The sequence below is a fragment of the Erpetoichthys calabaricus genome, chromosome 1, assembly GCF_900747795.2.
Source record: "Erpetoichthys calabaricus chromosome 1, fErpCal1.3, whole genome shotgun sequence".
In the NCBI taxonomy this organism is placed as follows: Eukaryota; Metazoa; Chordata; class Cladistia; order Polypteriformes; family Polypteridae; genus Erpetoichthys; species Erpetoichthys calabaricus.
In genome coordinates this window covers 54,601,424-54,673,512 of record NC_041394.2, presented here as the reverse complement: position 1 = coordinate 54,673,512, position 72,089 = coordinate 54,601,424, and the positions used below count along the sequence as shown (strand labels likewise).

The 72,089-nt window shown below is 37.8% G+C and overlaps 2 protein-coding genes and 1 long non-coding RNA gene across 3 annotated transcripts; 2 read left to right on the top strand and 1 right to left on the bottom strand.

Annotated features, from left to right (window-relative positions):
- Positions 1-20,586: 20,586 nt before the first annotated feature.
- c1h2orf68 (chromosome 1 C2orf68 homolog) lies at positions 20,587-34,777 on the bottom strand. The gene is made up of 4 exons (XM_028799672.2): positions 34,534-34,777; positions 29,537-29,652; positions 22,839-22,984; positions 20,587-22,282 (listed from the first exon to the last, which is right to left on the bottom strand). The coding sequence occupies exons 1-4, from the start codon at positions 34,653-34,655 to the stop codon at positions 22,160-22,162; spliced, it is 507 nt and encodes a 168-aa protein (XP_028655505.1). The 5' UTR covers positions 34,656-34,777; the 3' UTR covers positions 20,587-22,159.
- A 2,965-nt stretch (positions 34,778-37,742) lies between these two features.
- Positions 37,743-68,508, top strand: usp39 (ubiquitin specific peptidase 39). Its single transcript, XM_028799663.2, has 13 exons — positions 37,743-37,939; positions 43,016-43,097; positions 43,421-43,515; positions 44,501-44,637; positions 45,114-45,266; positions 45,990-46,215; positions 46,587-46,661; positions 51,656-51,723; positions 52,023-52,211; positions 59,282-59,424; positions 61,787-61,922; positions 62,894-62,980; positions 68,360-68,508. The coding sequence occupies exons 1-13, from the start codon at positions 37,891-37,893 to the stop codon at positions 68,405-68,407; spliced, it is 1,488 nt and encodes a 495-aa protein (XP_028655496.1). The 5' UTR covers positions 37,743-37,890; the 3' UTR covers positions 68,408-68,508.
- Positions 64,771-66,456, top strand: LOC127527973 (uncharacterized). Its single transcript, XR_007935171.1, has 2 exons — positions 64,771-65,016; positions 66,316-66,456. It is a non-coding gene; the product is annotated as an uncharacterized LOC127527973 (long non-coding RNA).
- Positions 68,509-72,089: the final 3,581 nt, after the last annotated feature.

The window sequence follows — 72,089 nt, the reverse complement described above, 5'->3', positions numbered from 1 at the left end:
TGATTTGCCTCCCACATCCCAAACACATGCCTGCTGGGCTGATTGGTGGCTGTAAATTGGCCTAGTGTGAGTGAGTTTGTGCGAATATGCCCGGCAGTTTAAGAAGGGCAATAGCTTTTGCCACTTGATTTTCAAAATGTGTCATACAGAGCACAATCAAAGGGAGCAGTCAGACACTATGTGCAACTTGTAATTCCATAATGGGAAAAGTCATAAACCAGCCTAACAGGGTTCTGTGATACTTGGAGTTCATTTTCTTAAAGAACAACAAGTAATTCTTCTTGCTTCTTGTCAAACAGGTAAATGAAAAGAGTACTGACTCAGATATGCAGTCCACTTTTTAACATTTTTTCATTGGTCCAGGTTTTTTCATACACTGGTACATTTTATTTATTTATTTTTTTCTGCTACAAGTGTTTATGTTGCTAGGCTATAATTTCAACATTTCAGACACACCTGCAGGCCTTTAGCCAATTCTGATAGCATATGAGTAAACTTTGTTTGCCTTCTCATTGCGTGGACTTAATGCCCCAGTACGGTCAAAATCTGTTTATGTCTGCATTTTCTTGTGTTCTCATACTTTATTTTTCTTTCACTCAAGTCCAGCCATGTATTCTGTATGGATCATATGTTCAGAATCTGAAGCTTCTAAGAACAGACTTCCTCGAAAATATCTCAGTAACCAGTAACTCAGTGAACCATTCATCTATACTTATATTATACTTATTACTTAACCTGCATTGCTAGTAATGGACCTCATCACATTTGATCAGTGTTCTGTGTAGATCGATCTTTGTCTGGATTTGAACTTACAAACTTGTGCTGAACAAACTAGATGTAGAGAGACTTCAGAACCAAGTCAGTGTTCCTGAATCCTACAAACCTGTAGTTGCTTCCTAATTTGATTACAGAATGTTAGACTAACTTGTCATCTTAGGTCCTCTTCTACCTTTCAGCATTCTGTGTTTAGATTAAAGGCCAAGGATGTGGTAATAGGTCTTGCAGAATTGCAATTGGGGCATTTTTTTAAATATAAATCATAATAATACATGGATGGATGGATGTTTTGACTTTTTTAGCCAAGTAATATTATACACGTATGAAACTTGACTTGGTGTTTGGTTACACTGACACATTAAACAGATATGCATAACACAACCATTTTAAACATATATAAAGAAAATTAAATAAATAATATTTCAAGCACTAAATAGTAAACTATTTTAACAACACAATATAGTGAACATTGTGGCTGATATGGATTATTAAAAATAATAATAATATTAGCTGGATTTGACTCATACACCTGGACATCATCTGCATGTTCTCCCTTTGTCTACCTGTGCTTTCTTCTGGGCACTCTTGAGTTTTCCTTCTACTTCCCCAGTGATGTGCAGGTTAGGTTAACTGATGGTTTCAAAATGGTTATTATGTGGGACCGCTTTGTTTTCCGCTTTGTGCCCACTGGCATCAGTGTAAACTTTGTCCTACCCCACAACCCTGTATATCAGTTTTAGAATCATATGCTCATTTATAAAAATAACATTAAATTAGAAAAGGCACGGCTGACACCAACATTTTCTGTCTAGATGTTTTACAAAGTATTTAATGAAATTCAACAAAATATGTAATGTGAATTCATCAGCCATGGCTTAGTCATACACTTCATGCGCTTTTTATATAAAATAACATAACATTTTAAAACCTACCTAATCCAATTCAGTGGGCTGTAGGCACTATTGCTAACTGGGCGGTCAGTTCACTGTAAAACTCATGAAATGCACAGACCCACACTCAGAATCAGTTTAGAATTGCTTGCAAGTTTTTTTGGCTGTGGGAGGTGACCCCATGCAGGGAGAACATGTACAGTCATATGAAAAAGTTAATTGTTTGGATTTTTGTTTATCATTGGCTGAGCTTTCAAAGTAGCAACTTCCTTTTAATATATGGCATGCCTTATGGAAACAGTAGTATTTCAGCAGTGACATTAAGTTTATTGGATTAACAAAAAATACGCAATATGCATCATAACAAAATTAGACAGGTGCATAAATTTGGGATCCCCAACAGAGATGTTACATCAATACTTAGTTGAGCCTCCTTTTGCAAATATAACAGCCTCTAGACGCCTCCTATAGCCTTTGATGAGTGTCTGGATTCTGGGTGGAGGTATTGTTGACTATTCTTCCATACAAAATCTCTCCAGTTCAGTTAAATTTGATGGCTGCCGAGCATGGACAGCCTGCTTCAAATCATCCCATAGATTTTCAATGATTTTCAAGTCAGGGGACTGTGACGGCCATTCCAGAACATTGTATTTCAAACTATGTTTTGGGTCATTGCCTTGTTAGAATATCCAACCCCTACGTAACTTCAACTTTGTGACTGATGCTTGAACATTATCCTGAAGAATTTGTTGATATTGGGTTGAATTCATCCGACCCTCGACTTTAACAAGGGCCCCAGTCCCTGAACTAGCCACACAGCCCCACAGCATGATGGAACCTCCACCAAATTTGACAGTAGGTAGCAGGTGTTTTTCTTGGAATCCGGTGTTCTTCTTCCGCCATGCAAAGTGTTCTTTGTTATGACCAAATAACTCAATTTTTGTGTCATCAGTCCAAAGCACTTTGTTCTAAAATGAATCTGGCTTGTCTACATGAGCATTTGCATACAACAAGCGACTCTGTTTGTGGTGTGAGTGCAGAAAGGGCTTCTTTCTCATCATATGGATGTTCTTTTTGCAAATTGTGCTGAATTGTAGAACAATGTACAGATACACCATCTGCAGCAAGATGTTCTTGCAGGTTTTTGGAAGTGATCTGTGGGTTGTCTATAACCATTCTCACAATCCTGCGCATATGCCGCTCCTGTATTTTTCTTGGCCTGCCAGACCTGCTGGGTTTAACAGCAACTGTGCCTGTGGCTTTCCATTTCCTGGTTACATTCCTTACAGTTGGAACTGACAGTTTAAACCTCTGAGATAGCTTTTTATAGCCTTTCCCTAAACCATGAGACTGAACAATCTTTGTTTTCAGATCTTTTGAGAGTTGCTTTGAGGATCCCATGCTGTCACTCTTCAGAGGAGAGTCTAAGGGAAGCACAACTTGCAATTGACCACCTTAAATACTTTTTCTCATGATTGGACACACCTGTCTATGAAGTTCAAGGTTTAACGAGCTAATCCAACCAATTTGGTGTTGTAAGTAATCAGCATTGAGCAGTTACATGCATTCAAATCAGCAAAATTACAAGGGGACCCACATTTTTGCACAGCCAGTTTTTCACATTTGATTTAATTTCATACAACTAAACACTGCTTCACTAAAAATCTTTGTTTGGAAAACACCCCAGTGCTGAGATGTTCCTAGAAAATGAAAGATATACCACTGTTATCTTTTTTTTTTGGAAAGTAGAGTAAATTATTATGCAGGCTGAGAGGGGTTCCCAAACTGTTTCATATGACTGTATATTTTACACATACTATAGTGAGCAGAATTGTAACTCACAGTACAACACAGTAATCACTGTGCCATCATAACTCCTATTTTTTTGTAGAATTTCAAAATTTGTTTAAGTTCACTGTAAGTTTTGGACTTATTAAACCAGGTCAGTTTAGATTCAGCAGAAAACTTGGGAGAGACCAGACTACCTGTAGAATAAAACTTACCTGAACACAAAGAGGATGTGCAAATGTCCCACAGGCTGTAAACAGAGGTATAATTGAACCGACGTCCCTGGAGGCGTGAGGCAACATTATTAATAACTGTGCCACAGTTTTGTTTTATTTCTTTTCAATGTTATAATCAATTCCCCAAAGGTCCTACAAACAGATCAATATTTAAGATGGCTGTGTTTCAGAATTTGGACTGTGATGCAGTGTAAAGTGCCAGAGTGTTTATCTAATGATAAATGCAACATATTTCTGAATGGAAAGGGCCCTGGCATGCAGGGACCAGTCTAGTACAGTTGTACTATATCAGAAAGATAAAATAGCAGGGCTGGATTTAAAATAGCAAACAAACATTTCAACACTCCACCATCCTGTTCAAGCATACACTGGATAAAAATATTTTTTTCTGCACCAAATGTCAGGTCAATAACCTCTGCTACTTCACAAAGAATAAAAATAGCCTGACACTCTGAGTTACAAGTGCTGCTGTCAATCATTGTTGGAGTTGAGTATCATATACAGTGAATTCAAGGCACTGCTTAATGCAGGTTACAGCTGGGCCATAGGAAACATTCCTTACTTTCGTTTATCCATGTAAAGGGGGTGCAAGGCACTCAATACAGAAGATGTGTAGCTTTCCCAAAGAGACGCCAGTGCTGCAGTGCACTCTTTTGGAAAGAAGGAGTTACAGCAGTTCAAAGGGCCTGGATTTGTATTAGCACGCCATTATGAAAGGAAACTAACACTGAATATTCAGTATGCTGAAAAGACAATATTGGGTTAGGATTTGTTAAGTGGGTTTTTTTTTTCTTCAAGAGTCTTTTTTTAATTCTTTTTATTTGGAAACAAAATATTATAACAGAACATGACTCAAACAAATTACAGGAACATAGAAAGTATAATAATAACAACACTGTCAAAACAATTTAAAAATAAAACCAAGCATTTAGTCCCGACCAGACAAAGATATCAATATAAAAAAAGAGAGTCCAATCTAAAATAGTTATTTGTATATGACAAAGCATTAAATAGAACTAAAAAGTTTAGCATGGGTCTGACCTGTTTACTTTAGAATTAGATTCATGAATCTTTGAAAATGCTTTGAACAGATCTTTGTAAAGGGAATTTTTGTAGAGCTTGAGATGATATGTTTAAGTTGATATACTATATAGAACAATGTTTTCCAGAAAGTTATAGAACGTGGATTGTGATTCTTCCAAATGAGCAAAATACATTTTTGTACAATTTGTGTGGAATAAATTATTATAATTCATTTTTTATAGCACACCTTTTATTCAGTCTGTTAATACTCTAAATACTGCTATTAATGTGTTAGGAGTGACTATTAAATTCAAGGCTATATATAAATACTCTTGGCCAGAAGAGTTTAAGTGTAGGAAACTCCTAAAACATGTGGCCCAGCGTTGCATATGCTTGACAATAATACTCACAGACAAATAAATTTAGGCAATTTTAAATGAGATGTGTGTTTGCCACATATTGAGCTAAAATTTATTTTATGAATGGCTGAATTCTATTCCTATTCAGGAATATTAATGGTAAAATCCCCTTACAATCAGTTTCTAAGATCAGTTTGTATAACTCAGGCGCCACCGTGAGTGGCAGCTATTCCTGCATCTCTGTGTATGACTTTATTATTTCACTGTTAACTCCCATCACTTTTCACTAATTTTAAGTGAACTCATTCTTTTTTATTCCTTTCTGTGAATTTCCCCTTGGGATTAATAAAGTATCTATCTATCTATCTATCTATCTATCTATCTATCTATCTATCTATCTATCTATCTATCTATCTATCTATCTATCTATCTATCTATCTATCTATCTATCTATCTATCTATCTATCTATCTATCTATCTATCAGTAAAGGGTAATTCCATCCATCCATCCATTATCCAACCTGCTATATCCTAACTACAGGGTCATGAGGGTCTGCTGGAGCCAATCCCAGCCAACACAGGGCGCAAGGCAGGAAACAAACCCCGGGCAGGGCGCCAGTCCACCACAGAAAGTGTAATTCCTTTTAAACAAAAATAAGAAAAATATGAAACTGAATATCTTTTGAGAAATGGAACTAGTGCTTGCAATAACCTTGGGTGACTGAAACTTCAGTACAAAAAAATCATAACATTCAACAGCTTTCCCATTTCTATTAGAGAAAAATATTTAGTGTTCTTATTTTCTTTAGTCCTTTTGTGTTCACTTATACTTCCCTTTTGCCTCCGTTGATGACAGATGAATGCAGGACAAGGAGGCAGTGTGCACACATTTGTGTGAGTACAGGGGCCTCATGTATAAACAGTGGGTACGCACAGAAATGTTGTGTATGAACGTTTCCATGCTCAAATCGCGATGTATAAAACCTAACCTTGGCGTAAAGCCACGCACTTTTCCACAGTACCTCATGCCCTGGCGTACACAATTTCTCCGCTCGGTTTTGCAGACTGCCGGCACCCAGCGTCAAAGCAGTGCTACTGTTCCTGTGTGGTCAACCTTTCTTTCTTAGATCCACATTCCTGACGCGGCTTTATAAATACAGTACACTGAAACTAACTGCATATTGTTTATTAGTGTAATGCATCTGATTGTAATTAACCTGCAGCAATATAATGGTCCAGGGAATAGCCATAGTATTCCAAATACCATAACTGCTTTAGCGTTGTTACTCTCAATGCATCTTCTTCTTCTTTCAGCTGCTCCCGTTAAGGGTTGCCACAGCAGATCATCTTTTTCCATATTACTCTCACTGCACCACTCGGAGTATTTATATCATTGTATCTGAGTGGGGAATCACAGCAGCAGCTGATCGGATTATCGGTATACAGCATGAAGCAGTCGCTAACTCAGCCATGGCAAAACGTTTCAGAGACTTTCCTGTACGGACTTTGCGGTTTAGAAAAAGTTTCATCCCAAGAACTATAAATGCACTAAATCAGTCCATCAAGTGCTCCTTGTAGAACTGTTTGGACTTATAAGTACAATCACCTCACTGTAAACTTGGGATACAGTTATAATATTGCACAACCTGCGCCACTTTATAAGGCGCGTATTTACATATGATGACGATATCATTTTAAGATGAAATGCAGAAAAATATGTTGATTATATTATACAGATAAAACTAAATAATCAGTATTGTTAATAATTAAATATGTGAGGACACGCTGCCGCAGCGCTAGCTAGTTCATGGATTGTTCCTGCATTGCGTTGCATTCTTGCTCATGCTGATGCGACACTGGAAGGATAGACGGATAGAATAATTAAACATGTACTACGAAGATATTTCAATGTTCCTTAAAAGTTTTGAAGAATCGGTGTTCTAAGCTTACAGATGGCTTCATGTCTATTACAGAGCTGATTGTGTGGCGATTGGGTATTTGGAGAAAGAAAAGTAAGGACAGGAATTGGAGGTTAGTACGTCTGAAAGAGACAGTACTGCTGCAATAAATTATTTCATCGAAGGTCACGCATGGCGCAGCAAGCCTCTTGCATGAGACTTGAACAAGCACTGCGCCACCGTGTTCCCATGTTTAATAACATGCTTTAACTCCTATCATCATGAAAAAGATATCACGTATACATCTCAGTATTTTAATTATTCAGAGAGCTGTAATATCATGAATGTAATGGATTCTGTGTCCTGTCGGAGAAAAAGAAAGCCCGTTTAAGAAGCAGGTAGTGATTCACACACAGAGCACATAGAAGATCAAATACAGAACAAAGCATTTAATGTGCTAATTTAGTTACAATGGGATTTGAGAAACTAGTAAATTAAACGATTTTAAGATGAAGTTTATGATGTTCTCCTTTAATCGCAAAATAAACTACGTGATTAAAGTGAAAATTTTGAGATTAAAGTTGACATTTCATGCTTTTTTCCCACTATGTGCCTATTTTTTTTTTTGTCTGTACCCTAATAAGCTTTCATATGACACTCAGACGGTGGGCTACGACTTGCCTTTTCACGGCAACTTTGATATGTGATTTCTTTTTTATTTCGAGCACTGTGCGACTTTGTGAACTTGAGCTTTCAAGTTTCTCCGACACTCTGTCACTTGATCAACTTCATTTTGTTGATTATACCACTGTTTAAACCAACAAATAGTACGTTTTTCCTTTGCCTCCATTTGGTATTCGCTGAAATTCTTCTATTTTCCCCCGTGCTTTTCCCATTGTCTTTTCACAGAAGGCTGAGCTTAAGGGCTATTGATATTGATTTGCACATTCAAAGAGGCGTAATTCTGGGAGGAGTTGGGGCGGGACAGAAGGTGCGTGCACGTGCGTTACTTTTCACGCTGATCGGAATTTATGTAGCGGAAGAACGTGGAAGTTTGCGTACGTACAGATTCCTGCATCTGGATTTTTCTGTGCGTACGCACATTCCCGCTTTTGTGCTTACGCCATGTTATAGTGTGAGTTCTACGCACGGCGTTATGCATGAGGGCCCAGGTGTTATTTTTGTCACTTTCTTCATCTGCTGAACTGATGAAACCTCACTCATCTGAAAGTGTGAAATCCTTTTAGTTTAATGGAAAGGGTGGTTATGGATTCGTAGAAAAAAAATTCCTTAAAAGCCCTACATGTTAGAAAATTTTCACAGTGACTAGGTTCCATCTCATCTAATATTGGTTGATGCTCCAATTCACTGTCATGGTGATTTTGGGACCTAAGGAAACAGCGGCTTACAAGGCTCCAGTTCATTACAACCCCTGTGATGCACACAGTCACTTACACAAAAGGCTAAAGATATTGCACCTTTTAATATTGTTAAATAACAGAATGTATAAGTAAGAACACTAAGTTTACCAAAAACTCTGAGCAAATCATTGCTGTTAGATATTTGTTTCTTGGTGAGTCAACAGTTGAATGGAGTCTGTACATTCTGTTCATGTCTGAGTGAGTTTTTTCCTGGAACCCTCTTTGCTTTGCACAAATTATAATAAGGAAAGAACACCACATGCCTAAAACGTGCATATTTATCAATGTCTATACATTTTCTCACGGTTAAGATGAACTTGTTTTCCATCCTGAATTTGTTTGTAGTTTTTGTTCAGAACTTCAAGTTCTGTTTTGCCCAAAGCAATTCACAATTTTATTTCACTAGTAAATAAACTAGGGTGGCTATGAAAAAAAAATGGTTGGGTGCCCCCTAGTGTCGTTTTCAGGACTGAACAATGATAAGGATAATAAGTTGAAGACAGGGAATGTTAGTATTAGAAAAAATGGCATGGGAAAGAAAATGGATGGATAGAATGCCTCAGTCAAGATTATTAGCGCTAAGAATAAAATTTAAAATACTTTTATGTGCAATGTTAATTCAGTGTCAGGTTGAAAACACAGGTTTATTTGTCATAATTTTTCCATATGTCTTTTCAACATAACAAATACATATATTAAAAGAGTTTTCACAATGGTAGTACAGTATAGAGCATTAAAGCTGAACATTTGATAAGTGGCAGATTAATCTTTAGTCCTTCTTATAATGAAAGACACAACATACTGCATGTGTGTTTAAATTCTACATCTCTTTTGTTCATCTTTTCTACTGTGTGTATTTACAATTTTAATAATTATAGCTATATAAAAATATGTTGTGAAGTAAGAAAATGGTTTGAGGGATGACAGCAGTTTTGAATTAAGGTAGTTACTTAAGCCAAGGAAACCAGAAGTTTTCAGATAAGGTAGAAATAATGGTGCTGAAGAGTGGGAATTTGTGTCATGTTGATTAATATTTTCAAGGAAGAATTTCAATGTACTCTGACAATAATGACACTATAATCTATGATTTTTAATCCAATGAAACAAAATTAAGAGTGTTACAAAAATGCACAGGAATCTCAAACGTTTATTGGTGGCTTAATATTCAGTATTGCTGCTTCAAAGATCTAGTGTCCAGGCTTTATATTCCCATGCCTAGTCATTGTTTATGTGCCTGGAGGAGTTTTCCTTGTGGTACTCTGGTTTAGCCCTCCATTTCCCAGAACTGATTAAGTAATGATTCCAAAATGGCCCATTATGAGTGTGAGTGTGTGCAGGGGGCCCTGTAATGGACTAATGCCATGGTCAGTACTCCTGACCTCTGGAATGGTGACTATTTTGAGAATACCAGTAACGACACGCTGCGCAATAACATGCAGTGAATACACTTGACTTGAGCATTCCTAGTTTTCATGCTCTTTCTTTGTACGTTTAGCACTCATCTGCTCAGAGGTTGATGCGCTTGCTGTTTCCCGAGCAGCTCTTCTTTTCTCCACCCTAGTGGCCCGCTTCTTTTCTTCTTCCGTTGGCAACTTTTTGCGTTAAAGCTGATTAAGTCAGTGTTTGTGTTGCAATTACTTAGTATGTTTTCTTTAATTTTTCACTTAAGATGGCACTTAAGTCTTCAATCTGCCTCAAGAATGATTTAAGATATGAAGAGGTAGGGGAAGTGAGGGCAGAGGTGGTAGGGATGAGAACAGTGCTTGTACACATGATTGATTCTACAATAAAATAAAATAAAAATAAAAAGAGGTCAATAATCACCCCGAAAGTGGATAGTAGACGTCACGTAGTTTATGTGTACCAAATTTCAGGTCAATAGTTCAAATGGTTTGCAAGCTACAGGTGATTTAAAATCCTGGACAGACAAATGGACAACCACAGTAGAATATTATATATAAAGATTATGCTTCGGTTCATTCTTAAATCCATCTCTGAAAGCTGAAGACTATCCTATCAGTATTGAGCACAAAGCAAGAACTAAACCTGGATGGGGCACCAGTTTATTGCAGGGCCCACAATGCACACACCCAGTTTAGGCCCAGAACTATTTAAAAATCATTTAAAGTTCAATTGGGAACTCTTGCGGAACATGACTTTTAATCTGTTTCATTGAAGCTTCTTTTTTGCAGTGTTCCACTGGCAAAGAAGAAACTGAACTCACATGTAAATAATCTGCTGTTGTACTGAAAGTACAGACTATTCAAGTCCAAATTAAAGGCTTGGCCAATGCAGCTCTTGAAATAAATGGGAGTAACTACAGAAACATCCATATGAGCATGCCAGCTCTACAGTGACAGTGATGAGAGGCCATGATTTTAAGTTTTGAAGCATGGAGATCTAGGGCACAAGGCGGGAAAGAACTTTAGACAGGGTGCCAGTGGGCTCAATCATTACATACTCCCACACTCGCATCAGACCAGTGTTAGAGTTGCTAATTAACTTAACCTCTATATTGTGTGAGGGATGGCCGGCCAAATATTCCAGTCCACACCTCCAGGCTGCCAGATGGAGCCCTCCCAGCAGCATGGAAGTTCCCCAAATTCCAGCAGGGCATTATGGACATTGTAGTTTTTATAAACAACCCTGCTGGATACCATGGGGACCACCAGGAGCCGCTGTAGGGAGGCTTACAGAGTGCTACATGCCCTATAACCCGGAAGTGCGTCATGATCACATGACCGGAAGGAACGACGTGCTTCCGGGTTGAAGAAAAGGACTTTTAATCTGACCCGGAAGTGATGAGGACTTATAAATTGTTAGGCTGGAACCACTTCCGGGTCAGGTACTATAAAGGACTCTGGGAATCCCCAGATGAGTTAGCTGAGCTGGGTGGAAGGGTGGCAACGCGTCTGGGAGAGGAAGATTGGTTATTGTATTGATTATTGATTTATATGAGTAGTATGGAGTGGAGGGTGCTTTGTGCACATTATTATTATAAAATAAATAATAATTGGATTTTTACCTGGTGTTTGGAGTGGTACCTGAGGGTTCAAGCGGTCGATAGGGGCCTCAACTGCTACAACTGCTAAGATTTTTTTTTATATAAAAGTACATTTTATTTGTATAGTGCAAAATACAAAGCACAAAGCAAATTTTTCTTGATCAAATTTCACAGAGAGGATATAGGAAGAAAATCATGAGTATCTGGAGGAAAATCTGCTTGAACATAGAGACAGTGTGACTGAGATAGGATTTGAAACCAGTTTCATTGATATAGAAACATTAACCACCTTTCTACCATGCTACTTAATCAGCACAAGATGACTAGCATTGTAATAAAAGAAGAGAAGTGCTTTACTGCATTATTCCACAATACTTCAATTACTTATTTTTAAGAAGAAATATTTCTGTAGAGCCAACAAGACCAAGAGTCAGTTTTACATAAAAATGAAGGTGAGTAGGCAAGTTGGTGTCAGTGCATTCAGTGAATGTCAAAAATGATTTGTTATCTATGGCCATATCTGGCCTAAGTGCTATGAATAGTGGTGGGTCCGACCCATGACAAAATCAATTGAATTTCTTTCTTACATGGTTGGCTGTATTGTGGTTTAAATAATGCTATATACATTATCCATATTACTAACCGAGAATGCTAAACCGGATGATGGACGCAGGCACATCCGGCCATGGGCCGTAGCTGCAAAAAGACGTACTGCGCAGGCGCAAAAAGAGTCCGCGAGAGGCGGATGAGGGGCCGCGAGAGACGGACAAGACCACAGAAAAAAGGAGTGAGCACAGAAAAAAGACAAAAAAGGAGAAATGACGCGCAACGAGCACCGAAAAAAGGAAAAGGCACATAAAAAAGTAGTCAAATGCAGGCAAAGCACGAAACACATTGCACACGAAACTACACCCAAAAAAAAAAAAAAAAAAAGAGGCTCGCGCACGACAGCAAGGCAACCCCCCCCCCCCCCCCCCCCCCCCACAGGCACCGGACGGGACACACACCAAGAGGGGGATTCAACAAGCCCATGGAACACAAAAAAAAGAACACAAAACCACCCCACAGACCCTACAAGCAAGGGACTGGACACACACAAAGAGGGGGATTCAACAAGACACAGGAACACAAAAAGAAAGAAGACGCTCGCGCAACAACACTCCTCCTCCCCCCCCCCCCACACACACATCCATAAGAAGTGACACCCAAAGCCACATATTCTAAAGTGAACGTCAACACCTTCACACTAGACAGCATAGGTGGATCTCCTTACAATAAAGCACTATTAACCGTTCAACTGCAGAAAAGGAAACATATTAACAGTGACTGCGATCCTCCTTATTACTTATCCATATTTCGCATGCTCAGAAAGAAACAAGTCATGAATACACGGTCACGAGTACAAAACGAAAAGGAAAGGATAACAGGAACAAACACATGAACACGAAAGAAACAACAAAATAGACGGCTATGCAGCATAGGTGGATCTCATTACAATAAGGCACTATTAACTGTTCAACCGCAGAAAAGGCTCCATATTAACAGTGAGTGCAATACTCCTTATTACTTATCCATATTTCGAAAAGAAAAAATGTCTCGACTCCAAAAACGCAAAGCTCAACTAAATCTTCTAACTAACGATGTACCTAAAAGTAAAAACTTTATGAACTGCATTAGATCCTACAATAGTTCATTTGCATTTGCATCTACCGGAGTAAATATCAGGCCACCAAAAGGCAATGGCCCATACTGCTTTCGCATATGTGCACAAATACTGCATCGCATTGGAAAAGTGCAACCTGAAACAAATCAACAACGTAAATATGCACAAATCTACATCCTAGATCCACATGACGCAAGCTATCAATCAAAGTGCTGCATCGCAACAGGCACGGATTCAAAACGAAACACCTCCCGTCTCAGACATACGTTAACGGCAAGGAAGGCTACAACAGGCTTCTCACACAGCACAGGCAAATCGATTACAGCTCCAAAACAACACGTCCCAAATACTACACATGCAACAACGCGCCTCTCAAACGGCACAAGCAAAACATACACCAGGAAAATTCATTCGGATTAATGAATGTCATTTGCAATCATTGTCATTCAGTTCACTTCCCTGAAGAAACAACTGGCAATACAAGTAATACATTTACACGTTGTTGTCAAAAGGGTCAAATTAGACTGCCTTCTTTACATTCATATACTGAATATCTACAGAAGATTCTAACTGACGATGTACCTGAAAGTGAAATCTTTATCAACTGCATTAGATCCTACAAATCGGTATCCACTATGAACATTAACGGTGGCACTGCACGTGACATCCGTCTTGAAAAAATGTTAATTATTGATGAATGTACAATGGCATGAAGTCACTTACTCAACACCATTCATAAACTTCTACAAACGTTTATGAATAATATTCGATTTGGATGAAAGGTACTTTTATGAGGAGGAGATTTTAGACAGTGCTTAGCTATTCTTCCAGATGCCATGCACTCAGCTATTGTTCAGTGCACCTTAAAATACGCAGACAATTGGCATTGCTTTCAAAAGATACAGTTAGTAAAAAAGATACGATGTCCAGAACCACATCATAACAATTGCTTATTACAACTGAGAGATGGTACACTCACCAATACAGATGGACTTCAGCCACATATTATTACAATTCCTCAAGCCTTTATCTGCGACAACTTAGTTACAGAGAGATTTGGAACAGCAATCTCATTAGACCAAATGCCCCTTTTAACACAACGCACTATATTAGGTCAAAAAAAAATATTAATGTGCAAAACATAAATACCCAAGTCATTCCATTACTTCCTGGAGAGACACAACTCTTTCTAAGCTCTGACAAACTTGACTCTGATCACAAAAATAACCATCTTCATTGACCTTACAAGTTCTGAGCTGGAATTACCTTTTACACTTAAACGACGTGTACAAAGAAATTTTCAAATAAACCTTTACACTGTGCCACACACTTTATTGTTTGCTTTCTATTTGCATCATCTACACCGTCACACTATTCTATATCTCATTCATACATCACACTCTTTGTCATTCCCAACACCAGGGGTTGGCGAGCGAAGCGAGCAGGGGGCGGAGCCCCCTAGTATCCATATAAACGCTGCTGCTTCACTTTCAAGGCCTCTTCAACTTAAATTTGGTACAGGCAGCTCTATCCTTAACATCCTTCTCCCAATATACTCCGCATCTCTCCTCTGCACATGTCCAAACCAACGAAATCTCGCCTGTCTGACTTTGTCTCCCAACCGTCCAACCTGAGCTGATCCTCTAATGTATTCATTTCTAATCCTAACCATCCTTGTTACAACCAATGCAAATCTTAGCATCTTTAACTCTGCCACCTCCAGCTCTCTCTCCAGCTTTCTGGTCATTGTTTAGAATTGTTTTGTATTGTCTTCTATTAACCAGGGTACAGTACTTAGAGCTTCTGCCTCCCATCTTCAGAAAATTAGACTTCATTCTCAACTATGGTGTTGTCTATGTGGAGTCTACACATTTTCCATGTGCTTATGGGGACTGGACTGCATGTCTGCCAGGGGGTTTGCTAACCAGAATCCTGAGCTGCTTCGTCGTGTGATGAGTGCTGCAAAGTGCTGTACCAGAGCATACTGCCCAACCTGACATGATTATACATAAGTAATCAGTGTCATCTATAATAATGATGACAACTACTCCATAATAGTGAGATGTGCATGTTCACACACCTTATAAATTGCATCACAAAACATGAATTGTTGGATCACATTGAGGGGCTGTATCCCCAGGCCTCAAGGTGGAACTGGAAAATTCAGATTGCATTTCTGCCAAAAACATTACAGTTCCAAGGGCCACAGAAAAGTCCACCTACACCAAAAAGAAGTATTTTCCTAGATAAGAAATTACATTGCACATATCACAGAAATTCAGAAAAAATAGATTTTGTTGACTAAAGCAGGATTAGTTTTACACCAGGGGGTGGGGTAAAGTCAATGCTTGAAGTGTGCTGGTATGCACTAGTACTCTGTACTGGCTTTTCTCCATTGTTGCCTTATGAGTACTGGCAGTTAATTTATGTGGACTTGTACATTACATTAGTTTGCTATAAAATGGTTAATAATAAGTCGAGGTGAGTTTACTACTTAATTTTTGCACAACAGCACCATCTGTTGGAGATTTGGGGCAGTACTCCACCTGCCCTGAATGCAGAGACACCACTGGACATAAAACAAAGTAATTACCTTGACTGTTTATATCACTGGCTACTATTACACTAAGGACTGTGGTCTGCCATCTTTACAGATATTGTCAGAGATCTACAGATTTCTAAAGGAAAGACACCAATTTTAGCATTGTACACTGAAATTCTAAGGTGGCTTCCTTTGTAGGTTTTACAGATATATTAATTTTGATGAATGGTAGGTATTTCTACACAACATGTTTTTTTTATATTTCATTGGATCACTACCACCAGTATTAGGGCAGCACGGTGGTGCAGTGGTAGTGCTGCTGCCTCGCAGTTAGGAGACCTGGGTTCACTTCCTGGGTCATTCCTACGTGGAGTTTGCATGTTCTCCCTGTGTCTGTGTGGGTTTCCTCCGGGTGCTCGAATTTCCTCCCACAGTCCAAAGACATGCAGGTTAGGTGCATTGGCGATGCTGAATTGTCCCTAGTGTGTGTGTATGTGTGTGTGTATGCCCTGCGATGGCCTTGCGCCCTGTGCTGGCTGGGATTGGCTCCAGCAGACCCCTGTGACCCTGTAGTTAGGATATTGCGGGTTGGACAATGACTGACTGACTGACTACCAGTATTGTTTCAAGACTCACTGTATAGGATATTAACAGATGGGGTGCTCTGGAGCAGACCCTGAACCCAAAGAAATGGAGGAAGAGCTGAGTAATAAACTGGAAACAAAATGCACTTTATTCAAACAGCAGACTTGGACGTGACTTTATCCAGAGACACAAAACGGGCTCTTTCTTGCCTACTTGGACCTGAACTTATGCCTTGTACACTTTCTGCCACCTGCCATCTTCTAATGTCTTTTCTCCTTCTACCTCTCTTTTACCTTGGCTTTCCTTCGCTTTCCTCTTGACAGTTTCAGCCCAACTCTAATTTTCCTTGGCTTTTAGAACCAAAAGTCCATTTAAAAGATGACCTTAGAACACTTCTGGATTTCAGATTCAACTGACTGGCAAGTGGTTCCAGCTAAGCCCTGACTCCTTAAAGAACAAAGAGCCTGTGCTTTTGGCCATAGCATGGCAACAGCCTCCTGTTGCTCCTGAGTGGCCAGGAGGACTAACTACTGACTTCTGGCAGCCATTACGCCGTTTGACATTCTATCCAGGCAGTGGTAAAGCATAACTCCCAGATGAAATGGCAGCATTTGGTCCATGAAGTATTCCAAACCACTTTTCTTTCTGTCCAGGGCGTATTCTAGACCAGCTTCTGAATGGATCAGTGGTTTCCTGTCCAGAGAGTGTTATCAATAATATTTCTAATTGGATGCAACACACCCTGCAGTCTGCCGTACGGCCTATAAAGCCTCTAAAAACAATATCTCCAGTCATGCTTTCACAATAACTGCTGGAGGAAATAAAAAAAATGCAATTGTTCCCTCTGAAAATATTTTTGTATTAGGATTCAGGGTTGTTCATTGATCCAAATCCTGGTGTGATGGTATCAAATATCTTACGTAAGGTGTAAAATAAGTTCAGGTAGGCATATGGCAGAATCTTTTAACTATTACAACTATTATAAGAAACAAACTGGTTGGGGCCATCATACAACTTCAGATAAAAGATGTGCATCTCTCCAGGCATCAGGGGTCTTTGAGAAAGTTATTATTTGTCCGTTTGGTCACCAATCAAGATAGCACTTTTTTTTTTATGCGTGCCATTGACATTTAATCCCATGGTGTCATCCTGTACTTCTTGCCCTTGCAGGTCTGGAGTTACTCATCCACTCTTGTTGATAAAAGCCTGGCATAGGTTTATTAATAACATGAGGACTTTAAACATAATATTTTGCAATAAGGATATGATCCCTGAAAAACTGGTCCCTAATCTTGGAGACTACTGCCAGCCCAAAACACTCACGCAGAAAGACACCAGAAAACAGGCATGTCAAAATAAAATGTTTGAACATTTGAGGAAAAATAGCACTTAGATTGGCTTTTAAAGCTGGTTTAAACAGTTGCGATTCGTTAGAATTCACTAAATTATCCAAAGAATAAAAGATTTTTTTTAAAGGTTTCAAATAATGAAAAAAGATTAGCAAGTAAAAGCAACCATATCAGCACAAATAATAACCAGGTAAGATAATTTAACCATCACTTTGTAAGGTGGCATATTGTACAGTGGTATTTTATGCTGGCTTTCCTGTATATCATTTTCTCTCTAGGCATTCTCCTTTGCTGCTAGTGTTTTCAGTTGTCTAGGAAAAGTCCATGACTGCAACCTCTGCTCCTGTATGCTTGGATTACACATTGGAATTGCCTGGGTGTCTGCATTAATTACTCATAAAAAGGTGGTCAAACCCTTAGCTAAATCACAACAATAAACAAACACGACCAGCTTAATTTATTTGTCATAAAACACAAAACAACTATACTTCTTCTCTTCAATACTGAACACATCATTTAAACATTCACAGTCCAATCTGGAAAGAGTATGCGACCCTTAGGCTTTACCAAAGGCTAATCAGAGTCGGGTGTTGCAATCAATGAGATGAGAATGGATGTGGGATGGTGAAAAAGCATGCAGGGCTGGGTATCAAAGTCTACTCTTCTAAAAACTGTTCATGTGAAGCATGTGAGAGAGATGTTTAAAGGTGGATGAAGGTTACAACAGCATTTGTAAAGGCCGGGGCTGTTATTTATTCCATAGTAAGACAAATTGTCTACCAATAGAGGCAACCGAGTGCTATTGCTTTTCTCCCCAAGAGTGAACGTCTTACAAAGGCCATGGGAAAATCATAGCATGCAATAGTGGAGATAACAGCAAGGGACCTACTGAAATATCTTGAACTTGGTAAAGCCTCTGTTCATGTGCCCACTGTTAAGAAGAAGACTGAAGACGAATGGTCGTCATGGAAGGATACCACAGAGGAAAGAAAAAAAAGAAAAATAGCTGTACATTTCACATTTGCAAAAAGACACCTAGATGTTCCACAATGCTTCTGGGACAATGTTCTGTGAACAGAAGACACTCATTTTAAACACTATGTTTAGGGGAAAAACGGACTGCACACGGATACCAAAACCTCATTCCCAACCATTACAAACATGGTGTTATGAGCATCATGTTTTAGGGCCTAGATAATAATGAATTGAAAAGTCTTATCATGAAATTCTTCCAAGAAATGTCAGGTTAGTAATCGTTTACCTGAAGCATAATATGAGTTTGATGAAGCTACAGGACAATGACCCCAAACACCAAAGTAGATCATCACAGAATGGCTTAAAAAGAAGAAAACATGTTCTGAGGTAGCAGAGTTGAAGTCAAGACCTCAAACCAAGTGAGGTGCTGTGTCATGACCTCAAGAGAGCCGTTCACTTGAGGAATCCCAGAAGTATTAATGACTTGAATATACTGTTGAAACAGTTCTGTCAAGTCTAAGATTCCTCCTAAACATTGGGCAAGTCTGATCAGCTGCTGATGTTTGTCGGAGGCTACTGGGGCTAAATGAGGTTCTGCTAGATACTAAATACAAGGGTTAACCTAATTATATGTGTGTCTTGTGACTTAGTTGGAAATCAGACCACATTCTCACAAGTTATTAATGCACAAATCCAGGCGATTCCAAAAGTTTCACAATTTTTTCTTGCAACTGTATATTATCTTTTTGCTAGGGGCTAATATTATAAGTTTAGTGGCACTACTTACTCCTGAACATGGTACATACAATTACACAGGAGTAAAACGTTTGTACCGTAGATCAATTCATGTTTTTCCTAATGACTGACCTTAGCTTTTGCTGATGGTCTTGGGAAAACACAATTTCACAGGAAACGATTATTTTGAATTTAAACAGATAATTAGTGGGAATAATGAGAATTTGGGGTATAAATATAATTTCATCCTATAACTATGGTAGCTTTAATTTAAATATTTGAATGTAACACTTTGATCTGTAATTGTAAGATCACAAAATTTTGGAGGGTTTAAATCAAAAGCAATATAAATTGTGGTGTACTTTACATTATTACAGGCTGCACATTTACATGTCTCCCATGGAATGAACTTGGTGTTTAAAGCACTGTATAGATCAGGTCAAAGGAAATAATACTGTGAACTATGTAGACAGTCCACCTCCTGTATGTTCTGCCCTTCGGGGGGACTCCTTTAATGAGCTGTGCAAGCATTTACACTGACCAAGGCATGCCGCTGCTCCTGGCCTGTGTTGTACGCAGGGCTTGAAGTAGGCCGATACACTGCAGAACCGGGGCGTAGGGGTACATTGCGGTCTGACCTCCAGGGGACACCTCATTTCACTGCAATATTGCAAGTATTTTACCATCGAAACGCTACCTCCATCCCCCTGTTCTCGGAAGTGTATGCATATAAGAGCACTCAATAATTCAGTCTTGCTTGAATTTATTTGTATTTTACAGGATCGTGAGGAGTAAGTAGAAGAAGACAGAAAAGGGAGTACAGCATGTACTCAAGGAGGCCATTTGGTAACAATGTCTTTTTTTATTAAGGAGGCCATTTAGTAACAATGTCTTTTTTTATTAATAGTTTCACCTAACCTTTCTTCATCCATTTCACATCTCAAAATCGCCACCTGCCCTATTTCACTTGCTAGAACTCACAAACACTTGGTTGACCATATGGATTACTCTCAGGAACAAGTTGCCTCATCCAGACAATCTGGATCTTTCTTTAGAGAATACTTTTCCCTTCATCACAGCACACAAATTTCTTTAACTCCTATTGTAAAGAAAATATCAATCTCTGACAAAGCAAGAAATGTCACCATTATTATGCTTTTAAACTCTTGACACAGTTGATCATGACATTCTTACACAGGATTGAGAATTTAGCTGGCCTAATAGGTACTGCTGTTACTTGCTTCTTTCTGTTTACTGTTGAACATTGTGTTCTCAAGCTTTGGTGCTGGGACTATGTATGTAACCATTAGGAGATATAATTTGAAAATACAGTATTAACTTAGTCATAAGATGATGACGCAAGTTTATTTTTAATACTTGTTATATTTTTGCTCAAGTTCAGAAAAACACTTAACCATTTTTAATGGGGGGTAATTATATGAATAGTAATACAATAGTGAATGCTCTTAACTCAGCAAGCTTAAATTTTAGTTTATCTGAATCCAGATTTATTTGTTGATCTTTGACAAGCATTTAATCTTCCATCACATTTCTGTTCTTTGTTAAACTTGCTGTCTTAAGTTTAGAAATTGCAGGCAGTGTGGCGTAGTGGTTAAGGACTTCAAACCCTGCTTTGGTGGGTTCAAATCACGCTACTGATACTGTGTGACCTTGAGCAAGTCACTTGACCTGCCTGTTCATCCAATTGCAAAACCAAAAGAAATGTAAGCAATTGTGTCATACGTGTCGAGAGTCGCCTTGGATAAAGACGTCAGCCAAATAAGTAAATGTAGAAATATTGTAAAATGTAGGTAGTTTCTTAAGCTTTAGCAGCGTGAAAAACCAGCACATTTATCTCAAGAAGAACGGAGTACAGTAAGGCTGTTCAAACTGATCAGTTACTGCACTATAGTTAATTTAAAACATGGCATCGAAGATTACAGCTGGAACTAAGAATTGTTAGCATGAAATGCCAATTCTTAAATGACTTTACTGGCATCCATTTGAGAGCTGATTTTACAATCCTCCTTCTCACACAAAGTCATACATGGTTCAGCTTCCCCACACCCTACAAAATACATTAGTTCCTATACTCCAAGGAATAAACTAAGATGCAGCCCTCCTTAATATTCTGAGGATAAACAGAACTAATGAAGGGGTACGGGTTTATAGGGCAACCAATCTCTGCCTAGCAATTTCAGAGAAGCACCATTTGTTTCAGTATTTAATTCAAGGCTAAAGGCTCATTATTTTCTCACAGGATACTCTTGCTGTTGTTTTATAGCACTCCCTTATCTTGCATTTTCAACTGCAGTAATTGTTTTTGAATTGCCATTACTGTCTTCTCTGATTTCCTCCTCTTCTTGGTGTTTATGGTACCACTTGATTTGGCTTGGAGTGTACATGTCATCACATATGACAGACCGGTCCGTTTTCTGAAGTCTTTTGTTAAAATTAAATTGTCATCATTCAGCTATGAAAAGGTTCTTTTCAGAATGCTGCTGACCAAGGACAGTTTGAATTTGCACGTAAAGCCATCCTGTATGTACATGTTTATAGGTATCTTTTTATATGTACTGCATGATGCTTCTCTCTTTGTCTTTCGTTTATGCTGCATGTCATTTTGTATTTGTAGTTACTGTATAGTATATTGGGCTTATGAGTAGAAGTGCACTTCATAAGAATAAAACAAAATTAAAAGTGCATCCTGTAGATTCATATCATGGTGAACTGCCACACAAGAGCAGTAGTTTAGGCATGCTTAAAGTGCAGCTTTAACTATTTTATTAGGCCTGCCAGAGTATGTATGTCATTTTAAACAGTGCTGTTGACTGACGTACTGCAGCTTGTCAGCTCCTGGCTCTCAGGTTTCAGTGAGAAATACTCAACATCTGATTTGCCATCCTTGGTCAGTTCAGCGTTTCACTTTGCGCTTTTCAATCTCCTGCTGAATTCGCTGATAGAGAGTTGCTTTCATGCCAGAGTCCAAAATGTTTTCTGCTGCTACTAGTTCCACCACTTTGTGGGGGTCATCATCCTATGAGAAAATTGAAAGCAAAATATGTCATACAGCAGCAGTTAAAGAACTAGAAAGAATAACCACAGATTCTGTTTAATACACGTCTCTTCTTCCACACTCACGTCATGTTTGGCTGAGAGATGACACAACTAAAAATATTACATATTACATAATCTGAGTTTAAAATAGACCTCTACAACTCTTCTTAGAATTACTTTTTTTGTGTACATTCTGGACACATACACAATTAGCAGCATCCATCTATTTTAGAAGTTTCACTAAACAAAAAAAGAAAAACTGAATTTTGTAGATTTGCAAACAAGCCTGAGGTTTAAATAAACAGTCTGCTGCATGCACCCCTCCTTGTTTGTATCTTAAAGAAAACTGTACTTGCCATTAAATTGATGTATTCCTGCAGTTTAAACCCAAACCTATATATTTTGCAAAATTTAAGAATAGATGCCAACAGGCCATGTGCTGTGCTGTTTGGCTGAGTTCTTGTGGAGTCATGGCAACTTCTGTTCATCTCATACCTTTAAAATACTGAAGTTACTCTAAGTGAATTTACCCCTACCCTGTGTATTATAAATGAGGAGACATCACCACTGTCTGCTTCATATTCTAGGCAGAAGAGCTCTGTTCCATGTAGTTCTGGATCTGCGCTAGAGCTGCTTTCATTGGATTCTTCATTTTCCATGGCTTGAGAGATTTCTGTTCCACCTATAATTAATTGTATGGTATAAATAACAGGATTAAATTATGCTATTGTAATACACAGTATCTATCAAAAGTTTTATCCACTTTGGATTGTCCCACACTAAATGTATAAAAAAATGTTATTTTACTAAATAATTTTAAGATGTCACGTTGTAAATATGCAAAAATTTCCATGGCAAGAGGCAAATATTATTTACCGTTACTTAAAAACAAAGACAATGTTCTCCTCTCCGCTCCCAGAGTTACGAGTGGATAGCACTTGAACACATTAAAAATCAGGTGTAATTCAGATCACTCAGACTGTATTCAGAGGTGGATAGAAGTAGAACGCGACCACATTGATAACAAGTTTAAGTGAAAGTGTTCTGTATCTGCATAAAACAACCGGAAGGGGATTTGAATGTTTTGGGCGATTGGGGATTTGACATCAGATCTGTCTAGACACAATGCAGATGACTGGAGACACTTTATCTAAATTTATTTATTTGAAAGCAAAACCGAACGGAACACAACTCAAATGAAAGGAAAAGGCAAAACAAATACTAAGAAATTAATTCAAGAAACTCATCATTCCACTGAAAGAAGACAACTCTTTACCCTTAGAAAGCCCCGTCTGAAGTAGTTCTCTATACAGTATAGGAAAAAACAAAGTAAAATAAAAAGTTTGATACAGGCCCAACACCTTTACTTTAGGATTACATTAATACGCTCTTGAGAAGTTCTGTACATATCCTTACGATATAGAGCTCCACTTTTCCACTGAGTTAGAGAGGGTAGATTGGGATTCTGGCCATTAAGCAAAATTTAGTGAGACGTAGGATATTACAACTAATTTTCTGAAACACACTTTAATCCCACCTGCTATTTCTCCAAATAAATGCTGAAGAGTTACAAGTGATTTTAAATCCAAGGTTATGTAAAAGATGTACAAAAATATTTGCCGAAATTGTTTGAATGTGGGACACTTCCAAAACTTATAAGCTACTGCAGCAGCTGCTTCATGACCTTGCTCACAATGTGGATTTTGCCCTGGTATATGTTAATGAAAGCAAGCCATACTAAAGATTGTTTGACTAAATAAGAACTTTAACAAAATGAAAATGACCGATTTAACAAGATGCCACACAACAAGTGTTCAAAATAATAGACCATAAAAACTAAGACACTGATTAAACAGCCAGCAATTGGGACACACAGACTATTACTTTTTCAACAATATATATTGAACTGTTTGCATCTTGGAACTAATAGTAATGCAAACTGGTAAGTATTTAAACTCTGCATCTTTACTGATTTGAATGTTGTATCTTTTACATAATTTTTTTAGAGAGGTCTTAAAAGGGATTTCTAGACATATTTTTGGAATGTAAAACAACCTTAGCAACCTGGGAAAAGAACACAATTTTGTAATGCAAACATGACAGTAGGTTGAAGATTATTGATTATTAATGGAATCACAGTTAACTACAAAAAAATCAAGACAGGTCTTTTTAAGTTTGGGATGTGTGTTGCACAGGAAAGGAGAGAAACAGACAGAAAGGGAAGATTGTCACCAGCACCCAGATAAAATGTCTGCATTCCCACTGACACCCTCAGATATAATATCTCTGCAAACTAAAGAAAACTTCAAAACCTCTATTCACCTAGGCCTTAACAGACTCATCATCAGTATGTTTATTATTCTTTAATAAGACTTTTCAAATATATTTCCTATTCCTTGCTAGTATTGGATTTACTGTGTTTTATTACGTTTGCTTTATTGCAATTGCAAGTTTATATTGTTCAGCTGGGTCAAGGTATAGTGTTAAGAGCGCCTAGTGTGAGAGTTTGCTATATTCCCACATAAGGTAGGGGTTGAGAAGGGATGCCTCCAACAGTATCAATAGTCAATTGACACCTACTTTGGTATGTGGCACAGGTGTTCAGTGACATTCAACTCTGAAAATAACACTTTGTTCTGCTTATGCCAAGCTTTGCTTGAGGTAGCTGTCCACATGTGGGTATGCCATACACCTGGGACACTGTAAAGCAGCAATGCGAAAGTCTCATTTTGATTGAAGCAGATGTACACGTGGGATGCTATAAAATAGCTACACAGAAGTCTTAGTTTGCTTAAGGCAACTGTCCATGTGTAGGGAAAACTGTACATGTGAGGCTCTATGAAGCAGATATAAATGTAGTATTCCTATGCACATAATAGATAGCCAGAAATATGTAGTGTAGGCAAAGCAAAATAGTGGAATACAGAAACTTCCATGATAATACACCTAGGTGCACATTAGACAACTGTAGGTAAGACATGCGTGATCAGTGAACAATTTTTAGCTGAACCATGGTATACTTGATGCATATTTTATCCCATTCCTTTTTTAATTCAGAGATTTATCCCCATCATTGCCCAAGATCATTAAGTGGTAAATTCTTTAAAATATTTTCATACTGTCTGATTCTTCATCTACACTAGCCAGTTAGCCAGTGATATCTCATTGATAGATTTGTTGAAAAATGAGAAGATGGGCAAGTTGATTCTAATCACTTACGCCATTAAGGGTTTTTGGCATTATAGTGCCTAAATTACACACCCAAAAATAAACATCTATTATTCTGCTTATGGAGGGTTGTATTCACTTCACATATCTTTCTATTATAAAAGGAAATCCTGTGACGAGACATTCTCGGAGATAATTTAAAGTCCCACGAGAGATAATTTCAAGTTCTGTGAGACAAGACATTATGCAAAGAGATTTGAAAAGTCCTGCCCTCCTCTCTCCATTACAACCAAACACATGGTACAATCATTTCTCATTCGTGTGAATGCTATTGTCAGACACAGTTCATGTGCTCTCAGCTCCTATAAATTATTACGTTTTCCACATTTAAATTCATTTATGAAAAGTACTCAGTTTCATCCTTTAAAGAAGCTTTTCTGGACGGTATTTTTAGACATACAATTTATTTGTTTCCTTCAATGTGGTCCTTTTATGGACAATAATTTTATACGTTCAAGATGACCCGTCAAAGACTAAGCAAAGAAGAAAGGGCAGCACAATGAAAAGGGGCCCAAAAATGTTGGGAGAGAAAAGAATTCAAAAAGAACAATAATAATCTAAGTGCAAATTCGGAAAATAAGGAAAGTAATAATCAGCCCGGAACAAGTGGATTTGAAAACCTAGCGTAGAGTAGAAGACAAAGTAGAACATTGTAAAGAGGTTCAAAAATGTTGGCGCGATACACATGCAGAGCTGGTTTGAGATTATGAAAGTAATAAAATTCGAAAGTCTAAAAAAAAAAATAGTAAAGATCGCATGAGCGCTAACAAACGGAAATTATTACTCGGTGAAGTAACAGAACAGTGAAATGAGATCGAATATATGGACATAGGTGATATGACAGAAGTATGTAGATATTGTTCAGCTTTAAAGTTTAAGTCAGAGCAAATTTGTGTTGCCATCAGGAAAAAGTAGTGTTTCTTCCCAATGAAGAGGCGTATCCACGTGAATTAAAAGATTTCTGGTTTGGTGAATGTGAAATCCACAAACACTACAGGCAAAATATCTGAATCTACAATAATCTGTTCGTGTTTGCATCATTCAATGCTCAGAACATAGATTTACACAATTCAGGACCATACGCAATGAGAATATGTGGTCCCACAACAATTAAAGCTACTACAAGTTTAATTTTGAAGAAACCACAATTCGGTCAGGTTTATATTTATGATGACGGAAAAGCGATGCAACATAGAATCTAAAGAGTTAAACGATCAGACATATTAGAAATTCTACAGCCAATAATGGATACAAATTCATACGTCCAAAAGTATCGCACTTTACACGAAACGTAGTAAACACGGACAAAGACGTTTTCTTGGATTTCTATATGAATATGAAAGATCACGCTCGTATATATAATAAACTAACATGTGACGAATTGTCAGCGATAATAGTTCCGAATGACTGAGATATTAAAGACAGAGTTGATATTCGTGTTTATCCAAAAGCACAGCATGATTCATCATTTCTGTCTTAATAATTCGCCTCAATCCGATCCTTTACTCTTTCCTTGCTTTTCCCTGACGGTGAAACAGGATGGTCCTACAATATGAAACACACAAATTCAGAAAAACGAATAACCCCCACACAATATTTTGTTGTTTGGTGAAAGTGAAATCCACATACGCAAGCTGCAGAGATGTGAAGTGGCTGGTGTGCAGCGCAGGCAGGAAGGTTGGCGAGCAAAGCCCCCTAGTTTTTAAAAGATTTGTTTCACGCCAATATCAACTAAATAAAACGCAACAAAAAATGGAGTTTTAGGAAATTCTCTACAAAATAAAAAACATTTTGACGTACATAACCAATAAATGTAATGGTGCACAACACTGGAATCAATTTTCTTTTTGCCGCCACCTGTTAGTTATTGTACCAAGTTTAGATATCATATCCCAAAAAATTGCATAGTTATACAGTTTAGCACAAAGTGTCCCTCTTTTTGGCAACATTTGGTATTCCATTTTGGAAACATTTAGTCTCTTTCACTAAACAATCTCTCAAAACAAATATTGCAGTTATGTTTTTATTTTTTTAGAGAAAATATTTTGTGTGTGTGTGTGTGTATATATCACTCTGAAACAAGAAATAATTTGTAATTGTAAGTATACTTATATTCTCATCCGAAACCTTTACTTTCCATACTTTTTCATGGTAGACCCTGAAACAATTTCTGACAGAGAAACTTTACGTTTTGTACAATAGATTGGAGTTTTTATGCTGCAATTTATAAATCTTTCCCTGCCTTCTGTTGCAGTTGTCCCACAAAGGCTTAGTGTGTTTTTAATTATTAATTTTTTTTGTTGCAGATGCCTTTATCATGCATGTCACATCTGGAATAAACTAAGTACAAACATACATTTTCTTACCACCTTCTTCCAGTTCTGGGTAATGAGGTGGAGGCAATGCCTTTCCATGCAGCCCAAGGCACAGGGCAGCAAATAGCTCTGGACCAGGCCTCAGAGCTAGTCACACCTACACCTAAACATACAGGAGCCAAATAAAGAGTGTTCACACAACCTAAATATTGCATTTTTGTTATACAAGTTGAAAACTGGCATACTCAAAACAGCGTCCTGGAAGTGACATTCGATCAATTGGTGAAATATGCGGAATCCCCACATGAAACTATGAGTTGCGCAGCCCTATGTGACACAAGTATATTTGATCACAGAGTTGTTCCCTATGAAATTTTAAACGTCTTGATTCAGTGACATTCGATTGAGGGGGTCCCCATCTCCTTGAGAAACTGTAGGCACTGCAGTGTGATTCATTGACATTCAATTGAAAGGGGACCGCATCACCTCATGAAACTGCATGCATTGGGGAGTGATATAAGTATATTTGATCAAAGAGCGGTTCCCCGTGAAAGATCATGTGGTGTGATTCAGTGATGGTACACTGCCAGTACTCCCAATTTGAGACTGGAAGAGCACTGCTCAGAAAACTGATATATGGAGAAAGTGCAACAAACAGCCTCTGGGAATAGTAATTAAACACATGATGCTTGAACTGTAAAGCATCGTATGGCCGTGCTTCAAAGTTATGAAGCTATGAACAATACTTACAAATCAAGCATAGCATTAAATCCGTCAACAAACGCATCTTACTCAAGGTCATATTTTGTGTCATTAGCATTCTGTAACTCTTCTAGGACTTGTTTTGTTTTTATTTTGTTTTTGAAGAAGACAATTCCCCAAGTCTTATTGTGGGTTAACCAAACAAACACTCACCATGCATTCTGACAAAAGCTTGAACATAATGACGTGTAAAGATGAGCGCTCACACATGCAACTTATTTCACACCTTTTACGCACAGCTGTGACATGTAATGACCAATAATAGTCAATTATATAGTACATCATTAAAATATTCTGAATTCTCAGCTATAGTGGCAACGAGCCTTTCAATATATGTGGCTTAATGTAGTGGAATCTTGGATAAAAGCAGGTTCACTCAGCTGTGCTGAGCTTCTCGCCTTGGCGTATACGTATGCAAATCACTTTTTACTAATGAAAGACGGCAGACAATATGGAAACTTACGATTTACTTGAAAGAAGCCACCCTTGCGTATGTAAAAATGCTATTATTAGTTTTGATTGATATGTGGGTTTACTGAAACATACACATTCAACTTTGAAATATGGTGGTGTTCTATGCATAAAAAAATTTAATTTGTGTAAAGAAGAAATGGTGTGTTACTGGAAGATTAAATTTTGAACTTAATAGCTCAAAGATGCTACTACACTATAGAGATTTCTAAACTTAAAAATTCCCTGGCATGTTCCATATATTGAAATAGGTTAAAAGAAATTATGGATAGAGGTTTTTTTCTCTATTTGACTGGGTAGTTTACCACTAAATTCCTATGATATCTTAGATCTGTAAAAGCGGTTTAAAAAAAACAAAACAAAAAAAAACGTTTGACTTGCATGTGTAAACACCTCACATATATTTCAATTTACACTAGTTGGCATGTGAGCTTTTAAAAAACAAACTATATATTTACTTCTGCATCGGGGGTGATAAACCTGAATGTCTGGCCTTCGAGGCCGGGCAGGACCACTGCTGTGTCTTTTCTTCTGTTTCTCTTTTGCTTCTTTCACCTCTTTGTCATAGTCATCCCTAAAGAAAGGCACAGAAACGTTATAACACATTTAAACAGTCAGATGTCTACCGCTATACTAGCAATTAAAAACTAGTACAGAAATTAACTGAGAGCAAGCTAGTGTATAATGGAATAATGCTACTTAACCACTTTTAAGTAAAATAAAAACAAAAAGTGTCAATTAAACAACAACTGCCATTAGAAATCCATCCATTTTATAACCCACTGATCCATTTTAGGGTTTCAGGAAAAAGGTGGCTGTCGTCGGCAGTCAGTTCTCATCACCTCCTCCAGCTAGCCTGCTCCCTCCTGAACACACCACACAACATTCTCCAGTCCACCTGATCTCATCCCCTAACATCTCCTAAAGGCTCTCTCTCCCTCTCCTTTTCTGCCAATTGCATACATTATCACCTCACTCGGCATATTCATTTTTCCTGCATTGTTTAAACAGGACCTTACAAATCCTCTCCTGAAGAAACCCATTCTTGGTCCATCTCAAGCAGGTAACTACAGACTGGCTTCTCTACTTTCCTTTCTATCCAAAACACTGGAATGTGCTATCTCTAAACAAGTCTCTTCCTTTCTTTTATAATGCAGACTACATGACCCTAATCAGTCAGGATTCAAGAACGGCCATCCCACTGAGACTGCTGTACTCACTATTGACACATTATGGCAGACTAAAGCTACCAACATGTCATGTCATTTGTGCTCATCCTGCCAGATTGCTCCTCTGCCTTTGACACAGTCAATCACCAGATCCCCCTTGCCACTCTCTCTGACCTTGGCAAAGACGTACGTACTTGCTATTCTAACTCATCCATTTATTAAGTACTCCATCTCTGTTCAGCTTGGCTTTCTACTGCTAACACCCGCCAAGTTGATATGCAACCTTGGGGTGTTGATTGATGACCTGCTGTCCCTCTGGGACCATGTTGCTACAGTTTGTCTGTTTTGCAGATTTACTTTTTACAGTATACGTAAGATCATATTGTGTCAGTTAGAATATGTAGGATAACTCCTGATCTAGGCTTTGGTCTTGTCACAACTTGAACTACTGTGACTGTCTGCTGGCAGGAGTACCTGCATGTGTCACCAAGCTATGTCTGGTGTTCGACCAACAGAGGCAGGCTTATGTCACTCCTCTGTTCACATTCTTGCCTACCGAGTAGTCAAAGGGTCAGCGCCTATATATATGTAGACACTTGTGAGGTTCAATGCTCCTTCTCAAGCACTCAGATCTGTTGTTGAACGGTGTCTGGAGATACCGTCACTGTGTGATATCAAATCAAAGTCCAGATGTTTTTCCATGTGTAGCTTCTAGCTAGTGGAACCACTGCTCACATCCTACCGAACTGCTGACTTCCTCAGTGTGGTTAAGAAATGTTTGAAGGCTCTTTTGTTTGGTGAATATATCTGTTAGGTTTTGTAATATAGGAATTAGTAACTTGCTTCTTTTGTTTCTGTGCCCTTCACTTGTGATGATCAATTTTGTAACCTTGTTCTGTAACACTTGTTTCCAAACAGTCCCCAGACTGGGGTTTACTCAATTATGTTGACCTCCTTTGTAAGTTGCTTTGGATAAAAGCATCTGCTAAACGATTAAATGTAAATACAAAATGGATGGGCACAACAAGGGAACCAACCCCTGAGCACATTCATGCACTGCCACTCATTCACATATGGCCAATGTAGAGTTTCCAGTTATTGTAAAAGACATATTTTTGTTATATGGAAGGAAAACTGGAGTACTCTGGGACACCTTCATGCAGACACATGGGGCCTGGATTCAAACCCCAGACACTGGAGCCGAGAGAGAGCAGCACTATCACAATGTCACTGTGCCACCCCACTTAAAATTTCACCTCCCACAAAACTGATCTCAAGGCAGTTAAAATGACTTGGCTTCTGTCAACATTCTTAACTCTGGTCATCTGGTGTCTTACAGCATGTATGAAATAAGTTGCACCTCTATTTGTATTTTACATAAAATACCAAATCTTATTTCCATTTACAGTGACCTCCACTATTATTGGCACCTTGTAAAAATTAGTAAGAAGGGTTACAAAAAAATCCCTGTTTGCTGAAGAACTGTCATCTTGCACTGAAAATATGAGAAACATCCGACTTTTAATTGAAATAAGTTCATTCAAAGAAAAACAAAGCCCTCATCCATTAATAAATATTTTTAACAAAAACATGTGTATGTTTGAATTTAATGTGAAACAATGTAACTGAAGCATATTTCCCATTTAAATTTGACATTGTTAAGTTGATTGGAGTGTATAGGAACTTTCTGGCTGAAATCAATGACTGATGAACTGGGATACAAATGTGAGGAGACACAGAACCAAATTTCCTTAGCCAACCATCGTCACGGCAAAGAAAAGAGAACACTCAATCCAAATGAGGGAGAAGTGTGTTGCTCTTCATAACTCAGGGAATGGTTATTAAAAAATAACTACTTGCCTGAAAATGCCCATTTCTACAGTTAGGGCAATAATAATAAAGTGGTCATCAACTGGATCTGCGACAAACTTGCCTGGAAGAGGACCCAAGTTTATTTTACACCCACGAACAGTGAGAAGGATGGTAAGAGAGGCAATAGCATCTCCAAGGATCACTGTTGGGGAATTGCAAGAAAAAGTAAAATCCTGGGGTTATCAAATCTCCATGCCAACAGATTATTTGGAAGCTTTGCCAGAAATAATAATTTTCCATAAGTTATCCACAAATGTAAGCGCCTGAAGTTTATAAAACGTTACTACAACTTTGACTGGAACCATGTTCTATGGTCGGATTAAAAAAAATGAACTTTTTGGCAGTAACACACAAAGTGAGTCTGGTGTAAAAAAAGAAGGATGGCTATAATGAAAAGAACCTTGCCCCAACTGTGAAATCTGGTGGATGTTCTGTGATGTTGTGGGGCTGATTTTCCTCCAAAGGCCCTAGAAACATTGTTAGGGTACATGGCATCATGGATTCCATGAAATATCAGGGGATTTTAAATCAAAAACTGGCTACCTTTGCTAGGAAACTAAAATTGGGTCATCATTGGATCTTCCAGCAGGATAATGATCCGAAACACATGTCCAGATCATCCCTGCAATGGTTAACTGACCACAAAATCAAAGTTCTGCCATGGCAATCTCAGTCCCCTGTGGAGTGAGCTGGAGGAGAGTACACAGGAGAGGGACTAGGACCCTAGATGAGCTGGAGAGATTATGTAAACCAAAATGGTCTCAGATGCCATGCTCTGTATTCTCCAACCTTATAAAAGGTTACAAGAGAAGACTCTGTGCTGTTATATTGTCAGAGCGAGGTTATACAAAGTATTAAATGTAGGGGTGCCAACAATTGTAGCACATGTGTTTTTGTTAAAAATATTTATTTTTTGATGAGGGCTTTGTTTTTCTTTGAATGAACTTGTTTCAATTAAAAGTCAGGTATTTCTCATTTGTTCAGTGCTACCAATGTTGCTCTAATCCAGTTATCAATTTTCTTTTTCATGCTACCTACTAGAACAAGGAGTTTAAAATTCAGCTGTTCCATTCTCAGCTGAGGGTTAGAATCGATGGTTTTTTGGAAGGAAACCCATCACTTCAAATGGTCCCGTTTCTTATCCTAGCAACAAAAGCAAAGTGGGCAGCAAATCGTGAACTTCCCCTTGGGATTAATAAAGTATCTATCTAAATCATTTAACATTGGAGATTAACAAAAGCTAAGCAATCACCCAGATTTTGACTGAACCCTGATATCTGATCCATAAGAATGAAAAGAGAAGCAGCACTGACATGGCACACTCTTAACAAATGCCTGGGACGCAGACAAAAATGTCACTGCACATGTGCAGGGATGAGATATCATGTGGCAAAAATCTTGCTTGCTCTTCCACGAAATAGATATGGGGGATTTATATGGTGAGAATATCTGACAGATACTGTATGAGAGAAAAAAAAAATCTAACATTATCTAGTGAGTTATTGTACATGTCACTGCCCCCTTTATCCAAAGCATCTTAAGAAAAAAAAAACAGAATACAGTATAGCAGAACTTTAGATACATTTGTTAGTGCTGGGGTACAAACAGATTACTGACTTGCTCACTGATCAACAGTGACTCAGAGGTGAGAACTGAATGGCCAGCTTTAGGGTTTAAAGTGTAACATCCAAGCCAATACATCACACTCCCAGGTTTCAAGTTTTTGTTTTACTTAGTACTTGATGTTTCATTGACAGCGATTTGCAGATACACTGATTAACACTGTATACAATTTCTTAAACACAATGTCCTAAGTACACACTAGTGTTTTTTCAGTTCTTGGCCAAAATAACAAGAGAACTAGACAAAGAAAAACACTATAGAAATAGTATACTTTTGATTCAGTAAATGTCAATAAAATAACAAGAGAACTAAATAAAGAAAAACACTATAGAAAAAGTATACTTTTGATTCAGTAAATAAATAACAATAAAATTTCGCTCAGATAGTACATGGGAAGATCAAAGTATTGAAGAATGGCGAATGAAGACAAACTCCTCACTGCTTTAGCCTACATGCGAACAATATTTAAAACCAAAACATCTCTTACCTACATTTCCATGTCTATTATTAGGGTTGAACTCACCAGACCAAATTTGTGCAACTAACGGACAGTAATGTGGGAGAGAAATATATGGAAAGGCGCTATATTTCATTAGTCCTTTAAAACTCGAGTTTGATGCACATGCGCGTTATCATCACTTGGTCCCATCAACCTCTTAAGTGCCAATTTTAACCCTTTCATTTAGTACATTCCTTGTACGATTCACAAACAATCGCAGGCAGAAAAAAAAAACTGTACAAACAAATGGGTACAGTACAAATGCCGCCAACAGAAAAGAATATAACCGAACCTGGCGATTTGATTTCTGCGAATATGGCGCAAAAAACCGTGGTTCATATCCAGTCTTCCCCCGGGCTTGAATCTCAGCTCCGTCCCCGTCGCAGCAGAACCTGTCTCCTGTACCACATCCATCTCTATCTGTTAATCCGACATCGAAAAGAGTTATTCGGATGGTATCTTCCCTTGCCTAAATAAACCCCCCACCCCACAGCATCCCCGCCTCCCTCGTTGTCTCAACAACAAGAAACGCAGAAAGACTACGGCTCGCGCGAAGCGGCAGTCCGACCGGCTAGTTACCCGGAGTGACAACTCGAGTCTTCAAAGTACACTCTGGTGTGTGCATAGAATAAGATGGCCATCCGTACAGTTTCTGGGTAGCTATAGTTAAGGGGCCACGGAACCAGAGACCGTTGTAACATTATGGGATAAGCATCAGTCGTGAGACCAATAGAACTAATCACATAGGTGAACCGTGGTTAATATTAAACAACACTATTAGAAAATAAACCCAAGTAACATAATGATTTTAAAGTTTTTTTTTTCCAATAAGCATATCAGTTAGTGAAATTCCAATAAACAGGTAAAGTCTAAAATTGTGAGGTTGAATAGAGAAGGCTATTATTTACATGTCTAACTGGTGTTCACTGCACGCACTGTATAGCATTGCAGTCTGGCTTTTTATTATTTGTATAGGTGACGTTCATAATTGTTGAGTTGATATGCGTGTGTCTTCGGTGAAAGTAGTAAGGTTAGAGTCTTAATCCCTCTGACTATACACTCACCGGCCACTTTATTAGGTACATCTTGCTAGAACTGGGTTGGACCCCATTTTGCCTTTAGAACTGTTGTAATTCTCCGTGGCACAGATTCAACAAGGTGAACGAGGTGCTGGAAAATTCCTCAGGGTTTTTGGTCCATATTGACATGATAGCATCACGCAGTTTTTGCAGATTTCTCAGCTGCACATCCATGATGCCAATCTCCCATTCCACCACATCCCAAATGTGCTCTATTTGATTGACTGTGGAGGCCATTTCAGTACATTGAACTCATTGTCATGTTCAAGAAACCCGTTTCAGATGATTTGAGCTTTGTGACATGGTGCGTTATCCTGCTGGAAGTGGCCATCAGAAGATGGGTACACTGTGGACTTAAAGGGATGGAGCAGCAATACTCAGGTAGGCTGTGGCATTTAAATTATGCTCTGTTGGTACTAAAGGGCTCAAAGTGTGCCAAGAAAATACCACCCAGACCATTACACCACCAGGGCAAGATGGCAAGGCAGGGTGGATCCACTGACACCGAGGAGATTGTTCCTCCCCCACACTATGCGACTCTTCAATTCCACCCGCGAGGGTAAACGTTAACATTATACGAAGTTATTGTCTGTCTGTATACCTGCATTGTTATCACTCTTTAATTTAATATTTTCTGTATCAGTATGCTGCTGCTGGAGTATGTGAATTTCCCACTGGGATTAATAAAGTATCCTATCTATCTATCTATCTATCTATCTATCTATCTATCTATCTGTCTATGCTTTCATGTTGTGGACGTCAAATTCTGACCTCATGTGAATGTTGCTAGCAGAAATTGAGATTAATTTTTTCAACATATTTCCAATCTTGTGTTGTCCAATTTTAGTGAGCCTGTGCAAATTGTAGCCCCAGTTGCCTGTTCTTAGCTGACAGGAGTGGCCCCTGGTGTGGTCTCCTGCTCGACGTGTTGTGTGTTCAGAGATGCTCTTCTGCATACCTTTGTTATAATGATTGGTTATTTGAGTTATTGTTGCCTTTATATCAGCTCGAACCAGTCTGATCATTCTCTTCTGATCTCCGACATCAACAAGACACTTTTGCCCAGACAACTACAACTCACTGGATATTTGACCTTTTTTGGGTCATTCTCAGTAAACCCTAGAGAGGGTTATATGTGAATATCCCAGTAGATCCGCAGTTTCTGAAATCCTCAGACCAGCCCATCTGGCACCAGCAACCATGCCGTGTTCAGAGTCACTTAAATCACCTTTCTTCCCCATTCTGTTGTTTGGTTTGAGTTTCATCAGATCTTCTTGACAACGTCTACATGCCTAAATGCATTGAGTTGCAGCCATGTGATTAGGTGATTAGATACAGTATTTGTATTAAAAAGCAGTTGAACTGGTGTACCTAATAAAGTGGCTGGTGAGAGTATAAGAGAACAACAGACGTAGTTGGTACTTATTTTGTTTGAACTTTCAGAGTTCATTCTCACATTCAAGAATACTAGTGAAGTGAAAACATCATGCACGCCCAAATAAACCTGCATCTTGCTGCTTTCACCCTCAAATAACTTTGGCAGTGATGCTGCGCAAGGACACCTGCCTAAAAGTGTGACCGTAAAACAATTGCCAGGCACATCACTCACGCTCTAAATGTAACTCGCGCTTACAAAATGTGCCGAAAACGTAACTTGCATTTACAAAAGCCGTGCTGCAAACACACAGACTTCAGGCAGTAATCTAAGTCAGTAAATACCTGTCACTTCACAGGGACCTGGAGAACAAGTCAAAAATATTTCAGCCAAGCTTCACTCCATCATGCTTTGCCGTGCTGTCTTTTTCCTTTAATATTCTAATATCCTTTCTGCACTTTCCTAACATTAAATATTTCAAACTTTCTGAAATAAGACACTGGCATGACCGAAAACACATATCTACAGTTTTTCAGGGATTCACTTTGACGCTATTACGGGTTTTAAAAACGTAGTGTTTGGAAGCCTATGTAAGTAACAACCCCGAAATATGCGTCGCTTAGAGTCGAAACAAGGGCTCCCGAGACCTCTTTTCTTTTTTTTTTATAAATAATATCCAAGAGTATCATGTACCTTAAAAAGTTTCATCACACCGGCGTAAATAATTTTTTCCCTAAGGCTTTTCTTTCAAGGAAGGCAGAATTTTCTGGCTTCGAAACCAACACAACAATGTTAAGTCGAATGTTATGCTTGAATTAATATTACGTAGTTAGCATTATTAAATGAAAGATACCCAGTACGTTTCGATCGCCTTTAAAAACCATTTTCTCTAACCCGTAATTGAAATTAGTCGCTTCATACACGGTGACACACAAAAAATCCCATGTTTTCGACAAGAGTTTCGTTATCAGCCGTAACCAAGTTTGTTCCTCACGGCGTTCTGTACTCCAGCAATGCTACGGCAAGGCCAACGAGGAAACTCCGGGTTATTATTTAGTTGGCTTTCTCGCAAGGGGTAGATTTACGTCTGTACGTAAAGCGTTGGAAACCTTTAGTTATTAAAATACCGGTATAGACACGCTTCGTTCGTTTTGATCATTTTGTGAAACCAGTAGATAAATATTATAGCAAGATAATGTCTATAAAAAGGGAGAGAATTTCAGATTATGAGGATGGAGAAGACGGTGAGTGATTTGACTTAATTCATTACAAACAAATATGCTTTACAGTAAACAGTTACAGACAGAGATTGGCATACTCTGAATAGATTTTCTTTCTTCCTCACACATATTTTTGTTTTATCTACATCCAACCATTCATTCCTGCCATGCAGTTGCAGCAGACACAGTATCTTTAATGTCACGACAAAAATGGGTGTGTAGTTCTTAAAAATTCGATAGATGGACATTACACCAAGAGCGTCTAATGTACATGTACGTACTCTTATACAAAATGTGGTTTATTGATCAGTGTTATTTACTGAACCCCCTCGGAACTTTCAGTTGTTTTCCAGCCCTCACAGATAATAAAAGTAGCCGTAACACGTAAGACACATTAATTAAAAAATAAATAAATGAATAAAATATATAGTACACGACTGTACTGCACCCTGCCTCTTTAATAAAATCATCTACAGCTTTCTTTCTGACAGAAATCATCATTCAATCCGAGTTGTTCAACAGGGTAATAAATTGCTCAGTCAGGGGTTAATACCGAAAATGCAGAGCCCCTTTAAATTAATTTTGGTTTTTTTTCCTGATCAGTTTGTCTTTTCTGTACCCATACTCCTGTAGTTTTTATTTTTGTAGCATTAAACATGCATAGACTAGTTACAAATCTTTAACACTAACATGATATCCCTGTGAAGATGCCAGTGTAAATGTACCTTTTAAACAATGTTTATTATTGTTATTATTATTTAATTTTAATACTTTTCATCTGCACTGTCCAAATTATGAATGAAAAACATGTTTACTTGCAGGTGATGTGGAAAAAACATTTTTTAAATTCTAAACCTAAAAAAAAATCGAAGTCTTTTCTGTAATACTAAAAAGGAAAAAGTTGAACAGCCTGTGTTTTAAGAAGTACAGTAAAAACGTGGAAAGTGGCACTGGCTGTATAATGTGCACATACAAGACACAGTTTGTCGATCTTATCTTAGGATAGCATGAGCATGAAAAAATGAAGCTGTCTTTTGCACAGATTACGTATACAACCAATAATGTTTGCAATGCAGAAATGATTGTGCTCAAATTTCCTGTTCATAATAAATCTATTATTAGTACATAATTATGGCAAAGTGAGTACTAGTAAATGCTGTTGTAATATGAAGTTGTACACTTGTAACTGGAAGAAAAGGCATAGTTACCAAAGCAAAGATTTAGTAAAGTCATCTGAGCTTATACACACATAACTGATGTAAAGGTCTTTTTATTAGACTGGTTTTGGATGATACCAGTAGAAGAAAACTTGCAGGAAGTACATACATTTACTACAGATATTGCTCAAAATTGTTGTAGTAGTAGTGATACTGGGCCTCATGTATAAACAGTTCATACACGCAAAAATATAGCATATGCCTGTTTCCACGCTCATGTTGAAATGTATGTGTGAAAACTAAACTTGGTGTAATGCCACACACATTTTCACAACAGCCTCAGGTCATGTGTACACGTGTTTCTGCTTGGTTTTGTAAACGGGCTGCACCAAGCGTCAAAACAGTGTTACTGTTTCTGTGTGGTCTACCTTTTTTTATATTCACATCCATGATGCAGGCTTTATCAAATACACCAAAATTAAATTGCGTATCATTTGCAAATTTCAAGCACTTGACTATAATCAATCTGTAACAATATAATGGTGCAAGGAATGTCCAAAATATTCCATTTATCATGGCTGTTTTAGTGTCATTAGAAGACATCGTAAATGGAAGAATTAGACAAGAGCGCTTATTTATTGGTGAAAATGTTGATGATGACTGGCTTCAAAGTCGATTTTGATTTCCAAGAGCTATCTTCTTGGAGCTGTGTGCTTTACAAAGGTAGACTTTGAGGAATTTGTGCTCTACCTGCTCCTTTGCAAGTTCTATCCACCCTCAGGTATTTAGCCACATGAGCTTTTCAGCATGAACTGGCTGACTGATCAGGTATTTCTCAGTCATCACTGAATCTCACCATGTCAGCTGTTTGCGATGGTATTATATGCTTTTCATCCAGATATTTAAGATTTCTTTACACTGTGGTTGAATGGGCAAACATCAAAGCACAATTTGGAGCAACATCCGTTTTTTGTACATTGCTATAAAGGCACCTTCAAAGAATGAATTTGCTTATGTAAATCCAAAGCAGGTAGCGCTGCTGTCTCGCAGTAAGGAGACCTGGGTTCGCTTCCCAGGTCCTCCCTGCATGGAGTTTGTATGTTCTCCCTGTGTCTGAGTGAGTTTCTTCCGGGTACTCCGGTTTCCTCCCACAGTCCAAAGACATGCAGGTTAGGTGCATTGGTGATTCTAAATTGTCCCAAGTGTGTGCTTGGTGTGTGTGTGTGTGTGTGCTCGTGCACGTGCACCTGCACCCGCACCCTACCCAGGGTTTGTGTCCTGCCTTGAGCCCTGTGTTGGCTGGGATTGGCTCCAGCAGACTCCCGTGACCCTGTAGTTAGGATATAGTGGTTTGGATAATGGATGGATAATTGTAGCAAATTGCTGCTCAAATGGTGTGAACCCCGGAATTCCGCTACTTCCTACAGTGGTGTTGGCATTCAGATGGTGGTCTGCGACTTCCATTTTCACGTTAACTTTGATATCTGACCACTTCTTTTTTTATTTTGGGCAATGTGCATCTCTCTGAACTTGAAATTTGAGTGCCTCCGCCACGCTGTGCCACTTCATCAATTTCCTTTTGTTGTTTATATAAGCTATCAAATAATATGTTTTTCCTTGCCTCCACTTCACTGAGCAGGACCTCCATTTCTTATTCACTGAAATTCTTCATTTTCCCATGCGCTTTTGCCATTGTCTTTTAACAAAAAACTGAATGGAAGGGGTATTTATATTGTTTTGTGTATTCAAATAGGTGAAATTCTGGGAGGAGTTCGGGTGGGGCTATTGGCTCGTGCATGTGTGTTAAAATTCATGTTGATTGGGATTTACCAAAGGAATGTGCTTACACACAGTTTAATGCATCTGCATTTTTCGTGTATACGCACATTTCTAGTTTTGTCTTGTGTATGTCACGTTTTAGTGTGACTTTTACACAAGGTGATATACATGGGGCCCACTGTAACATGTATTGAGTACAGTGAAATTTGTACTTGCATGTCTGAACAAATTCCACACATATCCACCCTCTGGTATGATGATAAACCAGTCACCTCAGGTTGCCACACCCACCGTATGACGAAACAGCTGTAGATCATGGTTGGCAACCCCCCAAGGCAGAAACACGGTCCAGTCCCACCACCCCCAGGTGTCTCCTTGGCCTGGTCTGTCCATTCAGGTCCTTAACAATGACGATTCTATGAGACAGTTCATCCGTGGAGAATCGCGCCACTTAGTCTTTGTCTCAGACCATATAGCAAAACAGGAAGCAGAAGGGCTCTAAAGACTTGGACCTTCGTCCTTTTGCAAAGATATCGGAGCATCACACTCCCCTTTCCAGCAATCTCATGACCCCCCCATGCTCTCCCAATTCATCTACTGACTTCATAGGAATAGTCAACAGAGACATGAATGTCGCTGCCAAGGTAAATAAATTTCTCGACAAAGTCAACACTCTCTCCACAGACAGACACACTGCTGATGGCTGTACCTAAGAGGTCATTAAAAGCCTGGATCTTTTTTTTTTTTATCCAGGACACTCGCATGCCCAGACACTCAGACTCCTCACTCAGTCTCTCGTGAGCCCTGATCAGAGTACATCAAGAAATTAATACCAACAATCAAGCTAATTCTTAAAAAAATATATAGATTGCCTACATATTATTTTTAGCAGCAGAAACTGCAAAGCCTATGACCGTCTTGCACCTCTTACTAAAATGAAACTTACTTTTTAACCCTTCTCTTTGGTCTGCTTTTTTATTTAGAAATCTAGATTAGTCGCACCGTATCTTTTAATTAGTTTAGTCATGGCCATTTTAATTTTCCAAAAAGGAGAGAACTACACACTAACAAGTAATTTCTCATCCAAAATACTTGCAACATTTTATACAGCATTGATTCAAATGTTTTACCTCCAGGTGTCTAGATATATTTGTATTCAAATATGAAATAACAAGATATTTGTGAGACACTGCTGTGAACCATAAAGCATACTTAACATGTACCTATCCACTGGAAGGGAAAGATTCAATTAGCCGGATCCTGTTGTTGAAACGGAGAATGTTACCTGTATTAATTACAGCCTGTAGTTTTTAAAGTGGAAGTACTGCACAAGAACTGATTTTTTGTTTTTCCTTTATTTAACTATTTTAAGTAACTTTTTTATATATATTACAGTTTTTAACATATGATTTCTATTATTTATATAGTCATATTGGATTAAATTGCAGGGGGTTCCAGGCAGGCTTTTAATATGTGGTTCTGCTGTTTATAAATTTTGTAAATTTCTAATTTTTATTTTTTTTAAAATTTTGACTATTTTGTTTGTGTTTAATGCACTGAAGTGTAACGAGTTTCATTAATGTTTATTTCAGATTTCTTTGTTTTGGAGTACTGAGAGAATACTAGAGTTGTTTCAGCCTTTTGTTTAATTGTATTAAATGTTGATGAGCACATTATAGTTTAGAGAAGGTTGTATTTGCATGTTTGTGCAAGATGAAGAAATAGATAAATGTTAATTCCTTGGTAAAAGACTTAAAAGTAAGTTTATCATCGTAACTTTTTCATTGTCTATAGTACAGAGCACACAATGATAATTTGTCTACTGTTTTAAATGAACCTTGGTATTAAAATCATCTCAGAAAGGCTAGCAGTCTGTAGCATTCTACATCATATTGTATTTTGATATCTGTCTTATTTTGTCTTTTTGAGATAATAAATATTGCTGCTGATTAATAAATAACATTGCTTTTCCCATGTTGAATGCAGAATTAAAGGTAATTTAGTTTTAGAGTTGAATGCAAAATTATTATTTATAATTGTACTGTTCATACTGTGAAATATGAAGGAGTATCAGTTTTTTGGATCTTTAATGTTTAATGCAGTTTCTTCATTAAGCAATAAATATACACAAACATGGCTCTTCTCTTTTCTTTTTTTACTAAAGTCCCAGTAAAATTTGTGAGATCCCATCCTGAACAAACTGACCGACGCAGTAGACACTGTCCGTACTTGGATACCATCAACAGGTACTTGCAGTAAATTTGTTTTTTTCCCTCACTAGCTAATTCAAGTGTAACTCCTTTCCCAGCAACATTAACTTGAAATGTCTAGGATTATTTGATGTCTTTTGTTAATGATTCTCTATAACTATGCTTTTTGTATTATGAAATATTTAAATACAGTGTTTTATTGTTACCCAAAATGTTTATTTCCATTTGATATTTTTAAATTGCCTTTCAAGTCTTTGTTCTATGTGATGTACAGTATATTCTGTATTGGATCTTTCTGTGTAGTCTGTGACAAGAAAGCCTAAGGGGAAATTGTTTTTGACCTTTCCATTTCCTAACAGGAGTGTATTGGATTTCGACTTTGAAAAATTATGCTCCGTGTCTCTCTCTCACATCAATGTATATGCTTGTCTGATATGTGGGAAATATTTCCAAGGTATGTATTTTGTAGCATTCGTGGCATTAATAAGATTGGATTTAGGATGATAATTTGATTTATTTTTCTTTTTATAACAAATTAATAAAGCATTACAGTGTATTAGTTTAGGCCAGGAAAAATTAGCCTTTGCTGTAGAGTTTGAATAGAGAAAAATTTTTTTATAGCTCAAACACACCCTTTTCTACAATATTCATATATTCAAGTCACGAATGTTATTTTTCTAAAGTGAAATATGTAGCAGCTTCATGCATTCTTTACATAAAGAATATATTTCTACATTAAAAGTTAAATGTAAATAAAGACTGTTACTGGAAAAAAAAATCACATTCGTTTCTCCCATCATTTTTATCTAATTATGGTTTGCACAGTCCTTATTTTATTTGAATTTATTGAAAATGTATTTATATGAGCTGCACTTAATCATTTTCTATGCAACTGAAATTATTTTGGTAATATGGTAATAAATTATTTTACTTTATTTCACTAACATTAGTAGAATAAAATTTAACAGAAAATTTTGCCAAAACTTTCTTACATTGAAAACACCTTTGGCTGTAAAGAACACATAATTGTTTGATACACTAATATTTATTGTACTTCTTATTAATGTTCTGCAAAAGGGACAACGGCATCCTGTTAGCATTACTTAAAGAGAGGCACCAAAATCTCTATATAATACTATCCAGCTGAGCTAGACCAGTATTGGAATTTGAGTCTCTATAAGGTGACATGTTCCATGGTTTAGTGAGCCTAGGTTTTTGGTAAGTGGTACAGTTTGTACATTGATTCACATCAAGAGCAACATAAATATTTATATAAATTGAAGTCGGAAGAAAATGAGGGAAAAATCTAGAAAAGGAAATGGAGATGAACTATTCATTTAAATTATAAAATCTTAGTTGTTTGAAGTTTGACACTAGCTTCTGCATCACTGTTGATTTGTTCCTTTTATTTGGATGTTTTTCAAACCCTTTTTTTTCAGGACGTGGTTTGAAGTCTCATGCCTACACACACAGTGTTCAGTTCACCCATCACGTGTTCCTCAACTTGCACACACTTAAGTTCTATTGTTTGCCAGATAACTATGAAATCATTGACTCATCCTTGGAAGATATTACGGTACGTAAATATTCCCTGCTGTTTTTTCTTTCCGTTTACCTTAAAATAAATATTTTGTTATAGAACATCTTGTATGATGAAAATATAGGCAGTGTTTAAATATAAAAACCCTTGGGGGCATGGTTCAAGTTCTGGTATCAAAGTAAATACTAATGTATATTAAGATAGAGCAGTACAGTAGTGTACTGCTTAGTGATGCTATTGGTTTATGAATCCCGTGTCCTGGAGACCTTTGGGCACCTCCAAAGGAATGTACATTGGGTTAATTGATGATAGTAAATCGGCCTCCTATAAGTGTTTGATGGGCTGGTAGCTTGTCCAGTGCTGTTTCCTGTCTTGCTCCCAGTGTTGCCAAGATAAAGCTCCTCTCCTTTGCAACGCTGAATTGTATTATGTGGGTTAGAGAATGTTGTGTGTTAAGATAAAAAAAAAACTGTAGGTGAATCTGTATTTTTATTTTCTTTTTTTTTCTCAAGTATGTTTTGAAGCCTACTTTTACAAAACAGCACATTGCCAATTTGGACAAACAAGGAAGGCTGTATCGTGCTTATGATGGTACTACATACCTTCCAGGAATTGTGGGTTTGAATAATATTAAAGCCAATGACTATGCCAATGTGGTTCTGCAGGTGAGCACATTTTCTTTTTATTATTTTGTAACTTTTAAACAGTAAAACAGATATTTAATGATGCAATTTAAACAAGCAATTTACCTATTTTAACTTATTTATTGTAAATCATAATCTCTGCTGATGTCCAAAATCATTTTTCATCTGTAGTGTGGATTTTTTAATGCTTATAAGTTGTGGCTTCAAGCTGGAACACTCGTTTGTCCTTTCTCTGAATAGCTTAAAACAAGCTGTCAGTTAGAGAAATTCAGCAGTATGTATTGGTAATCTACTTAGTTCAACACCTATCTGAGATGGATAAAGTGATTCTGCATTGGACAGCCATGGTGTGTGCTATCATGCCTGAAGATAAAACATTCCTTGAGAGTATGGACATCAACATTATGGTTATGTTTATTTTATTGTAAATGCCAGTAGTAATTGTTTGAACAAGCAATATTTTAGTGAGTATGTGTGGTGCTGCTCTAAGTTACACCAATTCAAAATGTATGCATTTTACAGGATAATAACTGTCAATGTATACATAGCATGCTGTGATGCTAGTAGTATTTATTAGAAGTGCAATGTAGATTTTATCATAATTCCATTTATCTTGATTTATATTATTTAATAAAAATAGAATACTGCAGTCTAACTACTTCAAGAAGTCAATAACATATAAGTTCAGGACAACAGTGCAGTACTAATTTCTTTTTTGTTTCTTGGTTGCTGTTTCCTGAATAGGCTCTCTCAAATGTACCACCACTGCGTAACTACTTTCTGGAGGAGGAGAATTACCAGTCTATTAAGCGACCACCAGGAGACATAATGTTTTTGTTAGTACAGCGTTTTGGGGAGTTAATGAGAAAATTGTGGAACCCACGTAACTTCAAGGCTCATGTCTCACCTCATGAAATGCTTCAGGCTGTTGTTTTGTGCAGTAAGAAAAACTTTCAGATCACCAAGCAAGGTATATTATATTTTTTGCCAAATTATAATGCAATAAAAGGTGTGAAAGGCAACTATCTTTTAAAATGTTTTTGATTTTTAATGCTGGGGTAATTTCTGCTGAGGCATATTGGACAATAAGTTTTTTTGCAGGTTTATTTTTCTCCTAGAAAAGTGACTTTTCATGCACTGTTCACTAATAATGTCTTTTTCATTTTAACTCCTTAAGAAGTTTATTTTCGATAAACTTTAACCTTATTGGTATTGAAAATTAATAACATTTTATTTAACCTTGGCAATTTTGGCAATAGAATATGGAAAATACAGTAAGAATGACATGTTTTGTAAATCTTTATCTTGTGTTCATTTTTTGGTACCTTATGTTTCTTCAAGGTGATGCTGTGGATTTCCTTTCCTGGTTTTTAAATGCTTTACATGGAGCATTAGGAGGCACAAGAAAGAAAGCATGTAAGTTGCATTTTCAGTGTTAATGAGAATTTTATTATGTGCAGTATAAATATAACATTTCTGTTATTGTGTTTCAAAGATAAGGAAATTAAGCTATGAAGCTTAAAATGATGATATCAAAATAATCTGTAAAATTATTAAACCTAACCTTTTACTTCCATGTACTGTAAATGGAAGCTTGGTGATGGGCTGAAAAATATACTATTTAGTTAAGTTGAGAGTCTGAATCTGTGATGTTCAAAACATTGAGAAAAGCTGTTTTTAGCAGGACGTGTGTGTGTTTCTGTGGAAATCTATGTACAATGTTAACACCTGGAAAAATGGACTACAGTAATCCCTCGCTATATCGCGCTTCACCTTTCGCGGCTTCACTCCATCGCGGATTTTATATGTAAGCATATTTAAATATATATTGCGGATTTTTTGCTGGTTCGCGGATTTCTGCGGACAATGGGTCTTTTAATTTCTGGTACATGCTTCCTCAGTTGGTTTGCCCAGTTGATTTCATACAAGGGACGCTATTGGCAGATGGCTGAGAAGCTACCCAACTTACTTTTCTCTGTCTCTTGCGCTGACTTTCTCTGATCCTGACGTAGGGGGATTGAGCAGGGGGGCTGCTCGCACACCTAGACGATACGGACGCTCGTCTAAAAATGCTGAAAGATTATCTTCACGTTGCTATCTTTTGTGCAGCTGCTTCCTGAAACAACATGCTGCACGGTGCTTCGCATACTTAAAAGCTCGAAGGGCACGTATTGATTTTTGATTGAAAAACAAACTCTGTCTCTCTCTATCTCTCTCTTTCTCTTTCTCTGCTCCTGACGGAGGGGGTGTGAGCTGCCACCTTCAACAGCTTTGTGCCGCGGTGCTTCGCATACTTAAAAGCCAAACAGCCCTATTGATTTGTTTGCTTTTGTCTATCTCTGTGACATTATCTGCTCCTGACACGCACTCCTTTGAAGAGGAAGATATGTTTGCATTCTTTTAATTGTGAGACGGAACTGTCATCTCTGTCTTGTCATGGAGCACAGTTTAAACTTTTGAAAAAGAGACAAATGTTTGTTTGCAGTGTTTGAATAACGTTCCTGTCTCTCTACAACCTCCTGTGTTTCTGCGCAAATCTGTGACCCAAGCATGACAATATAAAAATAACCATATAAACATATGGTTTCTACTTCGCGGATTTTCTTATTTCGCGGGTGGCTCTGGAACGCAACCCCCGCGATGGAGGAGGGATTACTGTAATCTTTTTCAAGCAAGTGGCATTGCATTTGTTTTGTTATAGCCCCCAAGCCTATTATTTTTCATTTTAGTCTGGTTCAGTACATATCTCCATATCCCTCAAAAACAGTTTGACCTATGTGCAACAATAACCACCATAGAAATTGTTTAATTTAACCAGAATGTTTTCAGTCTGCTTCATTTAGTCATAGAACCGTTAAACTGATTTGTAAAAAGTTTGCAAAAATAGCAGTTTTTTGAGATTTATTTAAGTATACATGTATGCACACACAAAGACACATGCATGTACGTTTACAAGACATTAAGGCACTCCTGTTCCAGTCAGTGTCTCTGTGCACCTTGTTTACTTTATTTAACACCTGGGGCCTCATGTATAACTCTGTACGTAGATCTCACACTATAACATGGCGTAAGCACAAAAGCGGGAATGTGCGTACGCACAGAAAAATCCTGATGCAGGAATCTGTACGTACACAAACTTCCACGTTCTTCCGCTACATAAATCCCGATCAGCGTGGAAAGTAACGCACGTGCACGCGCCTTCTGTCCCGCCCCAACTCCTCCCAGAATTACGCCTCTTTGAATATGCAAATCAATATAAATAGCCTTCTGTGAAAAGACAATGGGAAAAGCACGGGGGAAAATATAAGAATTTTAACGAATACCAAGTGGAGGCAAAGGAAAAACGTACTATTTGTTGGTTTAAACAGTGGTATAATCAACAAAAGGAAGTTGATCGAGTGACAGAGTGTCGGAGAAACTCGAAGGCTCAAGTTCACAAAGTCGCACAGTGCCCGAAATAAAAAAGAAATCACATAGCAAAGGCGCCGTGAAAAGGCGAGTCGTAGCCCACCGTCTGAGTGTCATATGAAAGCTTATTAGGGTACAGACAAAAAAAAATAGGCACACAGTGGGGAAAAAAACACGAAATGTCAACTTTAATCTCGAAATTTCCACTTTAATCACGTAGTTTATTTTGCCATTAAAGTAGAACATCATAAACTTCATCTTAAAATCGTTTAATTTACTAGTTTCTCAAATCCCATTGTAACTAAAGTAGCATGTTAAATGCTTTGTTCTGTATTTGATCTTCTATGTGCTCTATGTGTGTGAATCACTACCTGCTTCTTAAATGAGCTTTCTCTTTCTCTGACAGGACACATAATCCATTACATTCGTGATATTACAGCTCTCTGAATAATTAAAATACTGAGATGTACACGTGATATCTTTTTCATGATGATAGGAATGAAAGCATGTTATTAAACATGGTGGCGCAGTGCTTGTTCATGTCTCACGCAAGAGGCTTGCTGCGCCATGCGCGACCTTCAATGAAATAATTTATCACGGCAGTACTGTCTCTTTCAAACGTACTAACCTCCAGTTCCTGCCCTTACTTTTCTTTCTCCAAAAACCCAATCGCCACACAATCAGCTCTGTAATAGACATGAAGCCATTTGTAAGCTTAAAACGCTGATTCTTCAAAACTTTTAAGGAACATTGAAATATCTTCATAGTACATGTTTAATTGTTCTATCTGTCTATCCTTCCAGTGTCGTGTCAGCACCAGTAACAATACAACGCAATACAGGAACAATCCCTGAGCTAGCTAGCTCTGCGGCACCGTGTCCTCACATGTTTAATTATTAACAATACAGATTATTTAAATGAAGTTAAAGTTTTATCTATATAATCAACATATTTTGCTGCATTTCATCTTAAAAATGATATTGTCATCATACGTAAATATGCACTTTATAAAGTGGCGCAGGTTGTGCAATATTATAACTGTAGTGAAAGTTTACAGTGAGGTGATTGAACTTATAAGTCCAAACAGTTCTACAAGGAGCATTTGATGGACTGATTGAGTGCGTTTATAGTTCTTGTGATGAAATTTTTTCTAAACCGCGAAGTCCGTACAGGGAAGTCTCTGAAGCATTTTGCCGTGGCTCAGGCAGCGTCTGCTTCATGCTGTGTACCGATACTTTTCTTTCCGATCAGCTGCTGCTGTGATTCCCCACTCAGATACAGTGATATAAATACTCCGAGTGGTGCAGTGAGAGTAATATGGAAAAATGATCTGCTTAGGCAATCCTTAACGGGAGCAGCTGAAAGAAGAAGAAGATGCATTGAGAGTAACAACGCTAAAGCAGTTATGGTAATTGGAATACTATGGCTATTCTCTGGACCATTATATTGCTGCAGGTTAATTACAATCAGATGCATTACACTAATAAACAATATGCAGTTAGTTTCAGTGTCTTTATAAAGCCGCGTCAGGAATGTGGGTCTAAGAAAGAAAGGGTGATCACACAGGAACAGTAGCACTGCTTTGACGCTGGGTGCCGCCAGTCTGCAAAACTGAGTGGAGAAATTGTGTACGCCATGGTATGAGGTACCGTGGAAATGTGCGTGGCTTTACGCCAAGTTTAGGTTTTATACATCGCGATTTGAGCATGGAAACATTCGTACGCAACATTTCTGTGCATACGCACCGTTTATACATGAGGCCTCAGGTGTTTAGTTTTAAACTAAATATTAAATTGTTCATTTCATTCAATTTCCTGTTCAATTACTCTGCATTTATTTTTGTATAAAATAATATAAGTGTACTTGATTATATATTATTGTAGAGTACAATTATTGTATTATATTGTAAAATCTTCAACTGGGTGATTTCCTACTTTGTTAATAAACTGAAATTTAAATGGAAGTACTGTATGAACTAGTCCATTTTGATTTCTTGTAAGTGTTGACATGTAGTTGACATAGTCATTCTTTTAAAAGACTGCAAAACAAAGGGTGAGGATAATAAACTTTGCTTTTAGTGCAACAGATGAAGGTTATTTTTTATGATACTATCTAAAATAGCATTGTTCATCTGCAGTTTATCAGCAGATAATTTACTTTTTTAATTCCCCTTCATTGTATTATTGTAAATTTTCCTTTGTAGAAAAAATATACTTTTATTACCTTCCAGCAAAAGAGCATATATTAAGATGCAAAAACATAGCATATATTAAGAAGCAAAAACTATAAAAGAGAAGTAAACTCACATGTTATTAGAAAGTAGTAACTAGCCCAGTCACACATTTATTTTTATGTTTGAAAGTGTGATCTCTAGTATACTGTACTTTTTATTATTCCTTGTTATTCCAGTCATTGATCAGGTTAAGTTCTCATCACATTTTGTTTTCTAAATTTATCATTTACCATTTAAAATAAAACAAAATGCATCAGAATCTGAACAGCCCAAGCTGAACAAAAAAAACAAACATATTTTGCCTTTTTTCTTCTTATGCATGCAAATGACATGCTGCAAAAAGCATATAATACTGATTGTCATTTGATATTCTAAGCTTGTAATGTATGATGTGCATGCAGGAGGACATTGACACTGTGTTTTTTTTTTTTTTAATGATAATTTGATGACACATTCTTAATTAACCTGATTTAAAGCTCAAAATGTGCTACTAATTCATGCTAGCATTTTGTACATGACTGTCTAATGGGAGTTCAAAACTTGATATCTTCGTATTAACAGGAATTGCTTAATTTTGTCCTTTCAGTTCATAATAAAATAAAAATTGTGAATGTACCAGCCAGCTTTTGAGGCACTAAATGCTGGTTGAACAATTGAGGAGCACAGATTAATATATTCCTGTTTTCCTTTATAAATAATAATTAAATTGGTGAATACTTTAAAAGAGATTTTCCTTTTATTTATTTATTTATTTTTTTGTTCATCATAGCAATTGTCACAAAGGTGTTCCAGGGGTCAATGCGCATATTTTGCAAAAAACTACCTCACCCAGATTTGGTAAGTAATGAATCACAATTCTTTAAGAAGACTGATGCTTTCTTAAAAAGTTATAATATTTAGTCAGATGTATGGTTTAGCTGCACAAACAAACTGAATCAGTTTGAGTTTATTTATTTATTTATTTTACTGCTATGTTGATAAATTATAGATGCACTTTAAGCATACTGTTTGTTTGAGGGCATTGATAAGGTAGTGCTACAAGCCTAGCTTAATGTTAGAACAATTTAACTTTGACACACAAAGTAATGTTTCTGTTTTCATGTTTCTAAGTATTTATAACCATTCTCTGTTTTCAGCCTGCTGAAGAAAAAGAGGCATTGTTGGCAAATGAAGAATATCAGGAGAAAATGTCAGAGTCCTCCTTTTTGTATTTGACTCTTGACCTTCCTACAGCACCCCTGTACAAAGATGAGAAGGAGCAACTTATCATTCCACAAGTTCCGCTTTTTAATATTTTGGCCAAATTTAATGGACTTACTGAAAAGGTGTGTGAACTAATTTTCAATAATTCTAATTTTTCCTGTCGCCTCTGATACCCACCGTTACACACAGTTAAAGTTAAGTTCGATGAAATGGTTGAAAGTATTATAAAATAGTATTTTCAATAGTTTGATTAAACTTAGACTTTTAAAATTTCAATAATTAATACGTTTCTGTGCAATAGTTGTGATTTATTTTAATACTGATACATCATTTAGGACTTTATTTCATACAACCTTCGTTAAGCTTGAGTAGGTAAATTATGTAGTAATTAATTAATTATAGTGCATCCGGAAAGTATTCACAGCGCATCACTTTTTCCACATTTTGTTATATTACAGCCTTATTCCAAAATGGATTAAATTCATTTTTTTCCTCAGAATTCTACACACAATACCCCATAATGACAACGTGAAAAAAGTTTACTTGAGGTTTTTGCAAATTTATTAAAAATAAAAAAACTGAGAAATCCCATGTACATAAGTATTCACTGCCTTTGCTCAATACTTTGTCGATGCACCTTTGGCAGCAATTACAGACTCAAGTCTTTTTGAATACGATGCCACAAGCTTGGCACACCTATCCTTGGCCAGTTTCGCCCATTCCTCTTTGCAGCACCTCTCAAGCTCCATCAGGTTGGATGGGAAGCGTCGGTGCACAGCCATTTTAAGATCTCTCCAGAGATGTTCAATCGGATTCAAGTCTGGGCTCTAGCTGGGCCACTCAAGGACATTCACAGAGTTGTCCTGAAGCCACTCCTTTGATATCTTGGCTGTGTGCTTAGGGTCGTTGTCCTGCTGAAAGATGAACCGTCGCCCCATTCTGAGGTCAAGAGCGCTCTGGAGCAGGTTTTCATCCAGGATGTCTCTGTACATTGCTGCACTCATCTTTCCCTTTATCCTGACCAGTCTCCCAGTCCCTGCCGCTGAAAAACATCCCCACAGCATGATGCTGCCACCACCATGCTTCACTGTAGGTAGGGTATTGGTCTGGTGATGAGCGGTGCCTGGTTTCCTCCAAACGTGACACCTGGCATTCACACCAAAGAGTTCAATCTTTGTCTCATCAGACCAGAGAATTTTCTTTCTCATGGTCTGAGAGTCCTTCAGGTACCTTTTGGCAAACTCCAGGTGGGCTGCCATGTGCCTTTTACTAAGGAGTGGCTTCCGTCTGGCCACTCTACCATACAGGCCTGATTGGTGGATTGCTGCAGAGATGGTTGTCCTTCTGGAAGGTTCTCCTCTCTCCACAGAGGACCTCTGGAGCGCTGACAGAGTGACCATCGGGTTCTTGGTCACCTCCCTGACTAAGGCCCTTCGCCCCCGATCGCTCAGTTTAGATGGCCGGCCAGCTCTAGGAAGAGTCCTGGTGGTTTTGAACTTCTTCCTCCTACGGATGATGGAGGCCACCGTGCTCATTGGGACCTTCAAAGCAGCAGAAATTTTTCTGTAACTTTCCCCAGACATGTGCCTTGAGACAATCCTATCTCTGAGGTCTACAGACAATTCCTTTGACTTCGTGCTTGGTTTGTGCTCTGACATGAACTGTCAACTATGGGACCTTATATAGACAGGTGTGTGCCTTTCCAAATCATGTCCAATCAACTGAATTTACCACAGGTCGACTCCAATTAAGCTGCAGAAACATCTCAAGGATGATCAGGGGAAACAGGATGCACCTGAGCTCAATTTTGAGCTTCATGGCAAAGGCTGTGAATACTTATGTACATGTGCTTTCTCAATTTTTTTATTTTTAATAAATTTGCAAAAACCTCAAGTAAACTTTTTTCATGTTGTCATTATGGGATGTTGTGTTTAGAATTCTGAGGAAAAAAATGAATTTAATCTATTTTGGAATAAGGCTGTAACATAACAAAATGTGGAAAAAGTGATGCGCTGTGAATACTTTCCGGATGCACTATATATTCATTCAACAGTGTTTACACTGTTTAGGGGCTCTATATCTGTAACCTAGGAAGTCAAACAATGTCAGATTCAAATTGTAAATACTAAATGATATATACAGTAATCCCTCCTCCATCGCGGGGGTTGCGTTCCAGAGCCACCCGCGAAATAGGAAAATCCGCGAAGTAGAAACCATATGTTTATATGGTTATTTTTAGAATGTCATGCTTGGGTCACAGTTTTGCGCAGAAACACAGGAGGTTGTAGAGAGACAGGAACGTTATTCAAACACTGCAAACAAACATTTGTCTCTTTTTCAAAAGTTTAAACTGTGCTCCATGACAAGACTGAGATGACAGTTCTGTCTCACAATTAAAAGAATGCAAACATATCTTCCTTTTCAAAGGAGTGCAAAGCAAGCAGTCAAAAAAAAAATCAATAGGGCTTTTTGGCTTTTAAGTATGCGAAGTACCGCCGGTACAAAGCTGTTGAAGGCGGCAGCTCACACCCCCTCTGTCAGGAGCAGGAAGAGACAGAGAGAGAGCCACAGAAAAACAAAGTCAAAAATCAATACGTGCCCTTTGAGCTTTTAAGTATGCGAAGCACTGTGCAGCATGTCCTTCAGGAAGCAGCTGCACACAGCCCTCCTGCTCACACACCCCTACGTCAGCGCAAGAGAGAGAGAGAGAGAGAGAAAGTAAGTTGGGTAGTTTCTCAGCCATCTGCCAATGGCGTCCCTTGTATGAAATCAACTGGGCAAACCAACTGAGGAAGCATGTGCCAGAAATTAAAAGACCCATTGTCCGCAGAAACCCGCGAAGCAGCAAAAATCCGCGATATATATTTAAATATGCTTACATATAAAATCCGCGATGGAGTGAAGCCGCGAAAGGAGAAGCGCGATATAGCGAGGGATCACTGTATTAGGGCTGGGCAAGTTAACATGTTATTATCATGTTAATGCATTAATTAACGCAGACAATTATTTTATCGCACGTTAATGCAGTTTTTGTTATTATTAGTATTATTATTATTTTGTAAGTCTTGGTCTCGCTAGCGATTGATAGAGATCAGTGATCTTCTTGTTACATTGCTTTTTGATACGCTTTTGCTAGAAGGAAAGTTAGCTTTGTTGATTTGACCTCAATTCCCTGCATGTGCATGAGTAGCAAAGAGCAAACAGCTTCTAAAATGGCATGTGGAGAGATACCAAAGTGATCAAAGCAAAACTTTTTTCATATTATCACTGAATTGGACTCTGATTTGTCGGACTTTGATTTTGATGCAAGTGATCTGGAAATGTAGATTGAAAACGAAAGTGAGGTACCACCATCAGCTGATCAGTCCTCAGTTGATCGTGGTGCTGATGCACCTATGGCAACATTCGCCTGGGAGGACAGACACTTATGATGACAGGAGGTACAAACCATCTTGCCTCTCACTGCAACTGCCACCCGCACACACCTGTCTCACAAAGAAAGCCAGGCAGCCAGCCCACTCTGCATTTCTGCTGGCTGTTGAGCCGCTGCTGCTGCAAACAGGCACCAACAGCAGGCAAAACAGGCAGCAACAGACGTTTGATGTTGATTTATGTGTGAAACCATTGCTTTGTGCGCTTTTCAGAAAACTGAGTTTTTTGGAAAAAATATTAGCCCTCTAAGAGTTACTACTGAACATAGACTGTTTATGCTGCTCCCTGATAAAAGAAAATGTTTCTGCTGGTATCTTTTAAGATACCAGAAAACAGATTTAGAAATGTTAACTTGCTGTTGCTCGGAAGGTGCCTGTTATATATAATATTGTGATTGTGGCTCTGGACTTTGAGGGTAACTTGTTTTTCTATAACAAAGTAGATAAAACGTTAATGCCTTGACAGTGGCAGATAGCTTTGGTTTTATATTTGATTTGATTACATTAATGTTTAAGTCGAGATTTACAAGAAATACTTAAACTGCTACTATGTAAAGGGAATACTGCTGTTAAAAAGCACCTTATTTATTTTAAATGTTTGCAAACCAAATACACACAATACACTACTTTTGAGTTCATTATTGACTTTTGATCATATCAATGTGATTTGTTAAACAAAAAGGTATCGCTAGCTAACCGGAGGCAAGTTATTCTCCAAAACACAGAGGTAAACCGACTACTCACTTTTGACGTCACACTTCCCCCTCCCCTCAGCTCACAGTCTGTGTCTCAGATTAGTGCAAATCAATCATTCCTGCAAGTGAGCTACGATTCTTAGCACGATGAGAGAAGTCACAAAATCAACTGGAATGTTCAAGCAAATTCTACAAAAAAAACAAGATCTAAATCCATTAAGTAGATCTCTTGTTCGCTAGCTAAGCGGATGTCAGATACATCCCGTGGCTGGCGTGTGAGTGAGGAGGGCCCCGCCCATCGTCCCACTGCGTCTCTCTCGGATTCACGCAAATAAATCGGTACCACAAGCTAACTATGATACTTAGCACGATGAGAGAGGTCACAAAATCTACTGGAATGTTGAAGCAAATTATAGAAAAAAACCCAATCTAAATCCATTAAGTAGTTCTCTTGTGAAAAGCAGACAGACAGACGGATAGAGAGAGAGAGAGACGTTGGATTTTATTTTATTTAATAGATATACTAGTTGATTACCCAGTGGCTTCACTCACTGAGTGCAAGGGAAAAAAATAAAATGTAGTCTATATGGTATTAAACAGTAAAACATTAACATTTAAGAAGTAAAGATACATTGAGCACTACTGGAGTGGTTTCGGGTAAACTACATTTTAAAGGCGCTATAACACAACAGGTAAGTAGTAGATCCCTTGTAAAAGGCGCTACACGACCGCTGTGGTATAGAAATTACATTTTCTATGTGATCGTCCAAATTTTTGCCTGACAACCTTGCACTACATGCCTGTGATGTACTTGTTAAAATAATTAATCACAAACGCAAGCTTGAATGTTGTGGGGTTTTAGTGACCTGAACTTACCTTAAGGAACAGTAGTTGTGCAGGGCAATTTACAAACAGAGTCCTGCTTCGATGGTGCAGATTACACCCATTTGCAAAGATTTCCACTCTTCCAGGAGCCGACGGGGGACTTGAAGTGTCACAAACAGTGCGAGAAGAGAGGACGCTGCCCGAAACTGCGAAGCTCTCGAGTCAGCGGAGCAGCCCGACATTCCGCGCCTCCCAGCATCCACTTTGTTCTCACGACCCCTCACAGTTGAAGGCGGTCTCGTCTTCACATTGTTTACAGCTCGGCGCAGTTAAAAAGTAGAAAGACGCAAAGCTGTTTTCCTCATCTCTACTACTATCAAGTACTGCCAACTAAAAAAAAAGTTACAATGTGGCAGTTTCAGTGACAGTCACGTGGACGAATAAATAAAACTTCTCTGTCAGAACGCGCCTGGCTAGTTCCTGTATTATAATATGTTCTGTGGTCATAGGTAGTTTCCATATCATGTGGTCATACGTAATTTCCGTTTCATATGTAATTTCCATATCACGTGGTCATACGTAATTTCCGTTTTAAACACAAAAAGAATTTTATATATATATATAGATATATAGATATAGATCTATAGATATGTAAAATTTATTCATAGGTCTGAAACACAATCTGATTATTTGGATGGTTACCTACAAATTAACTCTTGTTTGGCCAGTTGGAAAACATCCACCATGTCCTCTCAGTTACGAGAAGTCGATCATAGATATGTGATATAGTACCTGCCAAATAAAACAAAGAGTACATGACACGTATTTCACCCTAATTGAGACTCATCAGGTGTATCTACCTTTGCTTCCCGATGCGGGGATTGAACCTCGGTCATTAGCACCTGAGGCAAAGCCTCTGACATTGCGCTGCAGCAGCTGGTTTACTTACTTGACAGGGTGAACATCGGAGTATTACATTCATAGGTCTGAATTGCAATGGAAGTGAAAGTGTGTGATACAGTTTGCATATTTGTAGCTAGTAATCCGAAAAGGGAGAAAATTAATTGTGTATCTTAAAATATTTTTTTATTACTAAGATTTTGACAAAACAATTAGACATACAGGAATCAAAGACAATAGATAGCAAATGAGGAGGTGGGGATCAGAGGGTATTGGTTATAAAATCTTTTATTATTTAGGTATCCTTCTTTTTAAGCCTGCATATGCTGAGTTCATGTCCAGTTGTCTGTTAATAGCATTTTCATTTGGGAGCCATGATTTAGCCAGCTTCCTGGCAATTTTAGTATTAGCCCTCAATTTTATTTGCACTATATCCCAGTTAAACAAACATGTGTCTGGTTGAACTTTTATGTGTGTATATCAGAAATCAGGGGTCCTTCCTTCTGACAGCGTTGCAGTGTTCTTATAAGATGCAAATTTTGATCATAACTTATTTTGTGTACCATTTGATTAGGTAATAGTTGTTAAATCATTTAAATCTGACACATATTCTCAATATCAAAGAAAATAATATGAAGTTAAATTTCCCAGAAAAGATTTATTGGTAAATGAAAATATGTTCCAAGCTATATTTGTATTGTTACTACGATCTGGTTCACTGTGTTGCATAAGTAAATGGCTCTAGTGTGTTATGCATTATGATGACATGCAGAAATTTTGCCAGCGAGTTTCAATATCTACCTGTCAGAATTTGCTTCTTGGAAGGACTGTCAGCATTATATGTCATTGGAACATTTTGTGTCTGTAGTTATCACCATTTTCTTCTGTCAGTCTGCACGTATGTAGTGATACGTAATTGAGATACAATTGCTGGGTGTTCAGCTTTTATGACTTTCTAGTAAAATGTTTTTGCATACGGCTGGTGACAGTGCCTCTAGATGAATTGGAGTACCCTGATTGACGATAATTGATTAGCTGCTAAACCTGTTGATAGGTAAACTGCCTTGTTCTACCATAGTACATAGTACATAGTCTCGGTGTGATTTTCCTTTGACCACTGATTTTTAGTTTTATTTCATATGTGACGAAAGTTTGATTTTTCAAGCAGCATGCTTTTTTTGATGTGGTAAGGCATTGTAGATGTAACAGCACAGTATGTACAATAGCATGTATGTCAACACAGTATTATAAAATTTGAAATAAACTATTGTTTTCAGCCTGTCAATGAACAGTGTACATTTTTAAAGTAACCTATAATAAATTAAAAATGTACTTTCACAGGAATATAAAACATATAAAGAGAACTTCCTGAAGCGCTTCCAGCTTACAAAACTTCCACCATACCTCATTTTCTACATTAAAAGATTCACAAAAAACAACTTTTTTGTTGAAAAAAACCCTACGATTGTCAACTTCCCAATTACGTAAGTATTACTATGTTTGTTATATTATTATAAATCACATATACGTCTATTAATGTTGCATGAGTTTCATACTAAAGGAAATATTACAACACACTTGTTTGTTTTTATTTTACAGTGGGGCAAAACAGTATTTAGTCAGCCACCAAATGTGCAAGTTCTCCCACTTAAAAAGATGAGAGAGGCCTGTAATTATCATTATAGGTATACCTCAACTATGAGAGACAAAATGAGAAAAAAAAATCCAGAAAATCACATTGTCTGATTTTTAAAGAATTTATTTGCAAATTATGGTGGAAAATAAGTATTTGGTCACCTATAAACAAGCAAGATTTCTGGCTTTCACAGACCTGTAACTTCTTCTGTAAGAGGCTCCTCTGTCCTCCACTCGTTACCTGTATTAATGGCACCTGTTTGAAGTCGTTATCAATATAAAAGACACCTGTCCACAACCTCAAACAGTCACACTCCAAACTCCACTATGGCCAAGACCAAAGAGCTGTCAAAGGACACCAGAAACAAAATTGTAGACCTGCACCAGGCTGGGAAGACTGAATCTGCAATAGGTAAGCAGCTTGGTGTGAAGAAATCAACTGTGGGAGCAATTATTAGAAAATGGAAGACATACAAGACCACTGATAATCTCACTCGATCTGGGGCGCCACGCAAGATCTCACCCCGTGGGGTCAAAATAATCACAAGAACGGTGAGCAAAAATCACAGAACCAAACGGGGGGACCTAGTGAATGACCTGCAGAGAGCTGGGACCAAAGTAACAAAGGCTATCATCAGTAACACACTACACCGCCAGGGACTCAAATCCTGCAGTGCCAGACGTGTCCCCCTGCTTAAGCCAGTACATGTGCAGGCCCGTCTGAAGTTTGCTAGAGAGCATTTGGATGATCGGAGGATTGGGAGAATGTCATATGGTCAGATGAAAAAAACTCTACTCGTCGTGTTTGGAGGAGAAAGAATGCTGAGTTGCATCCATAGAACACCATACCTGCTGTAAAGCATGGGGGTGGGAACATCATGCTTTGGGGCTGTTTTTCTGCAAAGGGACCAGGACGACTGATCCATGTAAAGGAAAGAATGAATGGGGCCATGTAGCGTCAGATTTTGAGTGAAAACCTCCTTCCATCAGCAAGGGCATTGAAGATGAAACGTGGCTGGGTCTTTCAGCATGACAATGATCCCAAACACACTACCCAGGTAACGAAGGAGTGGCTTCGTAAGAAGCATTTCAAGGTCCTGGAGTGGCCTAGCCAGTCTCCAGATCTCAACCCCATAGAAAATATTTGGAGGGAGTTGAAAGTCCGTGTTGCCCAGAGACAGCCCCAAAACATCACTGCTCTAGAGGAGATCTGCATGGAGGAATGGGCCAAAATACCAGCAACAGTGTGTGAAAACCTTGTGAAGACTTACAGAAAACATTTGACAGTCATTGCCAACAAAGGGTATATAACAAAGTATTGAGATGAACTTTTGTTATTGACCAAATACTTTTTTTCCACCATAATTTGCAAATAAATTCTTCAAAAATCGGACAGTGTGATTTTCTGGATTTTTTTTTTTCTCATTTTGTCTCTCATAGTTGAGGTATACCTATGATGAAAATTACAGGCCTCTCTCATCTTTTTAAGTGGGAGAACTTGCACAATTGGTGGCTGACTAAATACTTTTTTGCCCCACTGTAGAAACATGCAAGAAAGATCAAAGTCCGCCAGTTTCTAACATTGTATTGCATATGCATTTCCAGTTTATAAATGATGGCAAGTGTTGTAACTATGGGGAGGTCTATGATTCAATGCAAACCAAAAATGTTTATGTACAACTGTAAACAGTATTTTTATGCAGAGTCTTAAAATTCAGTTTATATTTTAATGTAATGTGAAATTGCAAAACTGTCCTGATTACTCTCTTATTACTCTAAGATTGTCTGCATTTTTTATATGCAACTATATTAATGACATGTAGCATTTGAATGTAATCCAGCCATTCTTTTAACCTACTGCGTTCAGAACAGGTTTACAGGGCACCAATACAGTACATGTCTTGGAACAAATTAGCTCCAGATGGTTCATTGCTTGGCTCACTCATGCTCCTCAGTCACTCGCTTTTTCCCATTTTGAGTTTTCAGCTTGTGATGACTAGTGTAAGATTTCAGAGGCAGAAACTGGACTGAGAGTAACACAGTAATACTAATACAGTAAGATATGCGTAGGAACCCTGTTAGAGAAACTGTAAAAGATGTACCTTAAGTTTATTTGTAATGAATTTTACATTGCAGTAGGCAGTATGGGCTATTTTAAAGAGAGATTCACAAAAAGAAACTTAACAAGAAACTTTTTTCTGTCCACTACAGAAGCGTTGATTTGCGTGAGTACCTTGCCGAAGAAGTGCAGGCTACGGAGAAAAATGCAACGTATGATCTAATTGCTAATGTGGTCCATGATGGAAAACCTACTGAAGGCTCCTACAGAATCCATGTGCTACACCACGTAAGACACTATTTATTTATTGTGTGCTCATAATAACCAGTTGTAGTCAGTAGGATAATATTATGTTGGGTACACTATAATTGGTGTAAAAACAAAGGTCAATTTAATACAATAGTAGGAATTTTGGAGCATTCAAAATTGTTGAGGCTGATTCTGTGGATATTTAAGATAAGAAACATTCCATTAAAGACACGGAGGAGGGTTGCGTTCATTGACACAAATGCATAGTCCTTTAGTAAAATTACCAGACTTGATGAGGAGACTTCACATCACCTTTATTTTATTTTGAGAAGGCTGGGTAAACTCTAATCTTCCCCCAGAACTTCATTACCTTCTACAGATGCACAGTGGAGAGCACGCTGGCTAGCTACTGTATATTGTATTTTGGCATCGCACCTCCTCTGTGGAAGACTGCAGGGCTTTGCAGCAGGTGATTTAAATAACCTGGGTCCATTAGTGGAGACAAGCTGCTGTCCATATAAGAATATTTATGATAAGACCTGCATGAAGAAATTGCCTTCCATCATCTCAGACCCCACATATGCTAGCAAAAAACTCTTAATTGATGCTGTATTATTGATGCCATACAGCACACTCACAAATATGTTTTCTGCATGGGCCATTAAACTGCTAAATTATGTAAGCACCAGCACCACCAATGTTTCTGCATAAGCAATTCAGTGTTTCAGTGTCTGATCAATGTTCTATGTTTGTTTTTATTTAATATAATTACAGTTGATTTTTTTCTCATTTTTATTGACATTACTAAATAAAGTAATTTGTGTCATCTTTCTCACCATACCATATCCTGAATTTTTGCTGCATGTTTCTTCACCAGTAATACCAATCATTAAATACTTTTCATTGTACTGTATTTATATAGTGACATTAAACCTAATTGAATTGATTTATTTTCTTTCTAGTCATCTATTTGCCCCACCTAAACTTCCCCCCTCCTTTTACGTTAACAGGGTACCGGAAAGTGGTATGAACTACAAGACTTGCAGGTGACAGACATTCTTCCTCAGATGATCACGCTTTCTGAAGCTTACATTCAGGTACGGTCAGTTTGAGGTGTTTTAATCATGTAGACAAAATCACTAAAGAAAATGAGGTAGTTATTAAAATGTCAGGTTTTGTGTCACAAGGATTTTTGAAGAGTTATTTTCTATCCTTCTTTGTACATATATAACAGAGGGACTGAGTGACCAACCGTTTTGTGTTGAATAAAGATTTGCCATCCTGGATTTTTTTAGACCTCCAAGAAATGATTTTTTTATCAGATATGTACTAGCCTGATATTTTTTATTATAGTGATGTCTTTAAATGCTAATTTCTGAACATCATTTGAGACAGTGTATTCTGTTACATTCTACGTAATAATAAACTAAAGGATTCTAGAATCTTTTACTAGAAGTTCACTACACAGATTGCACATTTAGGACATTCATGTGTTTTTGCACTTACCTGCTTATTAAGGAAAGCAATTTTTTAAAATATTATTGGGACCGAAATTACACAGAGGTGACATTATCGTTATCCTTGTGAAAGTGTGCGAAGGCTTAAAATTCAATTCAGGTAATACACAATGTTTGTGTAAATGAAATAACATGTATAGTATCTGTTAGCCATGTCATCTAAGGTATTTACCCTAGGTTCTTGTCTATAAGCCGGACTCGTGTATAAGCCGGAGACCAAAAATCATACGAATTTTTAAAATAAAATCTTATCATAGATAAACCGGACTCATGGATAAGCCGAAGGTACTATAACCTATAACTAATAGAAGGGAGGGAGGTCAGTGGTCTCACTCGCACCCATTTAATTTCTTTAAGGGGGGAGAGAGTGTGAGATATTGGCGTCTCTCTCACTCCCCGCATGGCGCGGTTGGAGCGGCCGGAGCGCGTTCTTTCTGCTCTGGGCGTCGCCGAGTCAACACGCGCGCGTAGCGGTCATTTAAATTGTGATTTTATATGTAAGCATATTTAAATATATATCGTGGATTTTTTGCTGGTTCGCGGATTTCTGCGGACAATGGGTCTTTTAATTTCTGGTACATGCTTCCTCAGTTGGTTTGCCCAGTTGATTTCATACAAGGGACGCTATTGGCAGATGGCTGAGAAGCTAGATTGCTTACTTTTCTCTCTCTCTTGCGCTGACTATCTGTGATCCTGACGTATGGGGATTGAGCAGGGGGGCTGTTCGCACACCTAGACGAGAAGGACGCTCGTCTAAAAATGCTGAAAGATTATCTTCACGTAGCTATTCTTTTCTGCAGCTGCTTCCTGAAAAGACATGCTGCACAGTGCTTCGCATACTTAAAAGCTCGAAGGGCACGTATTGATTTTTGACTGAAAAAAAAACTCTCTCTCTCTCTCTCTCTCTCTCTCTCTCTCTCTCTCTCTCTCTCTCTCTCAAGAACTTAGGGTAATAAAAGTTTTATGTGAAGATTCAAAAGCATGTAATTGTTTACATGAAAATCTGAAGTTATTAATGTCAAATTACAGCAACTCAGAATAGGCAGATTTAATGTCTGTCTTATTCTTTGTGAATTCTTCTATGTACTGTACTGGAAGATCACATTGCCCTTCTAGTATACCTTCTAGAGGCACATCATGGTCAAGGTATCCATAATTTATTCCATGTTTTAGGCTAATGTTGGTGTTTGGTTGATGAACATTGTGACCTGGGGTTTAAGATATGCACCATCCATTTTCCTGTTTTGTATTGCAATGTCTTCTTTCAATTTTTGTACACTTTGTCTCTCATTTGTGCCTGCCCCATGCGGAGTGAACAAACAAAGTGGCTAATAAAGAAAGTTGATTCAGCCTGCTTCTAATTGTTTTTGGTCATTTAAATTCACCATGTAAAAAGGGAAATAAAGTAAAAAGGTATTTGAATGGTGGATGAGGTAAATATTGTTCAGCTAGATATGACATATTTATTTATTTTATGTGCGTGGCTCTTACAACCCCAGAAAATGCCAAGTAGCAATTGACCATCTTACAAATATTGATCACTCCTTTATTGGGGGATTTTACATATTCTGAAAAGTAGGTACTAAAACAACACAAAAAGCCATGTTGCTGCTCCAGTAGGAACGAAGAGGGGAAACAAAACTGTTAGAGCACAATTAGCCCTTTGGTTTTAAATATGTTTTAAAAACTTAAATAATTTTCTTGTACGAAAGATAATGTTGGAAAAATATATCGACCCATGTGCTTTTAAAGCGCCATAAGTAGTCCAACTAAAAGAAAACCATCAATGCCTAAAACAGTTAAAGCAGCATGTGCTCACTGACATTGATAACTGTTGTAAATGATAATAAACATTGCCTTTTGTATGCACCATATTGTGTTCTGAATACAAGAAAGTTCTGACACTTTTGTCTTGTTATGAACATACATACTACACAAGTCAGCATCTCAGTCTTACTAAGGTACGCTTTCTCTCTACTTTCTTTGCTCACTGGTTGACTATAACCTTGCTGCTCCTTCCTTGCCTGTGTTACTACAGGTGCAAATACCAGTGAGGGAGCACTTACTGGATCAGTAAGTTCTGATCGTGGGTGTCATTAGATCAGACAAAATGGGAAGGACGAGTGAGAAAGGGTTTCAAAACCCATTTTACAGAGATCTGTCAGAAGTCACTTTCTTGTGGTGCTTGATCTGATTCAGTTGGGCAAATTTGTTTTATAAAATAGCCTCCTTGTCTAATTGCAGGTCTATGTTGAAACTTTGTTTTCTTCATAAAGCACACTGGGATTTGAAATAAGGATAGGTGTATTCTCAAAATGACTTAGGTTCTGGATTCAGTAACCTTTGACTTTCTGCTATAGTACTGGGTACAAGACAGGAACCAGCCCTGGATGGGGACAACAGTCCATTCCATGGCCCAATCATATACATATCCACACTCACACACTAGTTCAATTTAGTCTATAATGAATCTAACCTGCATGTTCTTGGGGATATTGGAGGAAAACTGGAGTACCCAGAATAAAAACGTGAAAATAAAGATAGTGACCAAGTGTTGGATTTGAACCCAGGATGCTGAATCCTTGAAGCAGCAGTGTTAAGATAACCATTGTGCCACTGTACTACCCATAGTTACAACCTTTACACAATTGTATTGAACAAAATGAACAACCAATATCAGTTTCTCACTGAAAATGAAAATGGCATTTTTGAAGTATTTCAGTCTGGTTTTAAGACACACAGAGTCTGCACTTTTAAGTGTTCTAAATGATCTTTATTAATAAGTGACTCTGTGGATACTGCTGTCTTGTTGCTGTTAGATTAACTGTGGCATTTGATAAAGTTGACTGTGACATCCTCATTGCCTGTCTTGAGCAGTATGTGGGTATACAAGGAACTGCTTTGAAATGGTTCAGGTCATACCTCACAGACAGAAGCTTTTCAGTCATCCTGAGCAATCTCTTCTCATCCTCGACTCCTATCACTTGTGGGGTCCCTCAAGGATCTATTCTGGGGTCTGTTCTTTTTTCACTGTTTATGTTGTCCTTACCATCCACAAATCACAATATGTCTTTCCATTGCTTAGCAGATGACACAGATGTATTTTCCACTGAAACAGATCAAAACAAATTCTCTTAAACCTTTATTGGAATGTTGGGAAGATATTAAGACATGGATGTCACAAAATTTTCTTAGTGTAAATGACAAAAAACATAGATTGTATGTTTTGGACTTTTTCATCTTACTTGTGCTACAGAAATTAATCTTGGCCCTTTGACAACCTACTGTAAACCATTTGCAAAAAATCTTTTGTCTTTATAATAATGCCCTCAAATTTGATAAACAAATTAACTCCGTTTGTAATGCCTGTTTCTGTCAGCTTAGATCAAGCCCTGTTTTTTGGTTCCTGATTTTGAAACATTAATTTATACATTTGTCTTTTCTTGGACTGACTATTGCAACTCATTATACATTGGAGTTAATCAATGCCTTGTTTGTCTTCAGCTAGTCCAGGATGCTGCTGCCAGGCTTCTAACAGGCACATGAAAACAAAATCCCATCACACCAGTTTTGTCTTCACTGGCTTCCTGTTTGCTACAGGGTTGAGTTTGACATTTTACTGGTTTTCTTTAAGTCCCTGAGTGGTTTAGCCCACTTTTATCTTACTGACCTCTTGCACCCTTATTCTTCTTCATGGTCACTGAAGTCCTCCGACCAGAAGCTATTGGTCATGCCGAGTTCTGAACTTAAGCTTAGAGGGGATCTTGCTTTTGCAGTAGCTGCACCTAAGCTTTGGAATAGCCTTACCTTTTTATATTGGGTCAGCACCAAGTTAGGTTTTCAGGTGGAATTTAAAAGTGACCAATCTTTTTGCCTTCGCTTTTTAAAATTGTATGTAAATATTTATTTTAATGTGTTGCTCTCTCTCTCTCTCTCTCCCTCTTTATGGAATTTATTTATTTATGGATTTATGTGTTTATGGAAGCTGTACAGCACTTTGGTCAACTTCTGTTGTTTTAAATGTGCTTTATAAATAGAATTGACTTGACTTGAAATATTTTTTTAGCAAATTTTTGAAGATATCTTCCTAAAAAAACAATCAAATTGGGCTTAAATTTGAGACACAGGCAGATGGGTTAGCTCACCTACTGGTACATTTTCTACTAGCTAATAAAGCATCTGAGTCTACTTCATGAGCTGCTGGAAACTGGGCTTGAAGACTAACAGTGCATGCAGTGTATTCAGTGTAGAACTGTCTTCAGAAAAATAGAGAGCACAAGCACAAGCAAATGCCTGGTCCCATCCTTGGTGCCTCCTTTGATGCCTTCTTTTGCTTTAAGGTGTCCCCTTCTATTCTTTTTTGTTCACCTCCTGTGTAACTTCAAATTCAGAAGTTTTAAAGAGAATTCAGTGAGCTCAGGCCTGTACATAGTGATGTAATCTGAATTGCATACTTCTGCTTAATCGTATATCCATTTCCAGGATTTTGTGTGAAGCGTTCTGATGCTTATTAACTTGTACCAATCCACCTTGACCATTTGAACCAGAATAAATATATATATATTGCAGTGCTCTGAAATTTTTTTTCATGAACGTCTTGCATAAATCAAGAGATAAATTAATATTTATAATAACTGCATGCTTTATGTAATGGGGAAATAAAACAATTTTTAGCTATTTTTGTGGATGAGAGCTGCAGACTATTTTTTGAATATATTTACTTGAACCCTACCTTTGACATTTATTATATCTTCTCTTCTTGATAATGAAAAAGTGGCAAATTATTTGTATTTACTTTACTTATTAATTTACTTTGAATGCTAAGCCTCTTATGTAGGTGGATCTAAATACAGTATGTCTGCAGCTAGAAACTACCGGTAGTCTAACAAAAGAGCCACTGTGTATTTTTTATGAAAAAAATGTATAGCAACTGAAGTTATTTTGCATTCTTCTTTTTAGATCTGGAAAAGACGAGAAGATGACGAGACCAATCAGCAGGGAGCATGATTTGCCGCACCGTTCTGGACACACACATATATTTTTTTTAACTTTTCAAATTTACTAAATACTGGAGTGAATAAAAAGAAAATGCCCAAAGACTGTAAAAATATGCACTTTGCTCCTTGATACAACATGATTGCTATACACTACTGGTCAAAAATTTTAGAACACCTCAATGTTTCCAGTTTTTCTTCAAATAAGAAATTATAAGGTCAAATTTATATAATTTTTAGGGAAGAGAAAGGCAGAGTAGATGGAAACAAGGAGAAATTAAATTCTTGTCCAGAATGTTGACTAGAGGCCAAAGGGTAAGTGCACAGTGGTAGAACTCCATATCCTATAGTGACATACCTGCCTATAACCTATTGTGCATCAAGGTGGTATGTGTGATGGAGGGCCTTTTACAGTTCTAAAAGCAGTGTCTAAACCTCCGATCAAAAATTTAGGAGAAAAGGTTGGTGTAACATGGCACTGATAAAAATAAAATGGAGAACAAACTGCATTTTAATAATTTTTAAGTGAGAACAGAAGTATGCAAAGAAAGGGAGGGCTAGGAGTTGAGGGAATCCTTAACTATCATATGGACACAATAGATATGTCAATAACAAAATATTTAAGATCGAGGCAGCTATTCAAATAGAGGGAGAATACGTGGTCTCTTGACAAAGACAGTTGAAGGGTTAGAGGGCAGATTTAAATCGGTTTGTTTTATGTGTAGTCAAAATCTCAATAAAGTTAAAAAGAGTAAGAACATGTGGAAGATCAGATGAAGCCTCACCCAAAAAAACTAATGTGTCATTCAGAAAGCAACGGTGAGAGGCTCCAGAGAGGGGGGAAAAAAAGAGTAACATGGTCTAGCACCTCCATACAAGTGAAAAGGCAGAGGTTGTAAGTAAAGATGGCTGAAGAGGATTGAAATGTCTGCCTGGGGAGTTGCCAACCAGGATCCCAAGCTGTTTCGTTGTGTGGTGGGTGTGGCAACTTGCTGTACCAGTACATGCTCCCCGACTTGACAATTAGAATGTCAATTTGTTAATAGTAGCATCAAAAATATGATCTTGCTTGTAAATGACAATCTTTGTCTTGTATAGTTTCATGCTGTTCAATACCACTATTACAACACTGCATTCTATGTACATTATTGTGACATTCACACCTGTCAGCTTAGCCAAAACTTTAACGGAGTTCTGAACAGAGTTGTTCGTTATCTTGTGCTCGTTCAAGGCCAGATTGCTTTGTGTGGGATAAACTCCTCACTAGATGCTCCTTAAGGATTGGGATGCTTCATTGTACAAAGCTGTGTCCAGAAAACTATAGATATGAAAAGGCTGAAAGTCTGACTTTATAGTGTAGAATGCTGTCAAGTGCATCACTACAAATCCCACCATGGCTTCAACATCCTGCATTTTGAGTCTGGCTTTATGAACCCAGTTTGAATGGTAAAAGTCAAATCCTTGAAATCAACGATTTCTACTTTTGCTGTAATACACCAATAATATTCTGTTATTATAGCCCAGTGCTCCCCTCAGTCATGACTCTAGTATGTATTTTTTATTGTTTTTATCAGACAGTTTTTGGTATGTTATGCATTACTAGGTAGTCCGGAGTCCTGTAGGGTGCCGGAGCTTTTTGCCATTGTAAAATCTTTCTGTGAGGCTTTGATGTCTGCTGTGGTGTTGGTTATGGGAACAGTTGGCCGGGGTAAAAGAATTAGAAAGTGGATGTTGTCTGATTTTATATTTTTATTATTTATTAAATGACAGGATTAAAAAAATGCAACACCATTGCTCACAGTTTTAAGTAACCAAAGAGTTTATATAAGATTGTGTGTTTTTAAAACCAGTAGGCATGTCTGTTGAGAATAGTCAAAGGAAACAATACAGGCTTTTAAAATTTTATTTAAATATGCAGTCCTGTATATACAATCCACAAATTACATTACTTCATGTGCAAGCTAACTAAATATTAGCTAAAGGCAGGATTTTATAAAAAATTATCCATATAAGTACATTTTTGTAAGTTAATGTATGGTGGATGGCCAGGACTATCACACGGCCGGGACACCAGCTGGGTTGAAGGACCGAGGGAGAGACCATATTTAAGACTTCATCTACTAGAGGGCAGCCTCCCTGGGTTACTACAGCATCACGGATTCCTGAAGGGCCTCCTGGGACTTGTAGTTTGGAGCAGCTCTGTTGGGTTCCGTGGGTGCCTCTAGGGGTGCATCTGGATCCTCGGAGGAATGTCTTCTGCTACACCTGAAGCACTTCCAGGTGTGCTATAAAAGGAGCTGCCTCACACCAATCAGGGAGCCGGAGTTGGGAAGTGGAGGACAGAGTTTGTGGGAGAGCAGTGGAGGCAGCAGAGAAGAGAGAGAAAAGGGACTGAGTTATTTGTGGGTGATTTGTGTAGTGTGTGCTGCAACTGAAGAAAGAGAGAATTAAAAGTGTGTGGTTGCACTTGTGGCTCTGTGTCTGTCTGTGGTCGGGTTATATTCCACAACATATAACTAACATGCAAATGGGGATATCAAAATAGACTGTGCAAATGTTCATATACAGCTGTCTTTCAATTTTAGTAATTCACAATTACTTTTAAGGCAAATTCCATCAATCAATACAGGGTGGTCCAGATCTAACTATGCAACCTTTAATGCAATGCAATAATTGCATAATTAGATCTGGACCACCCTGTATAGTGGATTGCTTCTTTCTGATATATTGGACTAGCCTCTGTACAATGGAAGATTATATTCAAGTTATATGTACACTACGTAGAGGTGGGTTAAAATCTAAGTAGTCAACATAGACCTCAGCATTAACGTTTGTAGTGCCATTTGTTGGAATGCATTTTGTAATGCATGTAGTAATTAAATGCATCTTTCACCATTTGTTGGAATGACAAAGGCAATGCATTTTATTACTACAAATGCTCGTGTTATGCTGTTTGTTGAAATGACAGACATAGGAAGTGGACAGACACACATACTGTACACATAGACACTTATTCTTTTAAGGTCGATATGACCTTAACTACAATCTGGCAGGGGAAAACTAGAATGCAGTATGTTTTATATTTTCTGACTTGTTCTTTTAAGGTGGATATGACCTTAACTACAGTCTGGCAGGGGAAAACTAGTACAATATGCAATATCTTTTATATTTTCTAAGTGCAACAAACCTTTTAGTAATATAAAAAGCTGAAATCCTTCATAGTGCACAGTTAGGATTTTTCAGTGGCACAAGTAATATGCAAAAAGTCAGCTAAGAGTTGTGTGGATTTCTTATCCTAGATTAGTACATACTGTATGCATTTAAGGCAGGTCTTGGATTTAGTGGAGCAAACTTTGAAATAATATTACTCTTTAGGACTTTCATAGTTTACATTAAGTAAAAGCCATTATGTTTTTTTCTTTTTTTTAACTGGACATTGCACATGTTCATTTACAGCAGAAATTGTTTTTGAAAATCTTTGAGAGTGCCGAGCATATTATTGTATATTAGTAGGATTTAGCGCAGGATTTCTTTGCAAGAGATCAGACAGAGACTTGCAGTGATCTTGGTGGAGCTGACGCTGCGTTCACTTTGTCAGGCCTCTGTGCAGCTCATTTCCAGACATGAGACTGGCAGTGTTCCACAGCTTATGGAGGAAAGCAAAGCATTTGAATTAGATACCCACATTTCAAAAA

Excerpts from the sequence above, each read along its gene's own strand:
- c1h2orf68 (XM_028799672.2), bottom strand. The coding sequence starts at position 34,655 with ATGGATGTGGTACAGGAGACAGGTTCTGCTGCGACGGGGACGGAGCTG. Across the intron at positions 29,653-34,533 it reads CGCAGAAATCAAATCGCCAG|GGATGACTATGACAAAGAGG; the intron begins GTTCGGTTATAT and ends GCCTTTCTTTAG. Across the intron at positions 22,283-22,838 it reads CCTCATTTATAATACACAGG|GATGATGACCCCCACAAAGT; the intron begins GTAGGGGTAAAT and ends ATTTTCTCATAG.
- usp39 (XM_028799663.2), top strand. The coding sequence starts at position 37,891 with ATGTCTATAAAAAGGGAGAGAATTTCAGATTATGAGGATGGAGAAGAC. Across the intron at positions 43,516-44,500 it reads ATGTGGGAAATATTTCCAAG|GACGTGGTTTGAAGTCTCAT; the intron begins GTATGTATTTTG and ends CTTTTTTTTCAG. Across the intron at positions 61,923-62,893 it reads GAATCCATGTGCTACACCAC|GGTACCGGAAAGTGGTATGA; the intron begins GTAAGACACTAT and ends TTACGTTAACAG.